The sequence below is a fragment of the Pinus tabuliformis genome, chromosome 5_2 (assembly GCF_031772625.1).
Source record: "Pinus tabuliformis cultivar Carrire ecotype Pingquan chromosome 5_2, CPIR1, whole genome shotgun sequence".
NCBI classification, from domain to species: Eukaryota; Viridiplantae; Streptophyta; class Pinopsida; order Pinales; family Pinaceae; genus Pinus; species Pinus tabuliformis.
Genome location: NC_142306.1, coordinates 316,945,619 through 317,017,707, shown reverse-complemented (window position 1 = coordinate 317,017,707; position 72,089 = coordinate 316,945,619).

Below are 72,089 nucleotides of genomic sequence, written 5' to 3'. Positions count from 1 at the left end.
ACAAAATTTCTAGCATACTCTGCCACCACTGGTCATCTGGTAATTGGTGTCTACGCATTTTTATTAGAGTTTCATCAGCATCCGTGTACCTGAAGAAAGTAGGCTGGACTGTGAAAAGATGTCTCACTTCATGCTCAATAAAAAACAGATTTTCTAAATTGTCATACAGGCTCTGTCCAGATGGGAGTGCCTTCTCTCCTGCAGAACTTGATGATGCTATGACTTGATTATCCACGTATGTATTTAACTTGTGAGCATAGTCTACATGTGTCATCAGTCTATAGTCATTGGTTAATAAACTAGGCAGACCCTTTTGCTCCAAAGCTGTAAACTTCTGTGTGAAAGCATTTATCTCCACTTGCATGTCCTGGCACTTCCTCTCCAGATTTTGTATGAAGGTTCTCATGGTCAGAACCCTTTTAATTATTAGGATGGTGCTTGTCCTGTCCCTGATATCCAGTGCTGCCAGCTCTTCCTTGGTGTGGGTGTTCAAAAATTGTATTAGCCTATTGGCCTGTTCGGGCATATGTTCCAATAAATTCCCAGCCTTTTGAATTTCTACTTCAGTTGCTGTCACCAAATCAATATGTTCATGAATTATCTGTATTGATTTCCATACATTGCTGATTGATTCACTGATATTGGCCCATAGAATGCCCTTGATTTCTCCTAGCGGTTTGTCTAAAGAGAGGTCCTTTTCCAATGCTTTGACTTTATTCTCCAATGCCTTCACCTCCCTTGTCTTTTCTACCACAGTCATTTTAGATTTGTCATAACTTATTTCCAACTTGGCCAATTTCTCTTTAGCATATTTTAATTCTAATACTTGGAGTCTTAGATCCTCCATAGCCTTTATCAATTCCTCAGTGGTCATGGTAGCGCTGCTGCCTGCTGCTGTTATTACCGAAGTACTTGGTGCTGATGCTGGGCCAGTGGGAGGGACTTCTGTTGTTGCTGTAGGAGGAGCAGTTGTAACTATTGGAGCTGTTTGAGATGGCTGGGAGGTCAAAACTCCCTGCTTTTCCTGCAATGCCTTCTCCAGTTGCTGCTCTGTCTCATTTAACCTTTGATTCATTTTCAATAGCAGGTCCGTCATGTCTTCTTCTGCTTTTTCTTGCACAACTTCTGTGGTCTATGGATGCATAGTAATTGGCAGCTTTAATTGCTTCTTGAGGGCAGCTATGTCATCCTCCTTTTTCTTCATTAATGCTTTTATTCCATTTGCATCCTTGGGATAATGTCCCAGCTCAATGATAATTTCCTCCAAGGAATTTATCCTGTTGTCCTTGGCCAAAGAGGATGCCTTTTCCAACTCCAGTTGCGCGAATGTGTTGTTTAATGAATTCTATAATTATTGAGCTAGTATGGCCTTTTCTGCCAATGTGGAGTAGACCATTTCACCAGTTTGCTTGTACAACTCAATCTGGTCCAAAGGGTGAATGTCTTTGGCAAGAGCCTCCATATTTGTTCTAATATAATCAGCAGTTGACTGTGGCTGTTGCACTTTAGGCTTGAAGTGACTCAAAATCATTTTCCCTTCTTTAATATCATATGCAGACATCAACCTTTGCTGTTTGGTGGGTGTCATCTTGAGAAACTGATCATAAAGTTGCAATCTTATTGGCTCATTCTGTGCCTTGATGTCCATGAATGTTCTCTTAATATCAAAACTTTTCTTACTTTGTGGCCTTGCTGCGGAAATTTCCACACTATGCTGCTTCCCCAATTGTTGTCCATGAGAGCTGGTGGATGTTTCTACCACTGGGGATGTCTGTGGGCTGGTTTCACTCTCACTTCTTGGACTTTCTGTGATCTCCTCTATAATTTCCTCTTCAGGTAGAGGATCCACTCTCTGCCTCTTTGCCTCTGGTTGCTCTGCTGGCCCACTTATAGGTGTGGCCTCTTCTCGGTCCCTTTTTCTGCCCTTTTCCTCATTGAGGGGAGTATGCAATGCCAGTATCTCTGGTACTTTGGTCTGGGCAGGAGGAATTTCCCCTTGGGCTTGCTGCTTTGATGATGTTGGCTGATCTGTCATTTCTTGTTTCTATATATGCAACACTTCTTTGCCTTTAGATGTCCCTGCAGCTGGTGTAGTGCTTCCTTGGGGTGGTTGTTGTGAAGTTGTAGCAGATGATGTGCCCATTGTGGTTTGTGGAAAAAATTTGAAAGAGACTTGTCCAAAAGAGTCCAGGTCAAGAGTATTTTCAAGATTTTTCATTGCTTGTTCCATCTTTTCTTCCTCAGTAATCTGCTCTACCAATGTGCCCTCTACCCACTCATCTTGATTAGCATACTGCTCTAATTCAGGGATTCTACAATGATCATAGGCGGATAGCCTATTTTTACCTTTCTATCACAGATGAATCCATTTGGGTGATAGGGTACCCACCAAAATATCCTTTGTAATTTGAGTTGTTCACTCAATATCTTTTCAGCATCCTTCCATCCTTCTTTTTTGTTAATGATGAAGGGGCCTAATTGGTTTCTTAACTTCAGCTGAGCTTTTTTCTTGGTAGCATAAAAATGAGTCAAATATGAGCTAATAAATTGCCTGAAGTATTCAAGAGCAAAGAGTCTCATAGGCACATATTTTAGCAGTTTATAGGGGCACAACTCACAGCCATATATCCTAATCACAGTGTGATTCTGGTAGAAGTACCAGTCACCTATCTTGTAGTTTTTTGAGAGTTGTAAGTTTTTCTGCATGTCACCAGAGAGTCTGGGAGGAGGAGTTCTCATTAGCAGAGATGAGACTGGATGTATAAATAGATCAATGAACTCACAATAAGTGTATGGAGAGTTGTGGACTTGATGGAAGACTGAGGTCCAAAATATCACAGACCTCCTTTCCCCTTTAGCATCCAATTTTCTGATAGGAAACTAGAAACTATCTGTTTGATAGTACAAAAACAGATGATAGATATAAGAGGTATATTTGAAGACTCCCTCTCTGTCTAGACTCATGAATTGTTCATGGATTTTGTTGGAAATGAAAGTAACAAAGTCAAATTTGACAACAGGAGGATGTCCTGGAATAAATATGGACATCAGAGCTAAAATGGTCTCATCAACATACTCACTTGTTTTAAATCCTAGGACATAGGATATCATATCAATAACAAGTCTTCCGGCTTCATTGAACCAGACATGGTGAAAAGGAGGTGAATCTCTGGGCTGGCAATCTGGGCTCATGAATAACTTGGCAATTCGGCCTATTTCTGCAGTGGATAGTTTAGAGCCTTGGTCCAACAAATATTTCATGGAAAGAGGAGTCAGAGGCTGCGTGGGTTTAAAGTGCAGCATTTCATTGATTGAGTCAGGAGTTATATGAAAGGAGAGTTCCAGTTGGAGTCATGACTGCTCTTTGAGTAGTCTCAGAGTTGGCACAACACAGGCGGATTATATTTGGGAATACATTTACTGAGGGGAGATAGTATATGGGCAAATCGGACTCCCATTTCCCATAGAGATGAGTTTTGTTTAGGTAACTGTTTCTAATTTCACAAAATGCTTGCAGATGGTCTTTGTCACCAATTAAATCTTGTATTTGGAAGTCCCTATCAGCTAAGGGAAACCACTCTAATTCTTTGTGAGGTGCATTGAGGGGGGCAACATTGAGGGCCATTGGAGCCTCCATTTTTCAAATTATCTTGTGATTTTTCAACTTGGAGCTTGGGTTTTTGCAGCAACAGTGGGTAAAATGAGAGTTTCTGGGGGGTTTCTCAGAGAATTTGCAAGCCGAGACCGATTTGTATCTAGCTTAGTGGGCGAAATTCGTAGTGGGAGACAGAGTTTGTGGGATTTCTTGGTAAAACGGGCAACAACAGTAGTTACATTGCGCAGGTTTGAAGGCAACACTATGTTTTTAATTCAAATTTTGGGTCCTCCGGGCAATTTGCAGAAAAAACTAAGAAAAATGGGGTTTGGGAGCAAAATTCGGGTAAATACCTGTTTTAATGGGCGCCCTGTGCGAAATGCAGGTGGCGGACCAAGCTAGAAGACCGGTTTGTGGGCTTGATTTGGCCTGGTAGCACACTATGTGGTAAAACACTTGTTTGAATGTAAACAGTATGCACAAGTCGCATAGAGGAAACAAACAAAATGAGCGAAAATGAGTCTTTTGCGCTTTTTGATAAAGAATTTGATTTTGGCGGGTTTTGGCGCACTTCGGTCGGGTGACGTCAGCATGACGCAAAATTTGTCTTGTAGCGGGGGTACGGAGGCTGACTTGGCAGTGACGTGGTGGATGACATGACGGATGCTGTGGAGGTGAGGTGGTGGACGACGTGTCGGATGACGCAAGGGTGACATCAGCAGGGAGGGGGAAAGAGCTAAGCAGTTTGGCCCCCGCACCGCCTTTGGGCCATGGTGGTATTGGAGGGGGGGGGGCAGCGATCATACCGGGCGCCTGCCACGTGTTTTCTGTACGTCGGCAATACCGCCCATTCCCTGGGTGCTATCGATCGGCACAAAAGGGCTTGCGATATGCATGTGGGCCGTCGGATCTATGGGCTATGATCTGACGGCTGGCGGCGAACGAAACTAGCGGAGAGCTATGGCACAGGGACCCACCATAATATTTCAACGTTTTATAATGTTTGCGGGGTATAACTTAATGTTTATCGGCAATTTGGTTATTTATTTAACCAAGTGTTAAATAAATTCCATAGTTGGTGTATGCGGTGGGTTGTTAATGGCCCCGAATACCGTTAACTCCCAAAAAACATTACCATATAGCTATAATAAGCCGAGGGTCGGGATATTTATGCTTTTTTGGGGTTTTTATGTATTTTATATAATAGGGGCGGGGAAAATATTTATATAGGAACTATATAATAAAGTTAGCATGTTAATATGAAAGGTAGGTTTGATCAAGACACTAAGTTCGAAAAGTAAAACTTAGGCTTAGGGAAATAAAAAGGGATCCAATCATGAATTTTAGAAACTTAGCAACGTGGAAGAAAGGCCTTTTTACACAAGAAATGTGGCTTAATTATCTTAAGAAAAAACAGAGTTTTACTTTGTCTTTCTCATGAAATGAAGTGAACTAGGAACATTGAGCAAATCCCAATGTCCTTGTGGGGATGTTAGTAAATGTTCCTTGGAGAAATGAGGAGGGAAGTTAGTCATGCTTTATCTGTTTTATAGCCACCTTGCCATGGCACTTGTGATATTCATGAGATAAATTATTTTCAAAAGACAAAATTGCTCACAAGCTTGCTTCTGCAACATCAAAACTGCCTACCCAGCCTATTACACCTAACATTTTCTCTTCCTTTTGATTGGGTGAATTTGAACTAGCAACCCTTACTCCCTTCTTTTCTTTTAGCTGCAATCCTATCTAAGTCTGCCCTTATTTCTTCCAGGGGCTCAGATTTAACTGTTGAGCACCCTTGCTTCTCTACCTAACTACTTATCTTCCAAGCTTGAACTGTTTGGACAGAATTCACTCTCTATCTCTAAAACAAGAAATTTAAACATGGACTGGCCAAGATTAAGCTGTTTGGCCATCCATCAACTGTGACATAAGTCACCTAAGTGCACACATTGAACTTCTTTGCAAAATAGGATAGTAGCGGTATTGTGGACTAGCACACTTTCCTGGTCTTTTCTTTGGGGTTCATTTTCTTTGTTTTTGACCAATTCATTCTTTTTGCCCTTTGATCTTTCTTTTAGGGCATACCCTCTTTTCATTTTTAAAATTTTTTGATTCTTTCAAAATATGGAACCTTTGCAGCATGGAAAGGATGAACATATTTGGCACTTCATCAGTCAATCATGAAATATGACACCTATTGGTATAGGAGCATAACACTGGCTCCACTTGGGGATGGATTTTCCAGGTGAAAAGCCAAGAACAGCAGGTCAGATGGCCTTATGTTCAATTCTTGCTGCATTGTGAAATTTCTTCCTTTGCTGTAAATAACCAAACTATATTTCTGCAACATATGTACATTTTTCATAAATTCATTGAAATAATTGCAGCCCTGTTTTAACAGTCTGTCTGAGTGTTTTCCATCATGTTTTCAGCTCCCAAGTCTTCTTCTTCAATTCCTCTGATAAACTGAAAAGGTACTATAAAAAGGTAGCACAGTTTCTTGACTTTTTCTCAAAATTTGCTGCATATTCCTTCCCTACCTTATTGCTGTAATAAACTGCATAAAATAAACACTTTTATGTACAAATTATAGTCCTGAGATCTCAACAAAGGGGATCAAAATAATTCTTGAGCATCCGACCATTGAGTGGCCCATCTTCTGCTTCTATACCATCCGGGATTTTCAAAAAGTAGGTGTTGTTTCCTTGTATAGCCTCGATAGCAAAAGGTCCTTTCCATAGGAAGTCAAACTTCCCATGTTTTCCTTTATCTTCCCTTCTAGATTCCCATTTGAGTACTTTGTCCCCTATGAAAAAATCCTCTACCTTTGTCCTTTTGTCAAAAATATTCTTAAGTTTTTCTTGTAGAACTTGAGATCTTTGATACACTTCTTCTCTAGTCTGTTGTAAATGAATAGTCTGATTGATTCTCCTCTGAATGTCATTGGGTTCTGCTTATATTTCTTGCAGCAATTTTATCACAGGGATTCCCAAAGAAGAAGGGAATACAGCCTCCATGCCATAAACCAATTCATAGGGGCTTGTTCCAATGGATCTTTTTGTAGTCAACCTATCTGCTCAAAGTGCATTGATAAGCTTCTTATGCCAGTTCTTCTTGTTTTTCTCCCATATTTTCTTAATGATATTGATTAAGCTTTTATTGGATGATTCAGCTAAACCTTGCCTTGAGGGTAATAGGCTGTGGAGTGGCTTAAGGTAATGTGGTATTTATGACAAAAATTGATCGTTATTTTGGATTTAAAAGCAACAACATTCTCGGTTATAATCTTTTCCGGATAGCCAAATCTAGATAGGATATTGGTTTCTAGGAATTGCATGATCACTGAATCATTGGCTTGCCTACAAGGGATGGCTTCAATCCACTTGGTGAAGTAGTCTGTGGCAGTCAAAATCCACTTATGCTGGCCAGAAGAGGGAGGGTGAATCTCCCCAATGAAATCTAAACCCCATTGTTGAAATGGTCTTTCAGTGGAAATTGGTTTAAGGGGTAGAGGTAACAACTTTCTCTTGCCTTCAAAGATTTGACATTTATGGCAAGAAACTACAAATTTCTTTACATCAGAAAACAGGGAGGGCCAATAAAATCCAGCTCTTAAGATTTTATCAGCAGTTGATTTCCAATACAAATGTCCACCACAGTCCCCTACATGAAATTCTTTGAGCACCCTGTCAGTTTCATCTTTTGTTAAGCAGCTTAGTAAAATGACTTCATGATTTTTCCAAATTAAAATGTTATCTAAAATACAGAATTTTGAAGCTTTCATTTTTAGGAATCTCCTTTTAGTTTTGGATAACCCTGGAGGAGCTTGTAGGTTTAGCAATACATAAATTATATCAACATACCAAGGTGATTGTAAAAAGGCTTGATTGATCTGTGGAGTCACCATCTCCTGTTCGTTATCCAGTTCATTGATGTCAAGGGCTTGAAAGTTGGTTTCAGTCATCAATTTAGCTAATCCTTGTCCTTTTATCAGCTTTGTTGGTTTAATTTCAATGTCATATTCCAAGATGTTAGCTATCCATTTGCCTCTTTTGCCTTCAATTCCTTCTTGGGTTAGAATATCCTTGACCACAGTGTTTGGCACATAAGCTATTACATGAGAGTATAAAATGTAAACTCTGAAGTCCTTAATAGCTTTTACAAGGGCATAAGCTTGTTTTTCCATGATTTGATATTTTAAAGGTGCATCTCTAAGCGCTTTGCTGAAAAAAGCAATGGGTTTTTCACATCCTTGGTCATCTTTCTGTAATAGGACAGTAGCAATAGTGTGTTCAGATGCAAAGGAAAAGATTATAAAATCTCTGTCAAATTTTGGGCTTGTGAGGACTGGTGTTTTGGTTAAAGCTATTTTGATTTCTTCAAAGGCTTTCCTGACTTCTATTGTCCACTTGACTTTGGAATCTTTCTTCAGCATGTTAGTCAACAATCTTATTAGTTCAGCCAAGCTAGGTATGAATCTTCTTAGAAAACTGATCTTTCCTAGGAAAGCTTGGAGCTCTTTGATATTCCGAGGGTGAGGAACTTGTAAAATGGCTTGTATTCTATCTGGATCAATTCTGATGCCATATTTTGAGATTATGAGACCTAACAGTTTGCCCTCTTCTAGGCCAAATAACGATTTCTTTGGATTGAGTGATATGCCATATTTTCTGCAGATTAAAAACACCTATCTTAAATGTTCTAAATGTTCTTGATCTGATTTGGAAAAAGCAGTGAGATCATCAAGATATATGACTAGAAAATCATGAATCTCTTTTGCAAAGGCTATGTCCATGGCTCGTTGAAATGTTGCCCCTGCGTTTTTAAGTCCAAAAGACATTTTTACATATTTGAAGGTTCCCCAAGGTGTTGTAAAAGCAGTCTTATCTTGATCATCAAGGTGAACTAGGATCTGATTAAAGCCTGAGAATCCATCTAGCAGTGAAATTCTAGAAGCTCCCACTACCCTTTGTAAAATGTGATCCATCTTGGGTAAGGGGTAGTGATCTTTTAAAGAGACTTTATTCAGATTTCTCAAATCAACACATAGTCTTATTTCTCCCGTTTTCTTCCTAGTGGGCACTAGATTTGAGATCCATTCTGAAAATCTAATGGGTGCAATTATCCCAGCCTCATACATTCTTTTGACCTCTTTTTCAATGAGAGGAAGGAGTACATGATTAACTCTTCTAAGCTTTTGTTTGAAAGGTTTTTGATTTTCTTTGAGGGGTATTGTATGCTGGATCACAGAAGTATCATAGGACTTAAGGTCTTCATAGCTCCATGCAAAAATATCTTGAAATTCTTTACACAGTTCAATGTATTTCATTTTTTGGTCAAGAGGCAAGGCTTTGGACAATTTTATCATCATAGGATTTTCTGCAGTTCCTATATTACAGTCCTCGATTTCTGTGTTTAATGGCTGCATTTTTGGCTTTCTTGGAATATCATGGGAGTCAAAAATATCCTCCAGAGGAGTCAAGCCTGTGGGTAAAAAATTATCCTTTAAATCAATCACTTCAGACTCTCTTTCAGCAATTTCATCAAAGTTTGTTTCTTTCAGCTCTTATAATTTTTTGCTGGTAAAAATTGTTGGATGTAAAATTTGATTTGTTGTTTCAGCTGAAATGTATTTTCCAACTGTCTCCATTTGATGATATTCACAGATGGTGCTTGTGTCTATATTTGTGCTGGAAAATTCCTCTTTTAGAGTCAAGAAATTATTGATTTGAGTATCATTTTCAAACACCTGCCAATTTTTTATATTGTCTGGAACAGTCGGCCTATGCATAATTTCAGCAGTAAAATGATGGTTAGGCTCAAATGGCAGCTTACAAGTGTTGGCGAATGTTGCCAAACTGTGAGCATGCAAATTATGGTTCCTTGGAATTTTGGTAAGTTGTGACTCTAGAAAGGTGTTAAGTATTTCAAGTGCTGCCCCTCTATAAGCTCTTAACCTAAGATCATTTGTGACAAAGTTTCCTTTCATTTGCTGAATAACCAAATCTGAGTCTCCCAAAATTGATATCTTAGCTGCCCCTAGACTTTTAATCAGTTTGAGTCCTAGCAGAAGGGCTTCATATTCAGCCATGTTATTTGTACATCTAAAATTTAGCCTGTATGCATGTCCTTCAACATGATCATTTTACATGTTATGTATCCAAATCCCTGCCCCTACTCCTAGTTTATTTACTGACCCATCAAACTCTAAGTACCATAGGATTTCTTGATTGCGGCCAGCCTCAGGCGTCTTAAAAACTTGCTTAATGGGCAGATCTGGGTTTTGAAACTCATATGGTTTTCCTTGTGTGTCTGTTGTATCAATTATTTCAGCAATTTCTAGATCTTGAGCAATGGATTCTTCATTTATGCTTCTTCCTTGTGCTGATTCTAGAAACTTGTCAGCAGTTGGAGGGCAAATTTCAACATTGTATAGGATGAAAGAGTCCATATCAGATTGCATGGAATAAATGGGGAAATTTTTGGGTTTCTCTTGACTGCTGACCACATACTTCATCAACGTTTCCCTGTACAATCTCTTTGGCTGGCCAAAGACTGAGATGGTGGCATAGGACATGTCCAATTATAGAGATCCCTGGAGCTTCGCACCCCAAGACGTGGACAAAAGCATTCCATATTTTGGTGGGATATCGGCTACCACCACATCCATTAAAATTGCCTTGGTAGGGTATTGCACTAGAGATACACACAAATCTTTGATTAGGCCTAGACATCTGACCTGGCTGGAGTCAAAAGAAAACAAGTCTTTATATGGCCTTGTGATATCTAGGTCCAACCTTTCCATCACAGATTTAGGCATTAGATTATGGGAAGCTCCTGAATCAAACATTGCATTGTGAAGTACTTTGTCATGAATGTTTAGACTTACGTAAAATGGAGGAATTCCTCCATCTACTGATTTGCCATTTGCTTCAGGGCCAAAAATCAATTCTGGCTGGTTATTTAGGACATTCAATGCATATCTATGTTCTGAAATTTGCAGTGATTAGCTGATTTGTTCTTTATAAACATCATGTTTAGCCAATTCGGATAGTGGAATGGCTATTTTTAACTTGCCTATTTCGGATTCAAGATTGAAAGGTTTTTCTATTTGAATTCTTGCATTTTGGGCAACCAACTTTTCTTTTTTTGTTGTGTTTTCAATAGTTTTTTCTCTATTAGGTGTGCTATTATGAACTGGATCTGCTTTAAAATTAATTTCAGGAGATTTGTTTGCATTTTTCTTGGGAGGAAAGGAGGTGAATAACTGACTGTTTGATGGTTGTAAGTCTGATATGTCCTCAACCGTGGGCTCTTTTGGGTTGAGGTCTGTTCTAGCAGGGAGTTCTATAGGGGAAGTATTACCCTTTGCTTTTTTAGGCTGCTTGGTATCTTTCTGCTTGTTGGGTTTGGGAACATCTATTGTTCTACTTCTCAATTTATACTATTTATGAACCTCATAGACAGTTGCATCATATTCGTCTTTGAAATCAAATGATTCTCCCAATTTGGTTTGAAATTGATTGAAAGTGTGAGCTTCTTGATCATCCTGGGTCAAAACGATTTGTTGTTCACTATTTAGACCCATCAAATTAATTCGAGTATCCTCTGTTGGCTCACTAGAGGTCTAAGCTTTAGCATAATTTTCCTGGAATGGAGGTCTAATTTTTTGGTTGGGACCAGCCTTTCCGGTATTAGGATTCTGATTTTTCCTGAAGTTTGGATTTCTTGCAGTGTTACTTGGTTGACCCTCCCAAGAAGATTTCCTCTCAATTGTTTCTACCCTATCACCCAATCTATCCATTCCTTTGATGATTGCATCTAGTTTCTGTTCAAATGTAGAAGGTTCTTCTTTGAAGGGAATCCTTCTTTCAGCTCTAGCTCAAGCTCTTTTAGAGATCAGATTGGCCTCTACACTAACAGCTATGCTCTACATGTCTTCTAAGCGTGGAGGAGCTCTTTCCCTTAGCTGATATACCATGTCAGAATCAAATCCATCAGGGAATTTGATCAAGGCCAAGTCTGGTGGAGGTCTAAGGTTCTGAGGAATAACATTGTACACATGATTAAATCTGGCACAGTAATCTTGAACAGTTTCTTGTGGGCCCCTTTTCAAGCTCTCATATTCTGATAGGATATGTAATGGGTTCTTCTTCTTTTCCCATCTATTCAAAAAGGTTTGATAAAGGGCATCTGGATCAGCAATAGTGTTTACATGAAGTTCCCTAAACCAGGTCCTTACATCACCGGTTAAACTCTGAACAAAAATTTTCATTCTAACATCATTATCATCAATTTCATAATTTTCAAAATAATCCATCATTTTCTTAGTATGTTGTTGTACTGTGTAGGTGCCAGTACCATCAAAATAGGTAATCTTGCTTTGATAATATTGAGGCATAGCCCCTGGATTTGCAGGCAATTACAGGGGAGCATATCGTTTGCCATATTTGCAGGTATAAATGGTACAGTTGAAAGAACGGGGATAACAGTGGAAATAAGTGCAATGGATGGGGGAGTGGAAAAGACGTTTTGAAATGATGATGGTGAACTAGAAGAAGCTGCAGCAATGGAAGAAAGGACTGTTGCTTTTCCAGTAGTAAGCTCAGTTTGGATAGAGTTCTGATGAGGTGTGTCAAGGTTTAAATTAGCAGAATTTTCTTGATTATCCCAGCTTCTGTGGCTCTTAGGGATCAAATTAGGATTTTCAAAGATCGCTAGAGGATTTGGATCTAGATTTGATCTAGTATAACGGATTTTCTTCTTTGGAGCCAGCTTCTAAATATATATTTTGGTATTTTCTAGAAGTATTTGAAGAACACAGCTTTTGACAATATCTTTCTAGGAAATTATGAATTGTGAGAGTCTTGAATTTTCCTGAAGATCTTTTGAAAACAAAAAGGAGACTGATCAAATTTTTGAGACAGTTGTTTAAAGCCTAAAACTAGACTGGAGATAGATTGAAGCAGCTTTTATTTACTCCTGTAATTGCATAGCAAAAACAGTTTCAAAGGCTGCCTGGCTAACTTCAGGCCCCATCTATAGCTTTTAGAAAATAGACAGCAGTAACAGACAGTCATTCAGTTCCCCAGTGGAGTCACCAATGATGTTATCACTCAGGTTGTTCCCCAAAAGTTGTGAGAAAAGGGAATACGGCCGAGGTAACCACTAACCAATCTTTTAGATGCAGATTCTAGCCAATCTGCATCCAGAGAGGGCTCTCTCTTTATGATTTAGCTTTGTTTTGGGGTATATTAGGCTAGTTATGAAGTACAAGTATTTGTTTGATTTTTGGATGGTGACATTCAATAGAACAGGGGTGCAAAATATGAGAAGTTCAGTCCATTGGGTTAATGGAGTCAATGAAGATGAACTGCTGGGTATGGTTTCTTTGACAGAGGGAGGAACTACAGAGCAAGGTAATTAACCATGGAACAAACTGTAAGCTGAAATCAGGTGAAATGGAGTCAGGGGGTGAAGGGAAACTAAGAATCCTTCATCATGCTAACAGAGGGAAAGTGGATGAATATTACCAGGGAGCAGTTAAGAATTCCTTAGTTATATTCAAGATGTAAGAACTAGGGGAAACAGGAGCAATTAAGAATTCCTGTCTATGCTAATTCTGAAGAAAACATAAAAAAATAACAGAGATTGAACACAGAGTACAGTTAAGCAAGTTCTGGGTTATTCTTTTTCCCTGTTATTCAGGATATGATATATAAATGATATATAAAAACACAGAAACTATAAAACATGAGTTAAAAAGGGTTATTGATCCATGAAATAATTGAGAATTCTGCAACATAGTCCTCTGCCATCAATTCCATAACCAGAGAGTTCAGCAACAACACATTCCAACAACCTTTTATTCAGAAGAGTTCTTAGGGTTACAGCGCAGTTCCTGAATTGTATCACCAACCCCTAATACTTAGCTTGGGGAGGTATTTGTACAAAAATGTTCACAAAATATCTCGATGAGATAATATCTAGCAATAACTTCTTTTACCTACTCTACAGGAGGAGTAAATGATCTTGAAAACAGAGGGAAATGAATGCAGAAGTAAGAGATGTTGTGCTAGCCGCTCAGTTGGTGAGATGCATTGATTATTTTCTCAGCGAGTCGGCCAGTGAATACCTTACTGACATTCCACGTTGCTGGCGTTGCTTTCTTGGGTGCTTTAATTTCACTTGAATAGACCATTGCCAAACACGATTTTTATCTGTTTTTTTTTCCACTTTATGATATCTGTTGTGTTCCGGGAAAAATAAACAAAATTTGAAATCCGCCTGCAAAATTTTTAGCATACTCTGCCACCACTGGTCATCTGGTAATTGGTGTCTACGCATTTTTATTAGAGTTTCATCAGCATCCGTGTACCTGAAGAAAGTAGGCTGGACTGTGAAAAGATGTCTCACCTCATGCTCAATAAAAAATAGATTTTCTAAATTGTCGTACAGGCTCTGTCCAGATGGGAGTGCCTTCTCTCCTGCAGAACTTGATGACGCTGTGAATTGATTATCCACGTATGTATTCAACCTGTGAGCATAGTCTGCATTTTTTATCAGTCTATTGTCATTGGTTAATAAACTGGGCAGACCCTTTTGCTCCAAAGCTGTAAACTTCTGTGTGAAAGAATTTATCTCCACTTGCATGTCCTGGCACTTCCTCTCCAGATTTTATATGAAGGTTCTCATGGTCAGAACCCTTTTAATTGTTAGGATGGTGCCTGTCCTGTCCCTGATATCCAGTGCTGCCAGCTCTTCCTTGGTGTGGGTGTTCAAAAATTGTATTAGCCTATTGGCCTGTTCGGGCATGTGTCCCAATAAATTCCTGGCCTTTTGAATTTCTACTTGAGCTGCTGTCACCAAATCAATCTGTTCATGAATTATCTGTATTGATTTCCATACATTGCTGATTGATTCACTGATATTGGCCCATAGAATGCCCCTGATTTCTCCCAGCGGTTTGTCTAAAGAAAGGTCCTTTTCCAATGTTTTGACTTTATTCTCCAATGCCTTCACCTCCCTTGTCTTTTCTGCCACAATCATTTTAGATTTGTCATAACTTATTTCGGCCAATTTCTCTTTAGCATCTTTTAATTCTGATACTTGGAGTCTTAGATCCTCCATAGCCTTTATCAATTCCTCAGTGGTCATGGTAGTGTTGCTGCCTGCTGCTGTTGTTACTAAAGTTCTTGGTGCTGATGCTGGGCCAGTGGGAGGGACTGCTGTTGTTGCTGTAGGAGGAGCAGTTGTAACTATTGGAGCTATTTGAGATGGCTGGGAGGTCGACACTCCCTGCTTTTCCTGCAATGCCTTCTCCAATTCCTGCTCTGTCTCATTTAACCTTTGATTCATTTTCAATAGCAGGTCCATCATGTCTTCTTCTGCTTTTTCTTGCACAACCTCTGTGGTCTGTGGATGCATAGTAATTGGCAGCTTTAATTGCTTCTTGAGGGCAGCTATGTCATCCTCCTTTTTCTTCATTAATGCTTTTATTCCCTTTGCATCCTTGGGATCATGTCCCAGCTCAATGATAATTTCCTCCAAGGACTTTATCCTATTGTCCTTGGCCAAAGAGGATGCCTTTTCCAACTCCAGTTGGGCGGATGTGTTGTTTAATGAATTCTGTAATTGTTGAGCTAGTATGGCCTTGTCTGCCAATGTGGAGTAGACCATTTCACCAATTTGCTTATGCAACTCAATCTGGTCCAAAGGGTGAATGTCTTTGGAAAGAGCCTCCAGATTTGTTTTAATATAATCAGCAGTTGACTGTGGCTACTGCACTTTAGGCTTGAAGTGACTCAAGATCATTTTGCCTTCTTTAATATCATATGTAGACATCAACCTTTGCTATTTGTCGGGGGTCATCTTGAGGAACTAATCATAAAGTTGCAATCTTATTGGCTCATTCTGTGCCTTGATGTCCATGAATGTTCTCTTAATATCAGAACTTTGCTTACTTTGTGGGCTTGCTGAGGAAATTTCCACACTATGCTGCTTCCCCAATTGTTGTCCATGAGAGCTGGTGGATGTTTCTACCACTGGGGATGTCTGTGGGCTGGTTTCCCTCTGACTTCTTGGACTTTCTGTGATCTCCTCTATAAGTTCCTCTTCAGGTAGAGGATCCACTCTCTGCCTCTTTGCCTCTGGTTGCTCTATTGGCCCACTTATAGGTGTGGCCTCTTTTCGGTCCCTTTTTCTGCCCTTTTCCTCATTGAGGGGAGTCTGCAATGCTGGTATCTCTGGTACTTTGGTCTGGGCAGGAGGAATTTCCCCTTGGGCTTGCTGCTTTGGTGATGTTGGTTGATCTGTCATTTCTTGTTGCTCTGTATGCAACACTTCTTTGCCTTTAGATGTCCCTGCAGCTGGTGTAGTGCTTCCTTGGGTTGGTTGTTGTGAAGTTGTAGTAGTTGATGTGCCCACTCTGGTTTGCGGAGACAATTTGAAAGAGACCTGTCCAAAAGAGTCCAGGTCAAGAGTCTTTTCAAGATTTTTCATTGCTTGTTCCATCTTTTCTTCCTCAGTAATCTGTTCTATCATTGTGCCCTCTACCCACTCATCTTGATTAGCATACTGCTCTAATTCAGGGATTCTACAATGATCATAGCCTGATAGCCTATTTTTTACCTTTCTATCATAGATGAATCCATTTGGGCCATAGGGTACCCACCAAAAGATCCTTTTTAATTTGAGTTGTTCACTCAATATCTTTTCAGCATCCTTCCATCCTTATTTTTTGTTAATGATGAAGGGGCCTAATTGGTTTCTTAACTTTAGCTGAGCTTTTTTCTTGGCAGCATAAAAATGAGTCAAATCTGAGCTAATAAATTGCCTGAAGTATTCAAGAGCAAAGAGTCTCATAGGCACATATTTTGGCAGTTTATAGGGGCACAGCTCACAACCATATATCCTAATCCCAGTGTGATTCTGGTAGAAGTACCAGTCACCTATCTTGTAGTTTTTTGAGAGCTGTAAGATTTTCTGCATGTCACTAGAGAGTCTGGGAGGAGGAGTTCTCATTAGTGGAGATGAGACTGTATGTATAAATAGATCAATGAACTCAAAATAAGTGTAGGGAGAGTTATGGACTTGATGGAAGACTTAGGTCCAAAATATTACAGACCTCCTTTCCCCTTTAGCATCCAATTTTCTGATAGGAAACTGAAAACTATCTGTTTAATAATACAAAAAGAGATGATAGATATAAGAGGTATATTTGAAGACTCCCTCTCTGTCTAGACTCATGAATTGTTCATGGATTTTGTTGGAAATGAAAGTAGCAAAATCAAATTTGATAGCAGGAGGATGTCCTGGAATAAATATGGACATCAGAGCTAAAATGGTCTCATCAACATAATCATTTGTTTTAAATCCTAGGACATAGGATATCATATCAATAACAAGTCTTCCAGCTTCATTGAACCAGACATGGTGAAAGGGAGGTGAATCTCTGGGCTGGCAATCTGGGCTCATGAATAACTTGGCAATTCAGCCTATTTCTGCAGTGGATAGTTAAGAGACTTGGTCCAACAAATATTTCATGGAAAGAGGAGTCAGAGGCTGAGTGGGTTTAAAGTGCAGCATTTCATTGATTGAGCCAGGAGTTATATGGAAAAGGAGAGTTCCAGTTGGAGTCATGACTGCTCTTTGTGTAGGCTCATAGTTGGCACAACACAGGCGGATTATATTTGGGAATACATTTACTGAGGGGAGATAGTATATGGGCAAATTGGACTCCCATATCCCATAGAGATGAGTTTTATTTAGGTAACTATTTCTAATTTTACAAAATGCTTGCAGATGGTCTTTTTCACCAATTAAATCTTGTATTTGGAAGTCCCTATCAGCTAAGGGCAACCACTGTAATTCTTTGTGAGGTGCATTGAGGGCGGCAACATTGAGGGCCACTGGAGCCTCTATTCTTCAAATTATCTTATGATTTTTCAACTTGGAGCTTGGGTTTTTGCAGCAACAGTGGGTAAAATGATAGTTTCTAGGGGGTTTCTCAGAGAATTTGCAGGCCAAGACCGATTTGTATCTAGCTTAGTGGGCGAAATTTGTAGTGGGAGACAGATTTTGCGGGATTTCTTGGTAAAACGGGAAACAATAGTAGTTACAGTGCGCAGGTTTGAAGGAAGCACTGTGTTTTTAATTCAAATTTTGGGTCCTCCGGGCAATTTGCAGAAAAAACTAAGAAAAACGGGGTTTGGGAATGAAATTCGGGTAAATACTTGTTTTAATGGGTGCCCTGTGCGAAATGCAGGTGCCGAACCGAGCTAGAAGACCATTTTGCGGGCTTGATTTGGCATGGTAGTAGACTATGTGGTAAAACACTTGTTTGAAAGTAAACAGTATGCACAAGTCGCATAGAGGAAACAAACAAAATGAGCAAAAATGAGTCTTTTGCGCTTTTTGACAAAGAATTTGATTTTGGCGCGCTTCGGTCGGGTGACATCAACATGATGCAACATTTGTCGTGTAGCAGGGTTACGGAGGCTAACTTGGCAGTGACGTGGCGGATGACATGGTGGATGCTGCAGAGGTGAGGTGGCAGACGACGTGTCGGATGACGCGAGGGTGACATCAACGGGGAGGGGGCATGAGCAGTAAGCGGTTTGGCCCCCGCACTGCCTTTGGGCCATGGTGGTATTGGAGGGGGGGGGGGCTAACGATCATACCAGGCGCCTGCCATGTGTTTTCTGTACGGTGGAAATACCGCCCATTCCCCGGGCGCTATCGATCGGCATAAAAGGGCTTGCGATATGCATGTGGGCCGTCGGATCTATGGGCTATGATCTGACGGCTGGCAGCGAACGAAACTGGTGGAGAGCTATGGCGCAGGGACCCACCATAATATTTCAATGTTTTATAATGTTTGCGGGGTATAACTTAATGTTTATCGGTGGTTTGGTTATTTGTTTAACCAAGTGTTAAATAAATTCCATGGTTGGTGTATGCGGCGGGTTGTTAATGGCCCCGAATGGACCGTTAACTCCCAAAAAACATTACCATATGGCTATAATAAGCTAGGGGTCGGGATATTTATGCTTTTTTGGGGTTTTTATGTATTTTATATAATAGGGGCGGGGAAAATTTTTATATAGGAACTATATAATAAAGTTAGCATGTTAATATGAAAGGTAGGTTTGATTAAGACACTAAGTTCAAAAAGTAAAACTTAGGCTTAGGGAAATAAAAATGGATCCAATCATGAATTTTGGAAACTTAGCAACGTGGAAGAAAGGCCTTTTTACACAAGAAATGTGGCTTAATTATCCTAAGAAAAAACAGAGTTTTACTTTGTCTTTCTCATGAAATGAAGTGAACTAGGAACATTGAGCAGATCCCAATGTCCTTGTGGGGATGTTAGTAAATGTTCCTTGGAGAAATGAGGAGGGGAGTTAGTCATGCTTTATTTGTTTTATAGCCACCTTGCCATGGCACTTATAATATTCATGAGATAAATCATATTCAAAAGATAAAATTTCTCACAAGCTTGCTTCTGCAACATCAAAACTGCCTACCCAGCCTATTACACCTAACATTTTCTCTTCCTTTTGATTGGGTGCATTTGAACTAGCAACCCTTACTCCCTTCTTTTCTTTCAGCTGCAATCCTATCTAAGTCTGCCCTTATTTCTTCCAGGGGCTCAGATTTAACTGTTGAGCACCCTTGCTTCTCTACCTAACTACTTATCTTCCAAGCTTGAACTGTTTGGACAGAATTCACTCTCTATCTCTAAAACAAGAAATTTAAACATGGACTTGCCAAGATTAAGCTGTTTGTCCATCCATCAACTGTGACAGAAGTCACCTAAGTGCACACATTGAACTTCTTTGCAAAATAGGATAGTAGCGGCATTGTGGACTAGCACACTTTCCTGGTCTTTTCTTTGGGGTTCATTTTCTTTGTTTTTGACCAATTCATTCTTTTTGCCCTTTGATCTTTCTTTTAGGGCATACCCTCTTTCCATTTTTAAAATTTTTTGATTCTTTCAAAATATGGAACCTTTGTAGCATGGAAAGGATGAACATATTTGGCACTTCATCAGTCAATCATGAAATATGAAACCTATTGGTATAGGAGCATAACACTTCCAACCCATATGCCTTAACTCTTTGTATCGTGCTTATCAAAGACATTCCATATCACAATTTTCACAATGGTGTGGTATTCTAATCTTTCGATTTCCAACCTCTGATATGACGAGCTCCTTCCACTTCACCCTTCTTGCATTTCTCACCACACAACTGAGGGTCATGACCTACCACTTAGCCTTAAGTATCTAAAGCATTTTTTCCCTGTTGGGCGCTATCTTTACTTCATTAAGTGCTCAATGCCCTTGGTTCTTCGAGTCTTTGCAATTGTGGTGCAGCCCAATATCAAAGCCCCCTTATCGAAACTTTTTCAAGTATTAAGAGTTATAAAGTGTCAAGATCCTCAACCTCTGGTACGCAGACCTTTGATATGGCTTCATCGCTCCATGTGGTACCTCATGAGTGGTGACACATGTCACCTATATTTGTTCCCTTAGGCCCCCTCAAAACTCCAAAACTACCTTCCACATGTCCTTCCGTCCCACCACATCATACTAACGTCAGATGACACTATAGCTTATCGGGACCAATCATATGCCACCACATGTCCTGCTAGAGGAGAGATAAAAGGGGGTAACCACCTTTGGTTTTGCGATGAAATCCTTTGTTAATCATTTGTCGGCGTTCTCGGTGGTTTTTAACACTATTGACACATTATGCTTTTAAAGGTTGTCACCTTAATAAGTTCTGATTATCTGATTCGTCGACCTTTCGATGTGATGATGCTTCGATATTCAAGACCTCCGACATTTGATGCAGGTGCATGCATGACTTGCGATATGTGATCGTCGATATCCCGATTCTTTGATGTTGTGATTTCCTATATCTCTGTAACTCTGATATGCGATCTCCGATATATCAGACCTTCAATATTCCTTCCTAAGGCTTCAATCCTTGAACTTCAGCAGACCATATCGTTTGATATAAGAGTCCATTTTTAGACTTCCACATATCGTTGGAAATATTGTTCAGAGCAATTTCCAATGGAGAGGGTTCAGTTTAGGCTTTGAGCCCTTCTGCCACTTGGAAAATAACTATAAAATTCTCTTCTCATTTACTCTTTAGACAACTGGAAACACATTTTACAGTAAGTGACAACATTGGCTCCAATTGGTGATAGTGCCTTGCTGGCAAGGTGATGAGAACATAAAGACTAGTAATTATCACCATAAGGCATGGAGTCAAAAATATATCAAACCTATAAAACTAGAAAATCTCCGTGGAACTTTACTTGCTGGGAGTCCTTTCCTCATAAAACTGAAATGCAAAACTACAAACTCTAAAAACTGGAAATTAAACACTCACATAGTGGGCTTCTTTATATAAAACTCTTGTTTAGGCATAGGGCTCAATTCACCCAAGTGAGGTCAATCTTCCAACGATAACAACCCAACATCTGAGTACTAGACCTTATACCATTGTTCTCTTGGGATTCAACAACTAAAACAGACATGCTCCACTTCCCCCAAACTGATATTTGATGCTCAACTATTTTAGTCTCCTCCATGAACCTTCTAGTTGGGCTTGGAACTGATATATATTGTTGCGGGCCAAAGAAATATGTTTACAATAAGATTCAAATAGTGGAGTCACCAAGGTAAGAGATCTTCAACCCACACTTCCCTTGCTCACCTGACAGAGGGAATGTAAAAATTGTCATACCCAGGGAAAAATATTCTTATTCGTTCCTAGGCGATGACGTTAGAAAGATACTGTAGATTTTTCTATCTCCTGTCACACAATTGCTTTCAAAAGATATAGGAGCCTCCTAGAGATAGCCTTTGGGTTGATAGGAGACTAGTTCCTATGACATATGATAGGAGTGCCTTTGAAGATTATCTAAAGGCTTTATGTTGCACTCCATATGTCGCGTAACTGGTTCAATAGCCCTTCACCCTGGTAAACTCAAGAAAACACATAGATTGAAATAAGCACCGGTAGATATGGCTAATCTAAAAGAGAAATGTGTTGGTTCTGGTGGCCGACATGCAACAATACGCAATTTAACATTGTTATTGTAGTATAGATGAACATGAGGAAGGAGAGGAGGGAAATCGATATAGATGGTTGGACATAACACAAAATCCTAAGCAACAATCTCCAGCATAAATATGTAAGAGTAAGGAGTTGAAAATGCAGAAAACGTGGAGAGCGAATTAATGTATTGATCTCTATGCCTCATGAATACATTTGTCACCAATTAACATAAGTAAATTTGTGCTTACATATAGGTACTGTAGGCTATCAAATAACACAATTAAATCTGTGATTACATAGGTATTGTAGGCTATCAAATAACACAAGTAAATTTGTGCTTACATAGGTACTTCTCACTACTTAGAAACATACATACAAACATGAGAGAGTAAAACCGACAACTTCATTACACAATTTCAGAAGAGGAAAGACATACATGAAATGAAATACAAAGGGGAAAACAGACTGTGCACTATGCTGATTGGAATCAACAAGATTGTTTAATTAATATTTGATGATGGAATCCAAATCACTAATCCATCACATTTAACAATTGTATATGCCCGAGCACCTCATGAACAAGAAAATTGAACCAAAGTGGAACCACTTTCTCTACAAACATAGCTCATAACTTGCAAAATCAGAATTCAGGCGGCCTCTAGAATGCAAAATTTGAGAACCTCATTTAAGTGTTTCTTCCATCTAATTATAAGGAGAGGGGGAGATTTGAACAACAGTTACAAAATATCTTAGCTGAGCTCTAGCTATCTAATTGACTAGTTGTCTCGACACATGAAGGTTCTGCTGCTCAAAATTATTACAACCGGATTTGATTATGTTCTTGAAAATACAAAAATTACATAATAATAGACATAAAGAAAACTGAACGATGGTTGAGAAAAATATATCCCTATCATTCATGTGATGGCCTCTGATCAAGCCACGTCTTTGCCATGATGTTCCTCTTTGGTTGTTCGGTCAGTTCACCTATTGTTTTAGCCTTAACGACTTGAATTCCCCACTCTCTGGAGCTCAGAGCAATCAACTGTCAATTGCTTGCCATAGTGCAAAATAAAATATTAACTTGGAAATCTTTCATTTCCTGACTGCGTGGAGCTCCATGCTGAGAAATTAATTCTTAGGGGACCTTCACACTACTTCCTAAGTACCAACTCATTGAAGATGTGTGTCGGAGCACAGAGATGACTTGCATCACCTCAAGACAGACCCAACACTCTTTCCTGTAGACCATGGTCCTTTTTGCCTTGACCCAGTGATCTTTGACAGTTGCCATTACTCCTGAGATGAACTATTCTGTTCCCGCATTCAATCTTGCAGCTACAGACCCATACGCCTTTAACTCTTTGTATTGTGCTTATCGAAGAAATTCCATATCGCAATTTTCATAGTGGTGCAATATTCTAATCTTTTGGTTGCTGACCTGCGATATGATGATCTCCTTCTGCTTAGCCCTTCCTGCATTTCTCACCATAGGACCAGGGGCAGTGACCTGCTGCTTAGCCTTGAGTTGCTAGAGTGTTTTTGTTCCTACCAGGGGCTATTTTTTCCTTCGTTAAGTGCTCAACACCCTTGGTTCTTTGATTCTTTGCAACCATGGTGCTAGCCTAATATCAGAACCCCCTTCTCGAAAAATTTTCAAGTATTAAGCATTACAAAGTGCTGACATCCTCAACCTCTGATACGCCGACCTCCGATATGACGTCATCACTCCATGTGGCATCTCATGAGTGGTGACATGTGTCACCTAGATTTGTCCCCTTAGGCCCCCTCAAAATGCCAAAGCTTCCTGCCACGTGTCCTTTCATACCGCCACATCATACTGACATCAGATGCCACTATAGCTTATCAGGACCAATCATATGACCCCACGTGTCCTGCTAGAGGAGAGACAAAAGGGCCCGCACACCTTTAGCTTTGCGATGAAATCCTTTGTTAATCCTTTCTCGGTGTTCCTGACAGTTTTTAACACTATCGACACATTATGCATATTACAACTTTTTAAAGGTTGTGACCTTAAGAAGTCCCGATTCCCCGATTCACCGACCTTCCAGTGTGTCGATGCTCCGATATTGAGGACCTCCGATATGTGATGCGCCGCTATGCCTGACCTCCTATATACGATCATCGATATGCCTGATGCTCTGATGTTGCGATCACTGATATGGTTGATGATTTGATGTTGTGATCATCGATATGGATGATGCTATGATGTTGCGATCACCAATATGGCTGATGCTTTGATGTTGCGATCGCCGATATCTTTGGACCTCCGATATTCGATCTCTGATATATTAGACCTCCAATATTCCTTCCTAAGGCTTCAATCCTTGAACTTCAGCAGACCATATATTTTGATCGAGGAGTCCATTTTTGGACTTCCACGTGTCATTGGAAAGCTTGTTCAGAGCACTTTCCAATGGAGAGGGCCCAATTTAGGCTTTGAGTCCTTCTACTACTTGGAAAATGACTGCAAAATTTTATGCTCATTTACTCTTTGGACAACTACGAACACATTTTGCAGTAAGTGACAACAAAACCTGTTAAGTTTGATGACCAACATGAATAACATAATTATTGTGAATTTTTCAGGATAAGGTTCTTAGAGTCATCTGACCCTTGGCATGATAGGTCTATTTTTAAAGGGTATCTATACTTATATTGTAGGTCTATGGGTTTAAATACTTTATAGCAATGACACGTTTTTTGAAGTATAACCCTCTAAGTACAAACTTAGTATTTTGTTTCCAAGGTCTAGTAAGCATAAAGTTGAAGGATTAGGGTTTAATATATTCTTTATAGATACCAAAGGAGAGCCTAAAAGAGGTTTAAAACCATTGATAATGACTTATATTTACAAATAGATGCCACTTTGTACCATTAGTAACTCGGTATCTTTTTGTAGTTGACTCATATCTATCCAATTTTTCCCTTGTTGCTTAGTATATGTAATCATTTATCAAGAGCCATTGGAAAGTAGCAAAAAAAACTATACTATGTCTAAAATAAATTCTAACTTGAGATATTTTAGGTTCATAAAGAAATCATTTATTGGTTGGTTTCATTAATTATGATAAAGCTAGTAAACCTAATGGTTGAAAGTTTATTGCAAATTATGTTTTCAATCTTAATTGTGATTTTGCAACTTAAACTTGTATCTCATAATTAATACCGATTAAGAAATACTTAGGACTCTTACAAACACTTTTTTTTAATAGCTAGCGAAAATTCTTAATCCGTTATTTCTTCGACCTTAAATCAATACTATATAAATCCTATAGTAACTAGATTCTTATCACCTTGATCCTTTTAGAATTTGAACCAAGAGCAATACTATATAAAACCCAAACTATCCCCATCTTCCAATAAACAAGATACAAAGTGAAAAGGTAACAGGAATATTTTTTTAAAGTAATCATTAAATATTAAAAAGGAAAGTGAAAAGGTAACATGAATGATTTTTTAAAGTAATCATTAAATATTAAAAATGAAAGTGAAAAGGTCACATGAATGATTTTTTAAAGTAATCATTAAATATTAAAGAGGAGAAATAATAGTTTAACCTCTGCTCATCCAATAAACAAGATACAAAGTGAAAGAGTAATTGTAATAATTTCTTAAAGCAATCATTAAATATTAAAAAGAGAAATAATATTTTTATGTGATGGTGTTTTTTTATGAACACTCTTTTTCTTTCACATTATCTTCCCTATGCACATCTCTTTTTAATTCTAACTTAATTTAATCCCTTCTAGTAAGACATGCAAGACTTTTTTCTCATTGGAGGCTTTACAATGGTCAATTCTTTTCATTCATTTCTCTACACATAAATAAATCTTTCCTTTTCTAAAGAGAACTAGATTGTAACAACCCCGCTGTCCCCCTCACGGTCAAGGGGCAAAATGGAACATCAACCTTCTCTCATTAAGAACATTAAATATTTAAAAGAAAATTAGTGTGGGTATTTAAATCTTGTGAGAAAGTCGATAAATGCCACGTGTCAATATAAATCCAACGACCTAACGAGAAGAGTTTCCGTAAAGATAAAGGGAATCGCTTTTTCTATAGCTACATGCCTACAAAATAGCCAAACGTGCAAGCAACCATTGATAATCATAAAATATTAAAAATACATTTTAAATTTTTTCAAATCCTCATATATAATATATGTACTAACTGTTTTATAAATGAGTGTAATTTTTTTAAAACTTTATAATAGACATACAAAATTTCAAAGTGCAAATCTTTTGTTTGAATATAAAATTTTGACAAAAAAAATTATATCCAAAAATATTTAATTCCATTCAATTCTAGATAGATTCTTTATATTGATTTTTAAAAATATATTTTATATTTAAGTAAATTTCATATCTCTTTTTATAACAATATTCTTATTTTGTATTTATATACAATTAAGTATATATGTAATTGATTTTTTTAATTTAAGTTTTTATATATATATAATTTAAGTTTTATATATATATATCTCTGGAAAAAATGATACATGTGAGTATTTATGTTAATCACAAGGAGTTGTTGCTCTCCGAGTCTGTCTTCACACTCACTAGAGAGATGTGTGCGATAATGTGCAATTTAAATAATATTCTAATATGCAAACAATATCATAAGATGTAAAGGAAAGTGGGAGCTTGTACCTCACACATGAAGATGCAACAAGTAGGAGCAACCAGCATGAGGGTTGCCAGATCTCCTAGCTTCAAAACACTAAGTTGAGAACCTGCACAAAGACAACAACCAACATTACCCAAAACTCTTCCTACAAGGTTATGTTAGCTTAAGAACCATTATTGGTAATTCATAAACAACATGAATAACATGTCAATCGCAAAGAACATCGACAATGGAATGGAAGGGAATCAACTTTGTATTAAAATCAAATGGTATACCTCAAGGCATAAGAAGAATCTCATTTTCAGCTTGCAACCTGGTCTCCACCTCCTAGAAGGGTGGCCTCACAAAAAAGCAGAGCCTGCGTGCTATAGTATGGTCTCTAGATCTCTATCTAACTGGATCTAGCCCCTTTCTGCTTAATAGGGTGAGATAATATAGGTTCATTTTATCCTCTGTGAGAATGCATCTAGACACATAGGGGCTTGAAAAGTTAGGAAATGGACCCTTAGCTAACTCATACACAAGTAGGTTAAGTTGATCTCCTTTGGAATGATAGACTCTAAAACTTGAGCTTTCTCTCATTTATCTCAATTATGAAATAATTATTATCTCATAATTATGAAATTTCAACAAAATAACTATGATGAATTACTCAATTGTGTAATTTCACTCTTTTTACATGGAATAATTCATTTGTAAGACCCACATAAGTAAAAAGAAAGGTGAAAGGGGATGCATTTTGGCCAACTGAGGTACGTTGAACTTGGGTCTCTTTCACTATAGTGGCGTAGTGAATAGGGTTATAACAATATGTTTGTTAATTAACTTAAATATAAAATTTATATATATATATATATATATATATATATATATATATATATATATATATATATATATATCACGAGGACGTCTCTCGATGAACCTCTGACATGTCATGTGTGTTTGTGGCATACTAAACAATACCCTTAATTTGACTACATATTGGAAAATACCTCTAAAAATCACATTATTTAAACCCTCACCCATATGAACCAAATACACCTTCCCAATTTAAAAAATCCCTACTTTCACTAGATATTGTAGGTATCCATTTTGTCATTAACATTTTTTATACCCCTTTATATTTTTTCATTAACTTTGAGCTCCATTTTTTATACATGCCAATGTAAAAACCCTTTACCCCTATTATATGCTCACATATTATGTCATTTTTCATCAATATATCTCCCAAATATGAATGCACGTGGTATGGTATTGCTCCCCTAGTGAAGGCCCATTGATATATATATGTGTGTGTGCGTGTGTGTGTTTATTAATTAAATCTATTATTTTTTTGCATATTTATTAATTACTTATTCTAAAATATCATGGTTATGAATATGAATCATTATTATTTAAGTCTATTTAATGTGGTATATATATTATGCTATCTTTTTCCCCTTTTACAATTGTTATAATTTTATTAATAAAAATATATTTCCAAAATAATAAGTTGAATTGAATTGATTTATTAATTTTATTGATTTTTACTTTTTATTACCTTTTTAATTGAGGCAACATTATGTCTTATTATTATTTTTTTATCTAACACATTATTTAATGTGCCACCACATCTCCCCCATACTAGGCTATAGAGTATCTGTTGGAACAAGCAAAGCATCTCACAAAAGGTCCATGATTTGTCTGTGATGTGAAGCATGGTGTGACAACAAAATTATTGGTAGGGCCATCTATTTGGCACTTCAGACATTAATAGAACTAGATATGTTTTTGTATCCATATCATTTTATATGCAATGGAACAAATATTTGTGATAATTTCTCACATTACTGATAATCCACCATCCACTAGAGTAACCAGAGACATTTTTAAACTCCATTTCAACATTGATCCATTCAATTGATTGTTGTGACATTGAAAATTTCATTTTTGTGATTCAAGGCTAGACCATCACTCAATTTTAATAGAGATGGAGATTTTCATATTGTTGTGGGCACTACTTTGTTATTTTTTCTTTTCCATTCAAGTGATGACATCTAACCTATATAGGAATGCTTTCCCTATAGATTTCATGTTTGGTATAAGAACTTTAATGTATCAAGTATATAATCCATCTATTTGTTGATCATGTTAGAACATAAAGATATGGTATATCATCCATATATTTGGTGATCATGTTAGAACATAAAGATATGGTCATTGCACATTTTCTCTCTCTCTCTCTCGCTCTCTCTCTCTCTCTATCTTTTACCTGGATAAGTTAAGGAGGTATCTTGTTCTTTGTCCTCAAGTCCAGTATATTGTTTTTTTTTCTCATGTTTTGGGAAATATTTTTAGGACATTTGGAAGCCATTATTAGATATCAATTTTAATCCCTATCTTGTTTTACTTGTAAAATTTGTTTTGTCAACCTCACTATGAAAGCCTATGTGTTATTATTTGAAAGGAAAAAGTTAGAGGAGAGACTAGAGTGGTGAGAGAGAAAACCAAATGAATAGGATAACTAAGAAGGCCATCAACTGGCAGGATACACTTTCCAAGCATGATCATGGATTTTTCAAGAAATCTTACAATCTCTTGGTGCTCTACAATGTTGAAGTTTGGTGTATGATTTTCTCTCAAAGAGGGAAGCTCTTTGAATTCTTCCATTCGAAGAATCTATGCTTATGTGTTTTTCCTTATTGATTAATAACCTTTTATTATATAGATGTTTTATTATGCTCTCTATATTTTAAAATGTTGGTTGGATAACTAATTTGTAAACTATCATTTCCCTCACATTAACATGTAATAATCAATCAAGCATCTAAATACCCTAACTAATATGTTGTGTAGGTGTCTAACAAATCACTTACATAGAAACAATAAATTTGGCCTAGACATAGAATAACTAATGCCATCAACATCACAAACATTTCCACGACAAAATAAGGTTATAAGGTTATAAGCATGTTACATAAAGAAACAATATGTATAGTATTAAATAAAAAAATGTTTATTGAGAGGCAAAGGATACTTAAAATTAATAATCTTACAATATCCTATTTTCTTGACAAAGGCATATTATTTATTCCTAATAATTTTAAGTTTAGCATAATATTTATGTCGTATGATAAAACCTAATTAATATTGTTTATGAAGATTATTCAAGTGAATTTCAATATTTCTTATGAAAATTTCCATTATAATATCCACATGTGAGGCATCAAGGTAACTATCACTTATATCACAAGTAAACCAAAAAAAAATGGAATGCAATAATAATTTAGAATATAAAAATTGAACAAGCACTATCTTCTCTTCATAAGGCTAAAACTGTATTTAACAAAGTTAAAATGATGATTTGGATCATCATGTAGCTTTTCATCTATATTGGTATTTATGTGTGGAAAAATTGTAGGAATTGGCATGCAAGGCCCATTTTAATGGTAGGTTCCAATTTGAAAAATTGAGTTAGAAGCCTTCCCAAGCCATCCCGAGACATCAAAATTTGTCTTTTTTTTTTTGAAGGTTTAAAAATTTCCCACACACCCTCGATCTTAATCTACATGCTCAAACCCCTCTAACAATGCAAAAATCACCTCAATTGGTGTTCGCATGTGAAAGTTATGCCTTGAAAAAGTTGATCTATTTTTATTGACCATATGGTGGTATGAGTGGATTCTACATCAACTCTCCACTAATCAGACATGTAGGCCTAGAAACTTATGGAATTTCAAGAAGAATCTAAGGCTCAAAACTTTATCACAACTGAGGATTGAGGAACTCAAAAGCTACCCCTAAATAGCTATCAGGTTATGTTAAATACAAATTTGCTAGGAGGAGAAGATATTCCAATATTTAGCATTGTATATTTTTTTTGTAGCTTAGCAATAACAACTGAGAGTAGTATTTTGGGAGAAAAAGAAGATGAGTTGGATTCTAAAACAACTATTTAGGCCATATTATCAAGAAGTAACTCCATAGTGGGTGTGCATTCCTTTATATGTGCACTTTTATAATTGAAGGAAAGATAGAAAAGCATAGGCCTCACCTTCTAGCTTGGTTTTTCTATATTGGACTTCCCCTGATGAATATTTTGTTCACTTGTGTGGATGGTGTGTATTTTGTTCATATTCTTTCATTTTAACATTTTAGTTGTTTCTTAAATTTAAGCTATAAACTATAGATAACAAATATGAGATTAAACGAATTAAACTTGCATAATCTAATATTTCATAATATTATAATATATTTTGGGATGAAATATTTTACTTGGGTCTCAACGTTTACAAATCACATGGGTTTTAGGGCCAAGTTTTATTTGGAGTATTTTTGGGAAATTGCAGGATCTAGGAATTGGATTAAGAAAAATGTCACAAAAACCTAGCCATGGTGGATGAATTAGTTCAAAATAAATCTCAAGACCCATCAAAAGAGAGAATAGTGAGGATGGAATAGGAAGTTATTGATGTCTCTTGTAACATGATTCTGATTGCAACTCTATCAAGCAAAATCAGACTATTCTTGGAGGTTGTAGGATATAATTTGTGATTGGATCAAAGGGGAAATTGAAAGAAAATTGTTGGGAAAATTATATGTTTTTATTTCCAACTTCAAATTATCAAACTAGACTCATAAAATTAGAGACACAAGCACAAGAAATGCAGGATCAAAGCATTAATCTATCATAATCTAATGTCAAAAAATACTGAGAAAATTAACAATTAAATAACATGTTCATGAAAGAAAAAAATGAATGTGAATAAACACCTATTGAAACTAAAAATCATGTATTATTCCCCATCTTAAATCCCCTAGCACAACCCTAGAATGAAATCATTCACTCTATAAGATAGTGTTGATACATTCAATAGTAGGTTGGATTTGAAGAAACGGAGGATTCTAGTTCTAATGGTTAGTTTTTCACAATCAAATGCTAAAATTAAAGGCAAAGAATTGGAACATAAATAAATGTAAATATAGGAAATATAATCTAAGTAGCATGCGATAAATTAACAAAATAAAGAGGAAAATCAATACCTAGGATGGTAGAGCCCTTCCCAACTTGACTATTGCTGCCAAAAATGATCAAATTAGGTTGAAGTGGCGCACCAAAGTTTAGGAACAAGCAACATCCATTAATAAAATATCATCTTTGTTTACAAAAGGGAAACACCTACACTTGCTACCACAATTGAATCTCTTAATCAACTACCATTTTCTAAGCATGTTACAAGAGTGAATAGTCAACCTCCTAACTCTATTCTACATCTTAATATTTTTACAAGAGGAACATTGGGGTGGATAAAAAACTAATTCCCTAATCTTAGATTTATTTTCTTGTAAAATAGAAACAAGTTAGTAAATGATAACAACCAAGACAAATGGGGTAATTTTCTCCCCAAAATAAAAATACATCTCTACAAATCATTTCCATACTTTCAAAATAGGTGAGATTAATTCTTATTACTAATTAGACAATTAACCTGGGGTTTTCTTCAAAATGGTATTATTTATAAATCTAGGTTAATTTGTACATTTTAGCTATATTAACATTAAAGAACCAAGGATATCTCTCAAAGAATTAAATATTTTGGAAAAAGACCTTAATTTTAACCAATTTACCATAATGGGAACAAAACCCGTGTTCTAGAATTTTCAAATTCTCCTTCATCACCTAAGAGATTATGCCTGAAGTTGATCGTCTGGAAAATTTTACTTGTAATGTTGTTTTAGAGCTAGATATTCAAACATACAACCTAGGTGTGATATTACCAACCTAGAATTATTTTAACACCTCAGCCTTCAAAACTCATGTGGCAAAATTTCTTCCAGAAGGGTGCAAACATGATAAGCACGATCAGGTACCAAAAGTGAACTACTAGTACATGAACTAGGAAAAATAATTCATTATTATCAAAATCAACTTAAAATTCATTTAATTCATTAGAGACTTAAGAATTAATGAAAATAAGAAACTTTTACCTCAAAATGTGTGTCAAAAGTTTTGGGTTTAAAGGGGTATGAATGCATAATAACATGTGCAATGCAAGATTATGAGTGTAAGATGTGAGGGATTAAAGGCCAATTGGAATCCCATCAGGGGGCTGTATAATGATGTACACATCAATATCATTATATCTCATACAAACGTAGGACTAATAGTCCACACAGATGCAATGGGTACCATTTTTCTTGATGGGAATAATGTTAGGAACCAAAGTGGGAGATACATGAAATGGATCCCTATGGTCGAGATAGAGATGGATGTGACCTTTCTACTTATGGTGTATATCCCTATAGTTGATAAAAACATTAAAAAAACCTTCGTTTTTTGTGACCGAAATAATGTTAGAAATCTATTCCATCAAAGGAAATAGATAAATGGGTTGAGCATGGAGAATGTTTTTGATAATCTGGGGATCAATGCCAAGTATAGTTTCGTACGAAGGAGGGAGAATGTTATGGATGAAAGGGAAAATATCGGTGTAAGTAGTGAGATCATCATGAGGGAAATCCACTTCAATAATAGAGTTATCCACAACCCTAGGTTTCTTGGAAATGTCGATGGGATGATCAGGAGAAATGTTTCCAAATTTCCCTTCAGAGAACACATCATGGGTGGTTTAAGGATCTTTTGCTAAATTGACATTACACAAAGAAACTAGGGTGTGAAATTCATCATTCAACTATTCTGAAAAAGGGAGGAATGATGGAGAATGGTGTGACTCTTCCCAAGGGGGATTAGAGATCGTCATGGCTTCATCAAGTAGCATCATAAAATAAATGAAGTTACAAGAACAAGAATGATCGACAACCCAGGGGGCTGAGGAGTAAGCATCAAGTTTGACATCATTGGAAGAACTCGACTCAAAGGTAGCTAGCACCATTTCACCAAACATATCGATATCTTCAAGAGAATGGATGATCCAAGGATCAATGTACCAATTGAAATCATATGATAGGGAGTATGAATCAAGTTTGACATCATAGGAATAACTCAACTCATGGTCACGAGGCGCCATTTTGCTAAACATGCCAATGTCCTCAAGGGAAGGAACAATCTAATGATTAGTGGACCCATCAAAATGATATGCATTGGAGGAAGGATCAAGTTCAAAACCATGGGACGAAATAGACGTAGGTGCAGTGTATTCCATTTCACCAAACATGCCAATGTCCTTAAGATAAGGATTGATTCAAGGATCAACAGATCCATCAGATTCATAGGAGACTAACGTGACCATGTTAATGGAGTTAGTTGACTATGACAATTCAGGTGGAAGCAAGTTGAATATTCCCATGAATAAGGAGTCTTTGAACATCCCCACTGATGTTTTCAGATAGAGTAGTGGAACCACCTACAAAATGGACTAACTAACTATCATGAAACCAAAATTCAAGCTTTCAAAAGTCCAAGTGCTCAACGGTGGCTATCTTAACATGATGGGGTAGCATCACAATGTGGAAGACTTAAGACATGATATCATTCATGGTATAAAACCAACTTAACTTGAGCAAGGGGTTACAATATAGTGGTGCATCAAAGACCTCAACCTCATTAGAGGTCATTTTTTCCCCAAGCTCAATAAGAAAAGAAGAGAACACCCCTTGAGGTTGCAAGGTGTGCCCATCAAAATCCTTCAATGTTGATCTAGGAAGAGATAATGTTGGTGAGTCTATATCTTTCCAACACCTCGAAGACCTAATGTAGGTTGATTATCCCTCATTCAAGATAACACTATGAGCATGTTGTCCAAAAACTTGGACCATTATCTAAAAGGCTAGATGATGTGGAAGACGAGGTTTCCATAAAGTAGGACTGAAGGTCATGATATTTGAATCTAAGGAATCCACTCCACCAATAGTTGATCAAAGTTCCTTGGATTGTGATTAACCCCATAAATGGGTAATTATATGGGCTCATTTTGCCTCCTAACATAGTTAAATCAACCATTCTCTTAGCTTATTGCATGTTTTTTGATTATATTTATGCTTATGGAGTGAGTTGGGTTAGTTATGATACCATGAGGTCTAATATGTGTTTAATGTAGATTTTTGTTGAATTTTGAAGACAAAGTCAAAGATTCAATGGATAATTGACAGCAATAATTCGAAGTGGACAAAGGAGAGGATTTATAGGAGGGAATCCCCCTCATTTATTACTCCCCCACTTCGAACTCTCCTTCATATAGCTCAGAGTACAAATAGCCAAATCAATGCACTAGGAGGTAGCCAAGCAAGTGGAGGATAACTTATGTTTATCTCGAGTTTTGGAAGCCAAGCCTCCCTGATTTTAAGGAAGTTGTTGGAAGCTTCAGTTGTATAAGTAGAGAGGGCTAGGGCCTCACTAGGGTCGAATTTTTGTTGTAGTATTGCTGTTGTAAAACTCTTCTCAACTTCGAGCTTACTTTTGGTGACAGTTTCATGTAATCCTATTACTATTTTGATAATAAAGATGAGATTATTCTTGAGCTAGCACTGAGTTACCTCAGAGGGCTAAAGCTCTTGGTTTAGGGCCCAATCCAAGTAGCCAAGCTCCTCTTGTTTGTATTTTTATGCTTTGTTTCAGTTTATGGATTAGTTGCTGTTAGATGAATTTCTTTCTTGGTTAAGAATAGGTTGCTTTTGGTGATTTAGAAGGTTGTTTTCAGTTATGTTGTCTATAGTAGGTTAAACAGTGATAGAAAGAAGATTCAAAAGGCTAGCAATAGTGCCATGGCCTCTTTTCCTCCCTTTGGGACCATGAACTGAGCCAAAGACCCTCTTGCTTCCCCAAAAATGTAGATTTTCCTTCTCCATAGGATTTCTAGTGTTTGCAGTTTGTTAGAAGGTTAATGCTTTGCTTTAGATCTCTTCCACCATGCTCATTTCTACCTTTGCAATAAGTCTTCTTCCATGCTTTCTCTCCTTGTAGCATTTTTTAGCATTTATTTCCATAGCTCATAATTTAGATTAGCTTGATGCAAAATTATGTTTTTTGATGTATTTAATTTCCTTGCTTGGTTGATCTCATTGTTTGACTGTCAATTCTTTTGCAATAGATCTCTTCTCATAGCAGGTTAGCCTATCAGCCATCACATTCTCTCCTTGATCTATGCCCTATAGGTTGCCCAAAGTTCACCTCAAATCCGCCTTAGTTTTCTGCATTTTTCCATAGGATTTCTTCTTCTCTCCTGACCATCTTTCCCTCTCCTAGTGATCCTTGGTGGACCCTAGGCACCCTAACTCATCATCCCCACCTTCATCTACCCTTTCCACCCACTCTCACACCTTCAAAACCTTCAAAACTATTCTCGGCATCCTACTGTAGACCTCCTGTAGATCCCCTGTGTCCTCCTATAGATTTTCCTGTAGGCTTTCTTTTGAAGGCCGAGTGGGAAAAGCCTCCAGAAGGTCACCCGAGACCTACTAAGACCCATATACACCATCCTACACCTCCTAAAACCTTGAAGTCGCCCTTCAACACCACCTATTCACTTCCACCTTCACACACAACAAAATACATGCATGTTAATTTCGCATAAAAATACATAAAAATCCAAAAACATGGTTTTTGCTCATTTACTTCTAGAAATAGATTGAGTAGATGTTGGTTACTTCCTTCAGTGGGTAATGGCATTCATTTCATGGTTTTCATAGTGCTTTCTGCAAAAGTAGGATTAGTTGGTTAAGTAGGGTTTGCCGGGTTTACTTCACATGTCAGTCTTTTTTCCTTTCTGCAAGTAGAGTAGCCTCTGTAGAGTAAGTTTTCCTTTCTTTCATCACATATATAGCTTCTTCTGGAATCCATAGAAGTTGTCTTGATCTCCTAGTGATCTTGTGCCAGCTTACCAAGTGACAACCTGCAGTAAGAACTAGTACTTGTGCATACAACACCGTCGCTTCCAAGTTTGTTATGAACTACCAGGTTGATAATAGTAAAGTAGGCAGACCAGGAGTTGCAACATTATTGCTACAATACTGGTGCTCACCAGATTGCATCATACAACTTTGTAATACTTTAAGTGTGAACATAGTAGTTGGAGCTTGGGCTAGATCCTCAACAATACTATAGTTGTGAGTGGCCCTCACATTAGGACTATGCATAGTCCTTCAATGTTCACCCTTAGGTGGGCATGGCATATTGTTTAATGATGGATTATTATAATGACGAAGGCCATCATGTGGAGGTCGGGTCACATGCTCCAAGATAGAATTTCCACTCTCAAGATTATTGTAATCATTATCTATATTGTTGACATTAATGTTTTTCTCTACCATAAATTTATCTTGCAAAAAATGTGAGGATTTAGCATAAGTATTTCCACCACTGTCCCCTTGTTGAGTTGGTGGAGGGTTAGCAACCATGTGTTGTTGTTGGGCCAAAAAAGGATTAATAAAGACAACATGTTGATGAGAAACAGGTTGTCGTAAGATCTCCCAGATCAAACTTCTTCTCCGACTATCTTCAAAAGGATGAACACAACAGGTTGCAAAGCTAAGATTCCAATGTCCCAAGAACCAAAAGAGATGAAGGAGATGCAAGATAAAGGAAGTTGGAAGACCGTAGAGAAAAAAAAGAAAGCTACAACACCAATATTTCCAAGAAAGACGAGAATCCAGACAATTAAGAACTAAGAAAATTATAGGTCCGATAGACCAATTTAGTCTCAGTGGACGTTAACCACCACCACCACCATCATCATCATCATCAAGAAGTATTGATGAATCTCATCTATCTTGGGCACTCATGAGAGAGATGGCCTTGCCCACAAATCTAATTACAAGGAAAACCATTTTTATTCTTCTTCTCTTTGGTGCCACTCCTAATATTCTCTTGGGTTTGGAATGTTCCTTGTTCCTCATTTGAATTTTTATTATATTTTTTCTTTTTATTCTTACCTCCTAGTTTTTGAGGGTTCTTGGTCGATATGGACTGTCAAAGTTGAACTCGAAGGTCGCAATAGGAACATTAGGAATTTGAGGGGTAGGCTTTCTAATTGGGGAACTAGAAGATATATTCATTTGAACCATCTGAGAGGCTAGTTTTCCTATGTTTCTGGAAGATACAAACCACACACATCATTGACATTGGTTTTGGGTTTGTGATTCACATGATTAGTCGATGATCAAGGATCATTAGGAATAATGTCATATAAGGTACCCACTTGATAATAGATCAAAGTCAAGTTGATGGGCACATAAGATGGCTTTCTCCTCAGTTTGGGATCCTATCGTTGCCACATATTCAACAATCATAGGAAACAAGGACTTAGTGAACTACTCATGTAACAACTCATCATGGAACTTGGTTTTGAATATACTCCATCTTCTTCTCCACTAGACATGACTATGATCAGAAATGTGGGTGGAGGTATATTAATAAAGGTTGGTGATAATGTAGGTTACAATCTCATACCTAACAGAAAATTGATAGTGGTTGAAAAATGCCTATGCTAATGACATGAAATTGTCATAAGTGTCACACTCTAAGTTAATGTACCATTTAGAAAGACCACTAGTAAGAGTCCACTAGAAAAGGCACAACCTTATGTCATCATCCATGAATGATTTGGGAGAGCACCACAAGTGGTAAGTGGTAATGTGGGTTGTAGGGTCTTCTCCAAGCTTACCATCAAACTTAGATATGTGATGAGAAACATTATTGCAGCAAGAATGCTACAAGTCCTGGGCTACCAGCTTTAATTTGTCAACTCGGGGTTCATACAAACTTGGAGGTGACAGTGCTATATACACAAGTAAAAGTGATGGTTTTGCCTTTTTGTCACGGTTCAGCTAGCGAGAGATACCATTGGGGTTTTCAAGCTAGACTTCTATGGAGTCATAAGAAGCTTGGTTTCTTGATGGAAGAAAGGGAAATCTTCTCTAAGGGAGAGCTACTCTACTGCAATAATGGAAAAGACCGAAATTCAATGCTAAATCACACCATTTCCTAATTAACTGCCAAGAAACTATGCTTTGCAATAATGGTAAATTAACATGAACCAAATGCTACTATCTATGCATGGAAGTAAGAATCATCAAACATCACTAATGTGCAATTAAAGGGACTAAAATAAATCTGTTTTTGTCTTTTTGTCTTTTCATGCAAAATCAAGTATGCAAACTAATCTTCTTTTGTTGATATGGTAGGTGAATTAAGGATGTTGGAGGATGGCTGGAAGGGTTAGGATATGATTGGATGGTGTGGGAGACCCTTGGAGGAATTTTGGTGACTTCCTAGAGGTTTTCCCTCAATTCAGCCTCAAAACATGCCATTTAAGGAAAACCTATAGGATGTACTAGAAACCTATAGGATTCCCTGTAAACCTACAAGATACAACCGAGAGAAAAATGGAAGGTGTTGGAGGTGATGGAAGGCTTAGGGAAGGTGGTATATGGCTGGAATGAAGTGAGGAAAGGTCTAGGATCACTCAAAAGTCATTAGAAAAGATATAGGATGGCTAGATTCGCTCAATGTGCTTGGAAGAATTTCTATGAAAGATGATGAAACTAGTGAAGGCAATGGTGAAAACAAGGAATGACTATGGTGGATGGAGTGGAAGGTGGTTGCTAGCTATGAAGTATTTGTCTCCTCCTAAAGCACCTTATCTACATAAAACATGTATAATTCCCAAAAGGCTATGTAAACAAGAAGCATTCTCATAAGCTAGAAAAGTAGAATTAATGAACTAATGGCCTACATGATGCATGAGGAAATTTGCTGAAAGGAATGAAAGCATGGATGAGATCTAGTACAAGAGTGAATATAGAAGAGATGGCAATGAAATCCTACTGTGCAAGACTGATCAAACGCTAACTTAAATACAATAGACCCTAAAGCTTATGGAAGAAATAAAAATCTATGTTTTTGGGGCTGCATAAGTGTCCCTTCCTCAAATCATGACCCCAAAGGGAGGAAATGAGGCCAAGACACCTACTGAAAACCTTGTGGTACTCCATTATCCCTGTTAACCTGCTACTGAAGTAAGGCAAAAATGGAAGCAAACTAATAAACAACAAGTCCAATCTACACTACTTGCAACGAAAACACATCTAAAAGGAAAATTAACAATGAAGTTATGAGACTAATCTAAACATATAGATACAAGAAATAGGAGCCTTGGTTGATAAGGTTGGGCCCTAACCCAAGATCTTTTGCCCTCTGAGTTAACTCAACGCTGGCTCAAAACAAAACTCATTATTATTACCAAAACATAAAATTACATCAATAAAACTTTCACAAGTCCAGAGCTAGAAAATAGCTTAGATTTTTACAACAAAAATTCAATTCTACTGGGGCTCTAGGCCTCTCTACTTATACAACTGAAGTCCCCAATGACTTCCTTAAAATTAGGGAGGCTTGGCTCCCAAACTTGAGGTAAACTAGCTCTTTGTCTCTCACTTGCTCGGCTGCCTTCTAATCCACATGGCTTGGCTTCTTGCACTCCGAGATGGTGTGATGGATGGAGGAATATTCGAATGGGGGAGAAGTAAATGAGGAGGATTACCTCCTACAATCCCTTTCCCTTGTCCCATTCGAGTTTTAACCTTAGTATTTGCCAAAACTCCTTGATTTTCTCCTTCAATCCTGCATTCAATGCATATTAGTCCATTAGGCATAATATCCCACTCTAACTCATCTCATACACAAAATATAATAAACAATATGTAATAAGTTGTGAGAAAAGTTGGTTTGACTAATCTAGGAGGTGAATTAAGGCCCATATAATTACCCAATGATGAGGCTCATCATCACCCCCCTACTAAAAGTGTTGCTCATCCTATGATCAACTCAATCAATATCCATATCCTTCATAGCTCTAGTGGCCTCCCTGACATCCCATGCCTCTGTTGTGGTTTCATATTCTTGTTCATAGAAGCCTCCTTTCATTTCTACCTCCTCCCATTGCCTCTTTTATTCTTATTCCTTCCTTCCTTCTAGATTCCCAAGAGTAGTGGTGGACTGAGTTTCAGGCCAATCCAATTGACTTTCAGCCTTCGCATAGATTGCTTGTACATGGGTGTCCTGTTTAGTGCTTCTCTCAATATTTTAGGAGAGTGGTACTCTCTTATCTTTAAGTTTTATGGCAATGTGTTCCATCTCTTCAGGCAAGCATGTATGCTATCATCCCCTAACAGCCTGAACATGTCCTCAAAATGTGAAATTGCTTGCTCTTGGGCAGCAAGATACGTAGGTGCAAGCTGAGGATCATTTGCAATCAAATTATGGGTATTGATGAGGGCCATGGGATCTGACTATTCAGCTCTGATCATAAGAGGTTCAATTTTCTCTCTTGCCAATATCTTCTTCATCTCTGCAGCCCTTGATTCCTCATGGTTCATCCATGATGCCAAAGCCATCAATTGTAAATCTCCTAGCTTGGCATTAGGATCCCATACATTCATGTCTGTTAAGGCCATGTTGTGCAAATAAAACTTAGACATATTGGCCCTATCTTCTAGTGTGCTCTGAGAACAAAGATCAATGAATTACCTATAGTCCTGAAATGGCATGGTGCCTCTCTGTGTTAGGGTCTTGATCTGGAACTAAAGACACTATTCCTTGAGGTATAGGGCATAGGATTTAGCTGGCATCCTACACTAGATTTCTTCCAAAGAGAGACTGGCCATACATGCCAATTGATTCTCTCTTTCTTGCAGTTGTCCTCTCAACCATGCATTTTCTGTTTCTAGTTGATTTCTCATTATGGCCTCTCTGTCTCTCAAGATACTTAGCTCTCTGCCCATCCCCTTGAGCTTCTCCTCCTTGTGCCTAATGTCTTCCACCCCCTTATATTTGTTGATATGCATCCATCTGTGAGTTTTGGCTCTCTCCTTCTCAAGCTCGAAGAACAGTGGGATAGCAAATTTTTGAGGAATAACCCTGCCTCCTTCAATAAACTTATAGTAGGAGTCAAGATTAGGTTGGGGGCTAGGTTATTTTGACTCTGGGTCCTATTCTTTAGTTTATTTCTATTGACCTACCTCCAATTTTTGTGTCTCCTGTAGGTTCAACAGAGTATCATGTAGGACTGCTTCTGCTTCCTATAGATTCTGTTGTGTATCCTGTAGGATTGCTTTTCTCTTGGAGGAGGTGGATCTAGTCATAGGCCTTCTCACATAAGTGATAAGAGACTTAGGGGAAGGCATTTTCTTCTTTTGTTTAGGTGAGTCTTCAATAACAACGGGAATTTTGGTTGGTGTTTGGGGTTTCCCCTTCCTTATTCTTGTGCTTTTCCTTGTCCTGAAATATAAGGGGGTCTACATTTTTCTTTTCCTTTTTTTCTTGATGGGGGTGCTAAGAGCAGTGAGGGCAACTGTTGCCTCTCTCTCAGTGGGTTCTGGAGACACCCTAGGTGACTCCTCCTTGTCTTCTATGCCCTCTTTCCCATTGCTTTATTCACCTATGTATTTCCTTTCTTCTTCCTCTTGTAGATCCTCATCATCTTTATCAGTTTCCTCCTTAACATCCTCCTCTGTTGCTTCATCATCCTCATTTTCTTTCTCCTCTTCTTCTTCATCTTCCTCATTTTCTTTTGTTTCATCTTCTTCCTTCTATACTTCTTCTTTCTTTGCTTCAGTCTCTTCCTCTTCCTCTTCACTGATAGTAGGACTAACATCATATGTGAGAGCTTTGATATATTCCTCTGCCTACATGTCTTTGAAAAATGACCATTTTATAGGAATTTTGAGGTTTTGGAGGGAATCTTGTATAAGGATTCTAATTAACCATGGTGAGATAACTGTTGGGAATTTCCCTCTTACACCTTGATGCTTGAGTCAATCAGTGATTGCAGCAGGAAGTATGGTATGCTAATCTTGTGGTGGGGGGGGTGTTTCTGCTCCAAATCTCAATTCTTCAAGAAGCCTAAAATGATAGCCATAGACCACACCATACCTACTGTCACATGAAATGTATTTGATAAGTTGGTAGCTCACCTCATTCTAGAGATATTGCATACTTGCTCTCCTTGCTCTATTTTTGTCCTCAATGGGTTCCTCACCTTCTAAAAAGAATTTCCTTTTGGCAACCTGGCTATCTCCTTTGTCTTCCTTCCTCCATGGTACTCCTAGGGGAAGTGTGGTAACTCTACTGATGAGTTTAGGGGTGAGTTCTATGGAGAGGTCTCTTACCACAACAGTGGCATGGACTCTGGTAAGTGGAATGAGGGAGAGAGAAAAATCTCGGGCCACCTCATCATCATACCCCTTTAATTTTTTGAAAAACCCCATCCAGGTATGCCTTGTGAAGATTTCTAGTACCTGAGGGCGTTGTTGTATTCTCACAGTGTTAGTGGGCTCCCTCTTATTAAACCATCCTATCATCTTGGTTGGTGAGGTTTGAGGAGATGAGATGGTTGATACAATTTTCAAATGCAGAAGTAAAAGACTGAGATGACTGTGTGGACAATTCTCTTGCACAACTGCCAAATTCACTCAAACTAGAGGATTTTTGTTCAATTTACTTGGAAAGAGGGATGTAATTATAGAGCTTACCTCTTCATAGCGTTTGCTGTGGTAAACTCCCGTGTTTTCCCCTCTGAAACTCCTCTCGGCCTATCCTGTAGATTGTCTCTGTGTATCCTGAGGAATCCTGTGTGCAATCCTGTAGGATTTCCTATGCAATTCTATAGGAATTCTTTTGTAGAAAAACGATGGTGTCTTCCTTGTTGTAGGTTGCCTGGGTATGAGAGAAACTTGTGAGAGTGAGCCTCAAGGAAGTGAACGCATGAATGCATGGGGACGATGATTATTTCCTCTTATGGTCATTTGGAGTGAGGTGGTGTGCTGGCAGCTGAGGTACGGTTTCCGTTTTTGGACCATTGATCCCCACTGCCACCTCATCATTCCCCACTTCCTCATAATCAACTCCCACTTCATGCTTCCGTAGCCTTAACTGCTTTTTTCCTTCTCCTTTCTGTTTTTGAGTTTACTGCTGCCACGTGTGAGAGGACAAATTGTTTTGTCTTTGTTGACTTATTGAAGGTGGCCAAGTTAACTCGCTACCTTTCACTTATAAACCAACTTACTCGTAACATTTACATATTTTGACTACATTATTCACATGAGAGAGTGAGTGGGATACTTACCTGTGGTGCTTAATACCTTGCTGCAGTGGTTGAAGACTAGAGGTGCTTGTTGTGTGTATTGGTTGCATGCTATTCTTCTTCCCCTTTTTTGTTGTTGTTCTCTGATGATTTTTTTGTGTGGTGCAGGTACCTGGTGTTGAAGATGATGGTGTTGCTGCTGCTTTGGAGTCCCTTCTGCTCTTGGATCATCATGCTGGAAGCTTGCTGTTCTTATGATTTGTATTCTGTGGGATAGGCTGCTACAGGATTTCCTATAGGATGTCTTGTAGCTACTTCTCGCTCAAAAGTCTTAATCATACCTTCTGCTGGGAGAAGGTGACATGGATGGAGAGGGAGACTAGGAGTGTGGAGAATGAGGAATATTCAGGTGATGCTCCCTATTGCTCTCTGTTTCCTTCTTTTTCAAAGACTGAGATGTTTTTTTTGAAACTAATATTTTTTTTTAGGGTGAATGTAGGGATTCTGAAGGTGGACATAGGTATGGTCATGGAATGATGATGTAGGGGTGATATTTTATTGACATAGAAGGTCATTTTTTCCTTTAGGGTTACTTCTTGTAGGATTTCTGGGTCACTGTGATTCCTACAGGATCATCCTGTAGGTTTTTAGGGGATCCTGTAGGTTTATAGGAGATCATGTAGGAAACACAATCCCCTTGTAAACTAAAGGAAAGGAGTGGAAAAAATGAAAGAAATGGTAGAGTAATGAATGAAAATGAACGGAAAAATAAAATGTGAGTGAAATAGGTCTCTTGGTAATCCTCCTTTTTTCTCTTATCTCCCTTCTTGCTGACCTGCAAAATAGAAATTTTCATGATTTTTCTCTTTTCTCTTTTTTTTTTAAACAACTAGGCTGCCTCGAGAGGTTTTCATCCTAGCTGTTTTCCCTAGGCACCTCAAGAGAGGTTTTCACCCAGGGATATTTTTATTCTCATTTTTTCTCTCTCTCTCCTTTTTTTTATTGACACCATTGGGCCGCCCAAAGAGGTTTTCAACCCTATAGTGGGACTCAGGCACCTCATGGAGCTTTCACCTGAGTCCTTATTCCTTTTGTTTTTTTTTCTCTTTTAGTGATTTGATGAGGTAGGAGCTGAAACTTGCTCCACTACCATCACTGCTTTATTGATATCATCAATGAACTATTGTTTTGATAATGGTCTCTTGTAAATTTTCAGTTGGTGTCCATTAACAAGTAAAGGAATGTCCCCTTCATATATGGTTCTAATTTGTACTGAACCATTATCATGGCATCTTCCTACAACATAAGGTACTAGCCATCTTGTCCTTAACTTGCCATTGAGGTCTTTATACCTAGAATCATATAACAAAGCCCAATCACCTTTTTGAAATTGCTTTTCCTTGATGTTCTTATCATGCCAAATCTTCCTCTGAAGTTAAATTACCTCTATATGTAGGAGGGCCTGCATTCTGAACTCATCCAAACCATTCAACTGGAGCATTCTCTCTTTTTGTGCACTGCTGAGATCTAGATCTAGTTGGGCTGCCATCCTTAATGTGTTATACTCAAATTCAATGGACATCAGGGCATTTTTGCCATAGACCAGCTCATAGGGTGTGAATCCAGTGGTGGTATTCTAGGTGGTATTATAGGCCTAGGTGTTCTCAACTAGTCTATCTACCCAATCCTTCCTACTGCTGCTTACCACCTTGGTCAAGATGCCCTCCAGTGATCTATTGGTCACCTCTACTTGTCCATTAGCTTATGGATGATAGGGAGTGGAGGTTCTATGCTTGATCTTATGCTGGCTGAGCAAGTCTTCAACCATGTTGGAGGTAAACTGGCTACCTTGGTCTGTGACCAGCTCTATAGGGTACCCAAATTTGTAAAATACTTTCTCCCTTAGGAACTCAACTACCTTCTCTTCTGTTGTTTCCTTAATTGCCTTGGTATCAGCCCACTTAGTTAGATAGTCAGTGCACACAATGATGTATTTGCTTTTGTTTGGAAGGAGGGTTAATAGGACCAATGAAATCCATGCCCCACTTGTCAAATGGCTCGAAAGTCACCTGAGGCTGCAAAGGCATTTCATCTCTTGGAGTAGGCCTTCCCGTCCTTTGGCACCAATCACACTGACTAGTATATATTTGCACATCTTGATGAAAAGTGGGCCAATAATAGCCTACTTGTAACAATTTGAATGCTGTCATCTTTGCTGCAAAGTGACCTCCACAAGGCCCTATAGGTTTGAATCCCGTAGAGAAATTATTTGCATACGAATTCTAAAACACAGAAAATAAAAAATGCGAGAGCATAACACATAAAACACATATACACAGAGATTTCCCCTGGATCCCAAAACTAGGAATACCAACTTGATTTTTCATTATGTTCCTTTGAATATTACAATACATATTTATACATGTCGAAGCATCCAATACCATGGACCGAAAACCATTGCGTCCAAAAAACATGTACAAAAATCATGCACAAAACCATAGGTGGGTCCGCCCAACCTAACATGGGGTCCAAAACCAAAATTTTCTGGGGCACTGCCCTGGACCCCATAAAGTGGGGTTACGGGTACCCCTCAAACCCCCTGTGACCTTCCCCACCTCTAACCCCTGAATAAGTACGTGGGCTAGTCGTGGAAAGAATATAACACAACCCAACATTCTCCCACTTGTTGTTTTCTTTCCACAGGGTGCCACAAGAGAGATTAGTCATTTATCTAGCCCTACAACACCCATTGTTTCTATACACCAAGAGAACTTCTTAGAGCTCATAGATTTTGTCAATGCATCTGCAGTATTCTTCAAAGTGTCCACCTTTACTAGCAACACCTTTTTGTCTTCTATCATATCCCTCACAAAGTGATACTAAACATCAATGTGCTTTGTCTTTGAATGATATGCGGGGTTCTTTGCCAAGAAAATTGCACTTTGGCTGTCATAGTTTATCCTTATAGCTCCCTGTATTAACCCCATACTTGAACACAATCTCTGCAACCAAACTGCTTCCTTTCTTGCATGAGTGGCTGCCATGTATTCTGCCTCTGTAGTTGATAGTGCCACTACAGATTGTTTCTTACTCATCCAACTGACTGCACCTCGAAATAGGTTAAACACATACCCACTTGTAGATCTTCTCTGATCTAGTTCTCTAGCCCAATCTGCATCAAAAAAGCCACGAATATCCAACATTCTGTCCAATACTGATCTTCCTTGGTAGCACAAACCATAATCCCTAGTGCCACACAAATACCTGAAAACCTGCTTCACCGCTGTCTAATGCTCCTTCCCTGGTTTTGACATAAACCTGCTCAATACTCCCACTGCATGTACAATGTCTGGTCTAGTACAGACCATTGCAGACATCAAGCTACTGATTGCACTTGCATATGGAACACGGGACATGTCCTCTTCCTCTTCTTGTGTCTTGGGACACTGTTCAACAAATAACATCACACCTACAGGAATAGGAACCTTCACCGGTTTACTATCCTTCATATTAAACCTCTACAGTATTGTTTCGACATACTTCCTTTGGTTTAACCAGAGCTTCCTCTTTTCCCGGTCTCTTTTAATTTCCATGCCCAAAATGTAGTTTGCAGCATCAAGATCTTTCATGTCGAATTTGGAGGACAATTGGGTCTTCAAATCCTGGATAATTTCTTTGTCATTTCCAATCAGCAACATATCATCCACATACGAGACCAGATAAATAACACGGTCACCAATTAATTTAAAATACACACAATGATCTGCTTTGCTTATGGTGAAGCCAAGTCGCTGTATAAATGTATCAAATTTCTGATACCACATCCTTGGTGACTGTTTTAACCCATATAGAGACTTCTTTAACTTGCATACTAGTTCTTTCTTATCCTTCACCACAAAGCCTTCAGGTTGCTTCATGTAGATTTCCTCTTCCAGATCCCCATGAAGAAATGCTTTCTTCACATCCATCTGTTCTACCTCAAAATCAAAAGTAGCAACAACAGATAAAAGTAATCTAATAGAAGTTACCTTGGCAACAGGAGAAAAAATATCACCAAAATCAATTCCCGACACCTGGGAATAACCTTTTTCTACCAACCGAGCTTTGTATTTCTCCACTTTTCCTTCTGCATTTGCCTTCCTTTTGAACACCCATTTGCTGCCAATGGGTTTCCTTCCAGCCGACAACTCCACCATATCCCAAGCCTCATTTTTGTATAGAGATGCCATTTCATCAACCATGGTCTCTTTCCAGAGTTTTCCATCCTCTGAATCCACTGCTTCCTTCACAGTTCTGGGATCATCATCAATAACAGACAAGGAAAAATTTGAACAGAAAGTAGATGGACTATACCTTTTAGGCTTTCTTCTTTCTCGAACTGATCTTCTCACAACCGAAGTTTGTGGCTCTTCATCTTCTGATTCCTCCTTTGTCGTAGAGTCTGATTCTTCCTCCTTTAGCTCAAACTCTATCTTCTCAGGGTCCTTTGGTTGGACTTCATGTTTAATAATATCTTTCACCTCTCTGAACACTGCATCTCGGCTGCACACAACCTTCCTTGTTACTGGGTTTCAAAGCTTATAACCCTTTAAACCATCCTTATACCCAATAAAGATGCACTTTTCATATTTACTATCCAACTTGGTTCTTTTCTCCTTTAGAAGATGTACATATGCATCACATCCAAATACCCTTAGATGTGAAAGAGAGGGTTTCTTACTAGTCTATACCTCTTGTGGAGTCTTATCCTCCAACTCTTATGAAGGTGACCTGTTGACTAGGTAACATGCAGTATCCACTGCCTCTGCCCAGAATTCTTGTCCTAACTCGACACCATTGAGCATGCTTCTTTCCCTTTCCATCAACATCTTGTTCATTCTTTCTGCAACTCCATTTCACTGAGGTGTATATGGAGTAGTTTTATGTCATGATATACCACACTTCTTACAGAATTATTCAAATTCCTTGATGCAAAACTCTCCACCATTATCTGTCCTAAGCACCTTTATCCTTCTCTGTCTAGTTTTCCATTAGAGCCTTAAATTCTTTAAACCTGTCAAAGACTCCAAATTTCTTCTTAAGGAAATATATCCATGTATTCCTTGAGAAGTCATCTATAAATGATACATAGTACACAAACTTACCTAGTGATGGAACCTTCACAGGTTCAAACACATCACTGTGCACAAGCTCTAATATCTATTTTGCCCTCTTACCACCAGAGGGGAAACTCACTTGATTTTGCTTCCCATATACACAATTTTCACAGAAATCAAAATCCAAAGAACTATTACTCATACCTTCTACCATACCTTTACCATGAAGTATTCAAAGGCCCTTCTCTCCAATATTTCCAAGCCTTTGATGCAACAACATGGTATTTTCTCTAGAGACCGCTATATTTTCTGCTCCACTATCAGGAACCATAGAACTATTACACCCATCAATAACAGTGCTACCTTGCAGCTTGTACAAAGTTCCAATCCGAACTCCCCGCATCAATACCAGTGCTCCCTAAATCATTTTGCAGGTATCCTTTTTGAACACTGTTTTTACACCTGCATCATCCAGCTTACTTACAAAAATCAGATTTCTGGCTAATGCAGGAATATGTAGAACACCTGGAAGCATTCTAACCCTTCCACCTTGTAACTTCAACTTTACTTTTCTGTGACCAAAGATTCTAGCCTTCCTGTCATCCCCCAGGAAGACATCACCACCATCATATTTCTCATACTTGCAGAACCACTCTCTATGGGGAGTGAAGTGAAAGGATGCACCTGAGTCAATCAACCATGCCTCATGATCTACATGTGTACTTGAAGAAGCCAAGTACACATCCCAAATTTCATCTGAGGTGGAATTCACCTCTGCAGAAGGAACCTCATAATATCCCTTTCCTTTGTTAGGAACTTTAGATTTACAGTCCCTTTTTAAGTGGCCTTCCTTTCCGTATTTCCAGCACACCACCTTTACAGGTTTTCTTGGAGATTTAGCTCTCCCTCTAGATTTAGATCTCCCACTCGATGACTTATTTTTGTTTCTATTCTCGGACCGTCCTCTTACAGATAAGGCATCACCATTCTGGCTCTCCAAATTTTTCCGTCTAATCTCCTTCGTCAGCAAGGCTGAGACTATTTCATCAAACTGCAAGGCAGTTGCATTGCTACCTATTGTAATAACTAGACTATCCCACGAATCTGGTAGAGAACAAAAAAAACTGATGCACTTATCTTCATCTGAAATTTTAATATCAACAAATGCTAACTAACTTACCACAATATTAAATGCATTTAGATGCTCTGTCACTGAGTCTCCATATTTCATCCTCAGGTTATATATCTTTTTCTGCAGGAACAGTTTATTCACCAGAGACTTAGATTGGTACAAAGTCCCTAACTTGTCCCACAATGCCTTCGCCGTAGCTTCCCCTGATACATTCAGCAATACTGAATCTGAGACACACAATCATATTGTGCTCTTTGCCTTCCGATCCAAATTCTTCCATTCTTCATCGAACATTCCCGTTGGTTTAGTACCTGGATCTACCACGATCCATTAATCTTTATCCACCAGCAGATCCTCCATCTTGAGTTTCTATAACTCAAAACTCTAACCATTAAATTTCTCGATCTCTATCTTTCCACTGCTCACCATCTTCTTTCACCACCAGAATCGATCTCGCAGATCTCCCACTGAACAGGGTCTACCACAGGCCGAGTGAAACCCCTCAGCAACAAAGGCATCCCCTTGAAGCCAAAACAGCTCTGATACCAAATGTAGGTTTGAACCCCGTACAAAAATTGCTTGGATACGAATTCTAAAACATAGAAAATAAACAATGCGAGAGCATAACACATAAAACACATATACATAGAGATTTCCCCTGGATCCCAAAACTTGGACTACTACCTTGATTTTTCATCATGTTCCTTTCAATGTTACAATACATATTTATACATGCCGAAGCATCTAATACCATAGACTGAAAACCATTGCGTCCAAAACCATGGACCGAAAACCATCGCATCCAAAAAACATGTGCGAGAATCATGCACAAAACCATAGGTGGGTCCACCCGACCTAACATAGGGTCCGAAACCAAAATTTTCTGGGGCACTGCCTCGGACCCCATAAAGTGCAGTTACGGGTATTCCTTAAACCCCCCCTAACCTCCCCCCCCCCTCCAACCCCCGGATAAGTACATGGGCTAGTCATGGAAAGAATATAGCATAACCCAACAAGCCCATCATGACAGGTCAGAAGGATGTCAAAGAATTCCTCCTCCCTGACACACCTTTGCAAGATTTGATCTAGGCCAAGTTTGAAGAGATTTCCCCCAATCCAAGTGAAAGGGGTGCTCTTCCTCACTATCTTGCTTTTCTCTTTGGAGGACAAGTTCGATGGGAACTGTGTAGATACCAAATAGTTTACTATATCAGCAAACCATGGAGAGAGAACTGAAATAGAAAATACGTGCTCATCCGATAACTGGTCATCAACCATTCCTTCTTCACCTACAGGCAATTTTAATCTAGAAAAAGTCTGCAACAACATTTTCCTTACTAGTCTTATCAACAATAGTTAGATGAAACTGCTGTAATAAAAGTAACCATCTTATAATTTGAGCATTCACATCTAGTTTATTCATTAAATATTTTATTGCAGCATGGTCAGTATGCACAAATGTTTGATAGTGTGTAATATAATGCCTAAATTTTGTCAATGAATGCACAATAGCTAGGAATTCCTTTTCGGTCACTGTGTAATTTAATTCAGCCTTTGACAGATTCTTACTAATAAAGTAGATAGCATAAGGCAATTTTTCATCTATCTGAACTAGGGCTGCTCCTATGGATTTGTTTGAGGCATCATCATGAATATGAAAAGGAAGGGCCCAATTTGGGCCTCTGTGAATCTGTGCAGTGGTTAACTTGTCCTTTAGGGTGTCTAAGGCCTCTTGACAGCTTTTTGACCATATGAACTCAGAGTCCTTGGCCAAAAAACCAAATAAAGGAGAGGCCAACTTGCTGAAGTCCTTTATGGACCTTCGGCAGTATCCAGATAACCCTAGGAAAATTCTAACATCTCTTTGCTTTTGAGGAGGTGGGACCCTTTGGATGATAGCTATTTTTTTGGGTCCATATGTAATCCTTGCTAAGATGTTGATTAACCTAGAACGGTCCCTGCAGTCATCAAAAATTCACATTTTTCGTGACTGAGAGATAGGTTCATTTCAATGCATTTGTGCAGTAATTTTCCTAGGTTGGACAGAGCCTCTTGAAAATCACAACCATAAGGTGTAAAATCATCCATATAAATTTCTACCGCATCATGGACTAACTCGGAAAAAATACTCAGGACTGCTCTCTAGAAAGTGGCAGGAGCATTGCATAGGCCAAAAGGAAGGACCCTATAGGAAAAAGTACCCCAAGGACAAGTGAAGGTGTTTTTATCTTGGTCTTCTGAGATGATTTGGATTTGGCTGTACCCGCTGAATCCATCTAGGAAATAGAAATTTTTTTTCCCTACCAGGCCATCTAACACTTGGTCAATGAAGGGTAGAGGGAAGTGGTCCTTCTTTGTGGCTTTTTTCAACTCCCTGTAATCGACACAAATCCTCCACTTACCATTTTTCTTTGGAACTAACACCAAAGGAGAGACCCACTCACTGTCAGAGATAGGGTAAATGAATCTTGCATCTAGTAGTTTTTGCAGTTCTTCTTTGACTATATATTTAAGAGCTGGATTCATCTTCCTTTGGGGTCACCGGACTAGCTTGCAACCTTCTTTTATGTATATATGGTGAGTAAACACTGAGGGGTGTACTCCCTTCATTTCTTTGTAACTCCAAGTGAAGGCATCTAGATGTTCCTTTAGCATGTTGCATAACTTCTCTTCTTGGAGAGCAAAAAGAGATGGATTGATTTTCAAGGTTCTCTCAGGGTCGAATTCTATGGTTTTGACATAGAGGGGGTTAGAATTGGCCAAGAATACGTCAATTGGATGATTGTTATGGGTTTCCTTTACTACATCTTCTAAGGGCAATGTACTAGGAGTTGGACTGGAGTAGGTGTTCAATTAAATCATCTTCATCCTGTTGTCCTCCTCCCATGGTTGTTTCTAAAGTATAAAGTTGGGTGGAATAAAATTCATATTCTTCCTCATCCTCCAAAAATAAAGGTAAATCATGCTCTAGAGATGGCTAAGCATGAGGGTATAGGACTAACTGCTTGGACATATGCCCATTCTTAATGGTCATATTCCCAGCTTTGCAGCTAACGTAAGCATCGGCAGTGGCCAAACAGGGTCTCCCAAGGATGAGAGGGTAACTAGTAAGCTTAGCCTTAGGTTGGAGAGCTAGGAAATCTACATGATACTCCAAAGAGTTAATGGATACCATCACATCCTCCACAATCCCCTTAGGAGTCACTGTGGAGCGGTCTGCAAGTTGCAGAAATATTGTGGTCTTCCTCAATGAACCTTGGAGGTTGAGCTTGAGCATGGTGTCCTTGGTAATCACATTAATGGTAGCCCCAAGATTGATCAAAGTGTGTGGGACAATGGTGCCATTGATGTGCACATCTACTACAGGGCTTCCAGGGTCCAAATACTTTGGACAGATTACCTGCCCCAGCATTAAGTTAGACAACTTTCCAATGACATTAATGGTAGGAGCATCCCTTCTACGCCTCTATGGATGCTTGAAGCACTTCTTCTTAATAAATTTATTGTAAATAGGAACATATTTTATTGCTTGGAGAAGTGGAATATTTACACATAGATTTTTCAATTCTCCCAGAAGTTCAGTCTCTTCTGGGGTAGGTTGGAGTGGTTGGGTTAATCTCTCAAGAAAGGGTGGATCCACTTTAAGAATGCTTTCCTCTCTTTCTTCCTCAACCTCCCTAGGTGGAGGTGGAGGTTGTTTATCCAGGAGAACTCTCATAGATCTCAAGTTAATCTCCTGGATTTCCACAACATAAGATGGATATGATGTCTCTCATTTGAATACTTGCTAAGCCTATCTATTGTTCGGGTTTAGATTTGGCTGGGTAGGCATCTGGGATTGCTTGGGTGGAGTAGAGTGTAACAGTTGTGGTTGGGCAGGTGGTGGAGGCGATAAATCTGGAGCATTGTTGTATTGGGGCCTCCACCCCTGGGTGGTGCATTCCACCGAGGTTGTGGCGGATCATATGATTGAAATGACTGGCTGGCTAGCTAGGAGTGATATTGAGATTTAAAGGACCAAGGAGGGGGCATAGACAAGGAAGGATATGTAGGGTGTCCCCAAGAAGGTATGGTTGTGGTCAGGTTGGGGTTGTAATATGCATGGGGTGACCCTTGCATGCCCTGCTAGCATGGTCTAGGCCCATGAGGTCTCCTTTGGTTTACGTAGCAGAGCTGCTCAATGACCCCTTCAGATGCTTGATATACAGCTTTGCCTCCAGGCAAAGAAGGGAACTTGTCTGTGTAATGGTTTTCTTCATAGACTAAGCACATTTCAATAGAATTCAATGGACATTCATTCCTAGGATGCCTCCTGGTGCATCTAGGACAAAAAATGGCTAAGGCTCTCTCTGCTTCCTCTTGCTTTCTTTTAATGTGCATAGTTTCCATTTATAAGGCAAGGGTTTGCAACATCTCACTTTTGAAATCTTCCAGCATGTTTCCAATTTCACCCTTGATGGAGTAGTTGGAAGAGGATGTAATGGCCATGGTTGACTACCCCTACCCTTTTTCCTAGCTTCCCTAGAATGGTTTCTAAAGACAGTCTTGATATCCTTATAGGGTAATTGGTAGATATCTTCTCCTGCTAACAAGTGTAGGGTATCCAAAAGATATTCCCTTACTCCCCTAAGCAGGACCAGCTTTAGTGACTCAGGGTCAAGTGTGCACCTGGCCCTCTTGTAACTAAGCTGGAATCTTTCTTCGTAATCCTCTAGGGATTCATCATTGCCTATGGTCATCCTAAAAATTTCCTCTTTAGTATCCTTTGACCAACAGTAGTCTCGATACTTGTTGTTAAAATATTGCTGCATTTGAGCCCAAGTTGTGATGTTATCCCTAGGTAAACCCATGAACCAGCACAATGTTGCATCCTTGGGGGTAGATGGAAATAGTTTTAATTTCTGCTCATCATCTGTATAGTCATAGGTTTGGCATATAACAACAAACTAAAATAGGAAAGTGTTGGGGCCTTCTGTGGTCAAGCCATGGAAATGAGGTAGGGAAAAGGGGCTTATATTTTTCATCTCAGTGTCCCCATTAGTTTCCCTGATGGGGAAGGCACCCTCAACTCTCTCTCTATTCCCTCTGTCATTTCTGTTTTCAGCCATTGGTTCAGTAGGAATGAGTTCTTCTTCTTCTTATTCCCCTGTAGGTTCTTCAAATATGTCAGGTTGCTCACCTAAGGGTTCCTCCAGTTCACAACGATCGAAGAAGAGGGAAGGTTGGTTATTTGATGCAGTGGGGGTATTTGGCAAAAATTTCCCTAAGTTATCCCTATTCCTATGAGGAATGAAAGGAAATGTTTTTTAGGGTTGGTTTTGTCTTTTTTTCAAACTTGGAAAGTACATTGCAGAATTGAAATTGATGATTAAATGAAAACTACTGACTGAATGAAAATATACTTGCTGAATCGAAATCTTACTTGCAAAATGGAAAGGAAAGCAGAAAATGTAGAATGAAAAAGGAAGAAACTAAATTACTTTTGCAGAAATAGACTAATGGCAAAATATTAGAGACAAGAAATAGAAGAAAGAAGCAGTATTCACATATTACTCAGACACCTCCCCAGAAACAGTGCCAAAAATGATGAGTGCCACTATTGCAACAAGAATACTGCAACTCCTAGGCTACCAGCTTTAGTTTGTCAACTCGTGGTTCGTACAAAATTGGAGGTGACAGTGTTGTATACATAAGTAAAAGTGATGGTTCTGCCTTTTTGTCATGGTTCAAATGGCGAGAGAGACCACTGGGGTTTTCAGGCCAGACTTCTATGGAGTCAGAAGAAGCTTGGTTTCTTGATGGAAGAAAGGGAAATTTGCTCTAAGGGAGAACTACTCCACTGCAATAATGGAAAAGACCGAAATTCAATGCTAAATCACACCATTTCCTAATTAACTTCCAAGAAACTATGCTTTGCAATAATGCTAAATTAACATGAACAAAATGCTACTATATATGCATGGAAGTAAGAAGCATCAAACATCACTAATGTGCAATTAAAGGGACTGAAATAAATCTGTTTTTGCCTTTTCATGCAAAATCAAGTATGCAAACTAATCTTCTTTTGGTGATGTGGTAGGTGAATTAAGGATGTTAGAGGATGGATGGAAGGGTTAGGAGATGGTTGGGTGGTGTGGGAGACCCTTGGGGGGGGTTTTGGTGACTTCCTAGAGGTTTTCCCTCAATTCGGCCTCAAAACAGGCCATTTCAGGAAAACCTGCAGGATGTACTAGAAACCTACAGGATACAACCGAGAGAAAAATGGAAGGTGTTGGAGGTGATGGAAGGCTTAGGTAAGGTGGTAGATGGGTGGAATGAAGTGAGGAAAGGCCTAGGATCACTTATAAGTCAACAACAAAGATAGAGGATGGTTGGATTCGCTCAATGTGATTGGAAAAAAGATGATGAAAACTAGTGAAGGTAATGGTGAAAACAAGGAATGACTATGGTAGATGGAGTGGAAGGTGGTTGCTAGCTATGAAGTCTTTGTCTCCTCCTGAAGCACCTGAACTACAGAAAACATGTATAATTCCCAAAAGGCTATGTAAACAAGAAGCATTCTCATAAGCTAGAAAAGTGGAATTAATGAACTAACTGCCTACATGATGCAGGAGGAAAGTTGCTGAAAGTAATGAAAGAATGGATGAGATCTACTGCAAGAGTGAAGATAGAATAGATGGAAATGAAATCCTACTGTGCAAAACTAATCAAATGATAACTTAAATACAGTAAACTCTAAATCTTATGCAAGAAATAGAAATCTGTGTTTTTGGGGATGCATAAAGGCCCCTTCCTAAAATCATGATCCCAAAGGGAGGAAATGAGGCCAAGACACCCCAATGACAACCTTATGGTACTCCTTTTTATCCCTGCTAACCTGCTACTGAAGTAAGGCAGAAATGGAAGAAAACTAATAAACGACCAATCCAATCTACACTACTTGCAATGAAAACACATCTAAAAGGCAAATTAACAATGAAGCTATGAGACTAATCTAAACATATAGATACAAGAAGGAAGAGCCTTGGATGCTAGGGTTGGGCCCTAACCCAAGAGATTCATCTCTCTAAGTTAACTCAGTGCTGTATCAAAACAAAACTCATTCTTATTACCAAAACAAAAGATTACATCAATAAAACTTTCACAAGTCTGGAGATTGAAAATAGCTTAGATTTTTACAACAAAAAATCGAATCTACAGAGGCTCTAGGCCTCTCTACTTATACAACTAAAGTCCCCACTGACTTCCATAAAATTAGGGAGGCTCAGCTCCCAAACTCGAGATAAACTAGCTCTTTGTCTCTCACTTTCTCGGCTGCCTTCTAATTCACATGGCTTGGTTTCTTGCACTTCGAGATGGTGTGATGGATGGAGGAATATTTGAATGGGGGAGAAGTAAATGAGGAGGACTTGTCAGGCCAGGGTAACTCCAGAATAAATGAGCGGAAGAAAGAACTGATGTATTATTCATTAGCTAACTATTATTTATATACATACATATGACGGATCAGTTCATCTTCTTGATGACTGTCCAGTTCACCCATCCGTTTCGGATTAGGTGTCAACATTCCCCCCCTTAATCTGAAGGGATGTTGGTGAGTCCAAGCATCGTTCTGAATCTTTCAAGCTTTTCTCTTCCAAGCGCTTTGGTGAAGATGTCTGCAATTTGCTCGTTTGTGGAACAATGACGGAGATGGATTGTTTTGGCCTCAACATGATGTCGGATCAGATGATATTTAGTATTGATGTGCTTAGTACGATCATGGAACTTTGGGTTCTTGGCCAACTTTATTGCAGAGGTGTTATCAATCATGAGTGGAGTTGATTGTATTTGTTTTACCTGCAAGTCTTCAAGAATTTTCCTGAGCCACACAATTTCTTTCGTTGCTTCAGCTGCTGCCACATATTCTGCTTCTGTTGTGGAATCTGCTGGTACTGATTGTTTGCGTGATCTCCAGGAGACAGCTCCTGATCCAAGACTCATAGCATATCTTGAAGTAGATACCCCAGTTTCTTTGTCTCCATCGAAGTCTAAATCAGAGTATCCAATCAAGTTGAAGTCGTCCACTTGTGTATACTTGATTCCAAGGTCTTGAGTTCCCTTCAAGTACCTTAGAACTCTTTTTGCAGCAGACCAATGTCCCTCACAAGGCTTTTGCATAAACCTGGAGAGGATTCCAACAGAAAATGAAATTTCTGGTCTCGTAGTAGTGAGGTAGATGAGACTTCCTACAAGCTGTCTATACTTTGTTGCATCCTCAAATTCCTTTCCTTCAATAGATGTGAGCTTCAAGTTTTGTTCCATTGGAGTAGAAAGAGGATTGCACTCTGTCATGCCAAATCTGTTTAACAAATCTCCAATGTATTTCTTTTGAGAAAGAAATATGGACTTTGGATGTTGGGTTACTTCAATGCCAAGATAGTAATGAACATAGCCCAAATCAGTCATTTCAAAATTTTTTCCTAATTCTTTCTTTATGGATGCAATATAGCTTTCATTGTTCCCTGTCATTAAAAGATCATCTACATATACCACAAGATATACAACTGTTTTGCCAACTTTCTTGATAAATAAAGTTGCATCATCAAGATCAAAATGATTGAAGTTGAGTTTTAGAAGATGCTCAGTTAGTTTTTCATACCAGGCTCGTGGTGCTTGTTTGAGGCCATACAAGGACTTCACAAGTTTGCATACTTTATATTCATGTCCTTTCACAGCAAATCCTTCAGGCTGGGACATAAAAACATTCTCTTTTAGATCTCCATTCAAGAATGCAGTTTTTACATCCATTTGATGGACTTTCCAACCGTTCTGAGCAGCTAGTGCAAAGAGTGTCCGGATGGTGGCCCATTTTGTTGTGGGGGCAAAAGTTTCCTCATAATCAACCCCTTCCTTCTGTGAAAAACCTTTTTCCACAAGCCTAGCTTTGTGCTTGTCAAGTGAGCCATCAGCTTTGTACTTGTTCTTGTAGACCCACTTGCAGCCAATTGGTTTGGTTCCAAACGGAGGATCAACCAGCTTCCAAGTGCCATTCTTTATGAGGGCATCATACTCCTTCTGCATCGCTTCTTTCCATTCATCATGAGAAGCAGCTTCTTTGAAGGAAGTTGGTTCAAAATCTGTAGACAAGTTCAATTCACAATCATAAGTAACATCCATATCAACAGGTGAATTAGAGTTATCTACATCACCTCCATCTTATCGGTTTGTATTTCTGGTTCTTGTTTTTCCAATTTCATCAGGATGAACACTTTCAAGTGTCTTTGTCAGCCACTTTGGGGGACCTTTTTGAGATGGTCCAGGCTGCTCTGTTGATTGAGTTGGGTTTGAATCAAGATTAAGTCTCCCAATTCTATCAATTACATCACTTAAAGCATCATCCATTGTTGGAGTGTCATGCAGGGGAGATTGTTCTTCAGAAGAAGAAGATTCCACATGTTGATCTAGTATAGGAATCCCCCCTTCAAGATGTGGAATCTGATTATCAAACTCTTGAAATGATTTCGGTTTTGTGAATCTATCCAAGCGATCAAGTTGCCGCTCAACAACACTTTCAGATTTGGATGATTCAAGAAAAATGACATCTCTAGTTAAAAGAAACTTTTTATTTACTTCATCATAGAGGCGGTATGTTTTAGATGTGTTTGAATACCCCAGGAAGATACACTTACGACTTATAGCACCAAGTTTGTTTCTATGTACCTTTGGTATTAAAGCATAACAGGTGGAACCAAAGATCCTGAGATGTTTTACCGAAGGAACATGTCCATACCACAATTCATAAGGAGTTTTGTTTCTTATAGCACTAGATGAACATCTATTCTTTATATATGCAGCACATAGAACAGCATCAGCCCAAAACATTGTCTTTACATTTTTGAAGAAAAGCATGGATCGTACCATATTCAAAATTGTTCTGTTCATTCTTTCAGCTACACCATTCTGTTGAGGATTATAGGGCACAATTGTTTGATGTTTAATCCCATGTTGGCGAAGATAGTGTTCAAATTCATTTGATGTATATTCTTTTCCATTATCAGTGCGAATAGACCCAATATGAGATTGTGCATCATTTTCAATCCACTTATGAAAATTCTTGAATGTTTGAAAAGCATCAGATTTGTTCTTCAATAAATAAACCCAACACATTCTGGTGTAATCATCAATAAATGTCATGATATATTTATTTCCATTTGCATAAGAAACAGGCATTGGACCACATAAATCTAAATGAATGAGTTCAAGCTTCCTATGTGCTCTTGAATGTGAATCATGAAAAGACTGTTTGCTATGCTTTCCTAGAATGCAAGCATCACATTGCTTATGTTTTCTAGGAATGGTAGGCAAACCAACAACACCATTTTTCTTCAACAAGCGGAGACTATCATAGTTTAAATGTCCAAATCTAGCATGCCATAATAAACTTGACGGAAGTGTACCTTCTTCATGATGAGAAATATATGAGAAATGTTGTGCATAAGCAGAAGTTCCTTGCAGTTTAAGAAGTCTTTCTTCTTCTATACCCCTCATGACAAGTGAGTGGTCAGATGCCTTTCTTACCTCAAGCTTGCCATCAAACATATGAATGGAGTGACCTTGCTGGAAGATGTGGACCAGGGACAACAAGTTTCTCTTGAGCTATGGGAGATATAGAACATGGTCCAGAAGAAAGTCTAGAAGACCAGGCAGTTTAAGCCTGACTGTGCCAAGCCCTGATGGCTTGATTTTTGACTGATCTGCAAAGTATACTACTCCATCAACATTGTCAGTGAAATCTTCAAAAAAATCTTTCCTATGAGTCATATGACAGGTTGCTCCTGAATCAAGCAACCAGTCATTTTTTGAAGAAGCAAGTGAAGCATTAAACAAGTATTCATTTACTCCAATGTTACATTGTGCCTCAATATAGTGAGCGGATTCAGGTGCTTTATCTTTGTCTGTGTCATCAGTTTTACCTTTCTGCTGATTTTTTCTCTGCTCAATCTTGTCCCATGGTAACTTGCATGTAGAAGCATCATGTGATCCATTTCGTTTGCAGCGAATGCAATGCAGATCTGCCTTTTCTGCTTGAGAATGTCTGCCCCCCCTGCCTCTGAAGTATCTTCCTCTTCCTCTTCGTCCACCTCTTCCTCTTGTATAATCTTGAGCAGGATGCTTTTCTTTATGAGCAAGGCAAACAGTCTCTTCAGAAGATTCAGGGACTGTTTTCTTTCCAAAGGCTTTCTCTCTTTCAGCAAACTTTTTCACAACAGACTCAAAGGTTATGTCTTTAAGATTTCCATTTGCTTGTAAAGACTCAAGATAATTAGACTAGGTAGGATAGAGTGCTTTGAGAAAGGCAATAAGAGAGATATCCAGCTCAACCTTAGTGGATTTAATATCATGCATTATAGACTTTATTTCAGATGCAAGAGCAAGGGGATCATTATTTTTCAGTTCAAGAGTGAAGAGTTTAATCATGAGCTGAACAACTTCTAGTGCAGAATGTGAATCATAGAGTTCTTTCAGCTTTTGTAAAGCTTCAAAGGCAGTGGAATAGGATGAAATATGACGACTTACTTCTTCATTTACAGATGCTGCAATCAATGCATAGGCTTTGCTGTTCTTGTTTTCCCAAATGACAAGTTCTTTATCTGATGTAGGCTGCACAGGGTCTTTGTCTTCTTCTCCGACACACACTCCCTTCCACAACTCATTGTAGATGAGGGTGTGTTTTACCATCCGGGACCACTCAGAATAGTTCTCCTTGCCAGTGAGAACTATTCCTACCATAGAAATGATTGAATGCATTCTGTAAAAAAAAACTTATGCAAAAAACTTCCTTACAGCCTTATGCACTATATTTTCTACAAATCCCTCTAATGTGTGACAGAAGGCATCAGAATTTCATTGAAATATTATATCACTTTATGCTTCAAGACAACATTATAAAAAATTGTGCAACTGCCTATTTAAATGCGCTGCCTATTTAAATCCTCTGATACTATGTCCTTCCTGTTTGTCAATGGCAGATCAAAGGTCGGCTGACTACAACATCAACATTGCAATGAACAGACCAGAGAACTGTGCAACAAAATCTACTGAAAAATTGAATGTCTTTAGAAGACTGAACACAATCCCGACATTGAAGCTAATTTTAAGAAAATTCGCCAATGAAATTTTGCAGTTGGGCAAAGATGATCCACAGAAAATTATGCATGCAATCAAAGTAGGGCTTGCATTATCAGTTTCATGCGTATTCGTGAAACTTCACATTCCATCTCCGAGCAATGTCATGGAAAGCAATAAATGACCTTTTCAAATTTTGATTACTGGTGGGCTCCAATATTGTAGCAATAATGCTACAACTCCTGGAGCTTCCTCTCTCTAATTTTATTAACCCGGTAGTTCGTAACAAACTTGGAAGTGACGGTGCTGTATGCACAAGTACTAGCTCTTGTCACAGCTGTCACTTGGTCAGTTAGCACAAGTCCGCTAGGGCTCAAGCCAACTTCTATATGTTCTCAGAAGAAGCTTTCTAAATGATGAACGAAGACTATCTGAAAGGAAATTAACCTATTTTGCAAGAATGAACCGAAAGCCAACCAAACATGGAAACCCTAGTAAACCCTAATCTAACTAGTTTAATCTCTATGATGCAATGGTGGGAGTGCAAACTTCTAGAAATGATGCCATTACTTCTAGTGATATGAGATGCATGAATTTAAACTACTTCTAGTGAAAATAACATTGTTTTTATATTTTTGCTTAAGTGGTTGGAGTTATTATGACTTTGTTTCTTATTAGGTTTTGACTGTGCAGGGGTAGTTTGAAGGGAAAGAAAGCTTGGGAAAGGTTAGGAGGGCTAGGAGAGGTTCCAGAGGATCCAAAACATCATTCCACAGAAGTCCACAACGTTCAGGTGCTCGGCAACCGAGTTTGCAGGCTTCTACAGGATGTCTGCAGGGGATCCTACAGGAAGCTCGGGATTTCTACAGGAAGTCTGCTAACTTCTACAGGATGTGCTATAGTTGGAGTTTCGGGTGATGGAGGAGTCGAGGAGCGGTATGGGTGGATAGGTAGGATGGAAAGGGAGCTTGTGATGGCTCAGGGACAGAGATATGAGATGGAGAAAGAGTGGGTACAGTTGGTTGGTGAGTAGAAGGGTGGAAGCAATGAAAGGTTAAAAAGATGGAGCTACGTGAAAAGTAGAAGGGTTGGAAGGCAAACGAGCTGAGCAGAGGTTGGGTAGGTGGCTTTAGGCGCGGTTGAGAAGAAGAAGAACACCATAAAGTGATGCTACGCAGTGTGTAAAGGGAACAGATCTGCACAAAACCGAGAATTCATCAACATATCCTAACTGTGTTATTAAAGCAACGAACAGCAATGTAAACTTCAGAGAGAAATCGTGCATGGTGTTGGAACGAAGAAGTATTTCTCAAGATCAGAATGCATGGATGGATCTACAATTGAAATGACTGTGTTGCAGCTTGCATGAACGTATAAGACTGCGTTTTTTTGGTGGTTGGTACGGTCTACACCCCAATCTCTAAACAGAGATGGCAGTGAGTGCACTGTCAACCTTTTCTTGGAGCTCTATTGAATGCTAATCCTCCTACTCTAATCTAAGCTACTGAAAGCACTTTAACCATAAACTAATCCTACTCAATCACATTAAAGAAATTAAATCAGCAGACTGTGTTTTCCAAATGCATGTCAAAGCAAAGAAATGAAGTGCTGAAAGGAAAGACAAGTAACAATACAAGGAAAAGGAGGTCTATTGCTCTCAGGTTGGGCCCTAACCTGAGAGCTATAGCTCCCTTAAAAACTCAGAATTGAATCCAAAGCTGCCTGCCTTTATTGAATAATCATGAGTCTAACATCATGCCAAAACTGGCTTACAAAAAGCAAAAACCGAGCTGTAGCTCGTGCTTAGAAATTGCAACAGTAGTTCAAAAGTTCAAAAAGCTCCTATCAAAGGCTACGGCCTTAATATTTATACATGATGAGGATCAAGCTGGCTTCCTCAATTAGTGGAGCTTGGCTGTCCAACTGAAAGTTAAACTGCTGTTCCTGTAGAATCCGTTGGCTGCCTTTAAGCTCGGTGGGGAGAGCTGTTGGAGCTCGGAGTTAGGGTGGAAATCACGAGGAAGGTCATCAAGACTGTGGAAAACCTCCCTAAAAACCCGCAATGCCACCTTGGCTGTCTCCTTGTCTCCATTTGCGTGGTCTTTTGCTCCCTTTAATGCCAAAAAACCTGAAATCATCATGTATTAGCCACATAGATATAATGCCTGCCCTTCTTCCTACAAATAACACGAATATACCAAGAAATGAATGCATAAGTGATAAAAGATGAAGGGTTGAGCAAGGTAAGTAGGCCAAATGAGCCCAAATTGTTACCAAAAATTGGGGCTCATCATCACCCCCCAGCTAAAATATTTGCTCATCCTTGAGCAATTTTGCTCCAGCTCCTTGTCCTTGGCCGAGAACTAGGCTCCGGAATACGCTCTTTCTTTCCTACCTTTGGTGGCTCTGCCTGTTCTGCCCTTGGTGGCGATGAGGGTGCCGTTCCTTCCCTCTTCTCTGTTTTCTTGACCTTGGGCTGGGCTTTTGAAGCCGATTGGTCTAACCTTCCTTTCCAAGTAGTTGTTTTTGGGCTCCCCCTCTCATAGGTGACCGATATTTGCGAGGGGGACTTCTCACTGGGTGAAGTAGGGGCATCCCCTGTAGTGATTTGGCTGCTGGATGGAGGCTGTGGCTTGCCCGTCTTTATTCTGTCACTTCTTCGAGCTTTAAAGTATAGAGGGGTCTCCCTCTTTCTCTTCTCTTTTGGCTTAGGTGGCGTGCTGAGGGTGGCAAGCACAACTGCTGCCTCCCTTGCTAGAATGTCCTCCTTCTTCTCCTTGGGCTTCACTTTTTCAGGGCTTCCTGTAGAAGACCCTGTTTTAGTCAATTTCGGGCTTCCTGTAGAAGACCCTTTTTCTGTTTTCGGGCTTCCTGTAGAAGCCTGTTTCTGCTTTCCTGTAGACACAGGTGTCACCACCTTGGCTTGCTTTGCTGCATGAGTTTTGCTTTTTGGTTTGGTTGCGGGTGCTGATGAGGTACTTTTGCTGATGTGGACCTTCTCAGCTTTGTCCGTTCTGCCTTGCAACCTTTTCTCTCTTGCTGTCAAGATGGGTGTGTCACCTTTTTCTTTGTCATCCTTTTTCTCGTGCTTCCTCCTTTGTTCTTTCTTCTGCACTGTGGTCGGGGTCTTCTGGCCTGTTTCTTTCTTTCCCGCGGCCACTGATTCTTTTTCCTCACTGCTGGAGGAACCACTTTCTTCAGTCAACATCCTTATGTCTCCATCTCTTGTCAAATTTCTGAATGCTTCCCATGAGAGGGGAACCTTATATGAATGAAGCGCATCCTCCATGAGAAGTTTGATCAATCCATGGTGGGCTACCTGGTCGGGTATGCCTTCTTTTAACTTTGTGGCAAACTCAATTAGAGACTATAGCAGGAAATAAGGGATGCTCAGTTTGTTTTCTACAGGAAGATCAATCTGGTGCCTCAATTAAGTGAGCAACCTAAAGTGATACCCGTACACAATGCTAAAACGGACTTCACAGGTTATATACTTCATGATCTGCAGGCTAACTTCATTCCATGGTGGCAGCAAACTGGTTCTACGCACCCCATTTTTGTCCTCCGAGAATTCCTCCTCTGGGGGAAAGAATTCTTTCTTGGCATGTTGGCTCAACTTCCTTTCTTCCTTATCCCATGGCAAACCCATTGGAAGTTCAGTGATTCGACTGATATATTGTGGGGTGAGCTTGAGGCTTAGGCCCCTGAAGTTCACGGTGGCCAATGTTTTGGATTTCGGCCTCAGAGCCTGCAAAAACTCTTCTGCCACTTCGTCGTCATAACCCTGCAATCTATCACAGAAGGATATCCATTATGCTCGTGTGAAGAGCTCCACTACCTCAAGATTTTCCCTTAACTTGGTTGAATCAGTGGGTTCTCGTCTAATAAACCCACCCGGCATGATAAAAACTGTTGCTTTAGCTAGAGGTGGCGAACGAGGAAGAAATTTTGTCTACTGAGACAGAGCGTAGAATTACGCTTCTGTTATGCACATAACCCACGGAGCTTATCTCTGAGGACCTTAACACAGCTTAATTACACTGACATCCTGTAGAATGACAGTTTATGCACAACAGACAACAATTGCAACAATTTCCTATGACCAGACTGTAGACGACGATTCTGCCACCTTCAAAAGCCAATTGCATGGAGAGTTCAGGTTTACCTTTTTATCTGCCACCTTTTTACGTGAGGAACCCGCCTTCCTATAGAAACAACTTTCCTGTAGGAGCAGCGCGCGATTTCTGGGAAAGACTGCAGTCGTTCTGCGCTCTTGGTGTTGCTTCACAGGCGTTCTGATAGCCAAAGGCTCGGTGTATCGAACTGCAGAGGGATCCGGATGATCACTCGAGTTCCAAACGGTGAATGATAAATGCATGGGGCAATCTAGCCAATTAGATTTGAATCGGCGGAATCCATGGCGCGGGGGTGAGCTGTCCCCGCCGGACCGTTGGATGACGTCGTTCCATCATTTGTCTGCGAGTTCACTTACTGCCGCATCATCCCCCAGCAGATCTGCCGCCGTCTCTTCTGCTAAATACGTTTTTTTCCCGACGGGATTGCTCTCACGTGTGTGCTGCCCATTCCTTTTGTCACGGCCGCCACCCAAACATCCGACTGGACCATTAACCGGTCGACGTGGCCAGTCGACTGGCCATACAGCCGCTCAACCCATTCACTTCACACTTTGCAAACAATTCAAAGTAAAATTCATGCAATCTGATGGAAGAAAGGGTCGAGACACTTACCTGTGCGGCCGCAACACGATTTTTCGGTTTTTGGACGATGATGAGTGGATTCGTTTGCCGCTGATGAATTTGCACAGGCCCGGAGGTTCATGTTTACAGGCTGCCGACGATGGATTTGATGCTTGGCTGCATGCGCCCGCGTCTTCGTTGCATATGGCCAGCGCTGTGATTGGTGTACACCCTAGCGGGCTTAACTGTTATAGGACTCCCGCGGGATGTCTTGTAACAGTTCTTCCTCCTCGGGTGCATGCTGCACGACGAAGGATTTGGCCTCACGATCACGCTCCCTGAGCTCATGGATGGTTGGGATGGATATGGTATGAGATCTCAACGCTTTTTTCCATTTAAAAATTGCTTTCTCTTTGATAACTCAACGATCTACTTTGCTGGTGCATGTAACTTCATTGCATGTCGACAAGGATGGTAGAACGAGGTGACAACAGTGTGCACGGGTGACAACAATAGCTTGCATGCGTCCGAAACGATCCTTAGTCGTTAGATCTCCTCATGAAATGAATTCTGGGCTGTCCCGAACTTCTACAGGAAGTTTCCTGTAGAAATACAGAGCTTCCTGTAGAAAGTTTACGGTTCCTGTAGAAAGTCTGCATCTTCCTGTAGAAAATCTGCATCTTCCTGTAGAAGGCTCAAGCCGTGATGAAATTGTGCACATACCTTGGAGAAAAGGAGTATTCTTGGAGGAGGTGCTGGTGAGGTCTCCTGACAGCATGATAAGGATCCTTGGCTTTGAGTTGAGAGACTTCCTCTCCTCCATAGAACACCTGCAACCTGCATGCAATTTTACATTATGAACTTGCTGTCCTTGTCTTTTTTCTTATTGTTTTTTTCTTTTTTTTTTCTCTTTTTTTTTTTTGAAAGATAACAGGGGCGCCTCAATGAGGTTTTCACCCTTTCCATCTGCCTTAAGCACCTCAGAGAGGTTTTGACTCAAGGATCTTTTCCAATCTCTTTTTTTTTTTTTTTTTTTGAAAGACAATAGGGGCGCCTCAATGAGGTTTTCACCCCTACCACCTGCCTTGGGCACCTCAGAGAGGTTTTCACCCAAGGATCTTTATTATTTATTTTTATTTTTATTTTTATTTTTATTTTTTTTTAGATCTTTCAGGGTATGCCCAAAGGAGAGGCAGAACCCTTCTCTATGACCAACACTGATTTCTCCACAGTTTTGATGAACTCTTGTCTTGAGAGAGGTTTCCTGTAGATCTTCAATCGATGCCCTTTGACAAGCATGGGGATGGCTTCCTCATCAATGGTCCGAATAAGAACAGATCCATTGTCATGACATTTTTCCACTGCATATGGCCCTAGCCATCTGGTTCTCAGCTTTCCCTTGAAATCTTTGTATCTGAAGTCATACAACAAGGCCCAATCTCCTGGCTGGAATTGCTTGTCATGGAGGTGTTGGTCATGCCACACCTTTCTCTAAAGTTGAACCACTTCCGAGTGAAGGAGGGCCTGCATTCGGTGCTCATCTAGCCCATTCAGCTGCAATAACCTTTCTTGTTGTGCATGGCTGAGATCTAGGTCCAGCTGAGCTGCCATCCTCAAAGTGTTGCATTCAAATTCAATGGACAACAAAGCTTTCTTCCCATAGACCAGCTCATAAGGTGTGAAGCTGGTGGTGGTCTTCCAAGTTGTGTTGTAAGCCCATGTGGCCTCAACCAGGCGATCTGCCCAGTCCTTTCTGCTGCTGCTCACCACCTTAGTCAAGATCCCTTCTAATGCTCTATTGGTGACTTCCACCTGCCCATTTGCTTGAGGGTGATAGGGGGTGGAAGTCCTATGCTTGATATTGTGATGAGCTAGTAGGTCTTCAACTAGGTTGGATGTGAACTGGCTCCCTTGATCGGTGACCAGCTCTCTTGGGTAGCCAAACTTGTAGAAGATGTTTTCTCTTAAGAACTCGGCCACCTTCTCTTCTGTTGCTGCTTTGATTGCTTTAGTCTCTACCCACTTTGTCAGGTAGTCAGTACACACAATGATGTAAGACCTTTGCCTCGAAGGAGGGTTGATTGGACCCACAAAGTCCATACCCCACTTCTCAAATGGCTCAAGAGTCACTTGAGGTTGGAGAGGCATCTCATCCCTTTGAGTCGGTTTCCCCATTCTTTGGCATTGGTCACATTGGCTGATATATCTTCTGTCATCTTGATGAAGTGTGGGCCAATAGTAGCCTGCCTGCAGGATTTTGAAGGCAGTCCTCTTTGCTGCAAAATGTCCTCCACAAGGCCCATCATGACAGGTGAGGAGGATATCAAAGACTTCCTCCTCCCTTACACAACGCCTTAAGATCTGATCAGGGCCAAGCTTGAACAGATTGCCCCCGATCCAAGTAAATGAGGCACTTTTTCTGATGATTCTGCTCTTCTCTCTTGAAGATAGGTGTGGAGGGAACTGTGCTGAAACAAGGTAGTTTGCTATATCAGAAAACCATGGAGAGAGTGCTGAGATAGCAAACAGATGTTCATCGGGCATCTGGTCATCCACTGTCTCGTCCTTATCTACAGACAAATCCAATCTAGATAAAAAGTCAGCAACAACATTTTCTTTACCTGGTTTGTCAACAATGGTCAAATCAAACTACTGCAACAAAAGTAACCATCTAATAATACGAGCATTCACATTTGGTTTATTCATTAAATATCTAATTGCAGCATGGTCAGTATGTACAAATGTTTGATAGCCAGTGATATAATGTCGGAACTTGTTCAGTGCATGGTCCATAGCCAAAAACTCTTTCTCAGTTACAGTGTAATTTAGTTCAGCTTTGGACAAGTTTTTGCTAACAAAGTAAATGGCATATGGAAGTTTTTGTTCAACTTGTCCTAAAGCTGCACCTATGGCTTTGTTCGAGGCATCAGTATGGATGTGGAAAGGTAGGGCCCAGTTCGGACCTCTCAAGATTGGGGCTGACACCAACTTCTCCTTTAATTCATTCAAAGCCCTTTGACAATCGTCAGTCCAATTAAACTCCACATCTTTTGCCAACAGGCCAAACAATGGCGAGGCTAGCTTGCTGAAGTCTTTAATGAATCTCTTGTAATACCCTGCTAATCCTAAGAAACTCTGAACATCCCTTACCTTTTGAGGAGGTGGAACCTTCTTGATGAGAGCAATTTTGTTAGGATCCACCTGTAACCCTTGGCAAGAAATGGTATGGCCTAGCACGGTCCCTTCAGTCATCAGGAATTCACATTTTTCAGGACTAAGGGACAGGTTCATCTCAATGCATTTGGTTAGGACTTTTCCCAGATTGGACAATGCTTCCTAGAAGTTGGCTCCATAAGGAGTGAAGTCATCCATATAGATTTCCACTGCATCATGGACCAGCTCCGAGAAGATGCTCAAGACAGCTCTCTGGAAGGTAGCAGGAGCATTGCATAGCCCAAAGGGAAGAACTCGGTAGGCAAAGGTACCCCAAGGACAAGTGAATGTGGTCTTATCTTGGTCCTCCGGGCTGATTTGGATTTGGTTGTACCCGCTAAACCCATCCAGGAAAGAGAAGAACTTCTTTCCTGCCAGTCCATCCAACACTTGATCTATGAAAGGTAGAGGGAAATGGTCTTTCTTGGTAGCTTTGTTCAGTTCTCGGTAGTCCACACAGATTCTCCACTTCCCATTTTTCTTAGGAAACAGCACCAGAGGGGACACCCATTCACTATCTGAGATGGGGTAAATGAATCCGGCATCCAACAGTTTTTGCAATTCTTCCTTGACAATGTCCTTAAGGGCTGGATTCATTCTCCTCTGAGGTTGTCTAACCGGTTTACAACCCTCTTTGATGTATATGTGATGGGTACAGACCGAAGGATGGACTCCTTTCATCTCCTTATAGCTCCAAGCAAAAGCATCTAGATGGCTGGCCAACAGGCTACAAAGCTCCTTTTCCTGGGGAGGAGATAGGGAGGAGCTGATCTTTAACATTCTCTCAGGGCCAAACTCCACATTTTTGACTCTGGGGGTGACAGGGTTGGTTGTACAAAGATCCACTAAGGTGCTGGCTTGGGCATCCTCCACCAATTTCTCTAAGGATAGTGCACTGGAAGGTGGATTCTGTATCAAGGTCTCAATCAAGTCATCCTCGGTTGGGGGGTCTCTTCTAGTGGTATCTAGGGTGCACAAAGGTGCTGAGTACACTTCATCCTCTTCTCCTTCCTCCAACCAAAGTGGTAAGTCATGCTCTAAGGAAGGTTGGGTAGGAGGGTATAGGACTAGCTGCTTGGACATAGGACTATTTTTGATGGTCATATTTCCTGCACGACAACTTATGTAAGCATCTGCAGTGGCTAACCAAGGCCTTCCCAAAATAAGAGGATATCCAGTAAGCTTTGCCTTGGGTTGCAGAACCAAGAAATCTGCAGGGTATTCCCAAGAGTCGACAGAGACCAAGACATCCTCCACAATCCCTTCGGGAGTCACAGTGGAGCGATCTGCCAGTTGCAGAACTGTCGAGGTCCTCCTCAAGGAACCCTGAAGATTGAGTTTGAGCATGGTATCCCTGGTCATCACATTAATGGCAGCCCCCAAATCAATCAAGGTGTGAGGTATGATGGTGCCATTGATGTGGACATCTACTATAGGACTCCCAGGATCTAGATACTTTGGGCAGATGACTTTTCCTAACATAAGGTCAGACAGTTGTCCTAGGACATTGATGGTTGAAGCATCTCTCTTTCACCTTCCTGGGTGTTTGAAACACTTTTCCTTAACCAGTTTGTTGTATATTGGCACATCCTTGATGGCTTGGAGAAGTGGTATTTTCACACACAACTGCTTGAGCTCACCCAGAAGCTCATCCTCCTCTGGGTTGGGTTGTGTGGTGGCTGTTAGTCTCTCAGGAAAGGGTGGAATAACCTTTGGTTCACTTTCCTGTTTATCTTCCTCATCCTCTGGGGGAGGAGGTTGGCGATCTGGAAGAGTCTTTCCAGATCGAAGATTAATCTCCTGGATCTCCACAGCATAAGTAGGGCATGATGTTTCCCCAGTGTATACCTGCTGGGCCTGTCTGTTGTTGGGGTTCGGGTTCGGTTGAGCAGGCATTTGAGGTTGCCTTGGAGGAGCAGGAGGTAATGGTTGAGGTGGAACTGGTGGTGGAGGCAAAATGGCGGGAGGAGTGTTGTACTGGGGCCTCCACCCCGACTGAGGTGCATTCCACTGAGGCTGTGGCTGGGCATGAGAGTGATATGAATGAGTAGTGGGTTGAGTAGGGTACTGAGGTGGGTAAGACCATGGAGGAGGCATAGACCAAGAAGGATGAGCAGGGGGACCCCAGGAAGGCATAGGAGTCGATTGGTTGGGGCTGTAATAAGCTTGGGGTGCCCCTTGCATCCCCTGCTGGTAAGGTCTAGGTCCTTGTGGCCTTCTTTGGTTGAGGAAATAAAGAGGTTCAGTGGGAGCTTCTGTCCCTTGGTACATGGCTTTAAATCCAGGTAAGGTTGGACATTGGTTTGTGGGATGGTCCTCCTCACAAACGAAACACACTTCAACTGAATGTAATGGGCATTCGTTCTTAGGGTGTCTCCTTGTACATCTAGGGCAGAAGATAGCTAAGGCTCTCTCAGCTTCTTCCTTCTTCTGCTGGATCCTAAATGTGTCCAGCTGCATGGCAATGGTCTGTCTCACCTCACTCTTAAGATCTTCTAATTGA